Source organism: Mastacembelus armatus, chromosome 9, assembly GCF_900324485.2.
Source record: "Mastacembelus armatus chromosome 9, fMasArm1.2, whole genome shotgun sequence".
Taxonomy (NCBI): Eukaryota; Metazoa; Chordata; class Actinopteri; order Synbranchiformes; family Mastacembelidae; genus Mastacembelus; species Mastacembelus armatus.
Window position 1 is genome coordinate 24,937,741 of NC_046641.1, and position 71,133 is coordinate 25,008,873.

General features: G+C 43.7%; 5 protein-coding genes across 6 annotated transcripts; 1 reads left to right on the forward strand and 4 right to left on the reverse strand.

Moving 5' to 3' along the window:
* Positions 1-10,859: 10,859 nt before the first annotated feature.
* Positions 10,860-32,051, reverse strand: LOC113138947 (phosphatidylinositol 3-kinase regulatory subunit alpha-like). Of its 2 annotated transcripts, XM_026321840.1 has the most exons (18): positions 31,863-32,051; positions 28,515-28,991; positions 25,330-25,459; positions 23,555-23,647; positions 21,599-21,670; positions 21,076-21,192; positions 20,784-20,982; positions 20,382-20,464; positions 17,474-17,579; positions 16,990-17,088; positions 16,378-16,558; positions 16,171-16,296; positions 15,280-15,422; positions 14,482-14,658; positions 14,306-14,380; positions 13,423-13,593; positions 13,059-13,266; positions 10,860-12,976 (listed from the first exon to the last, which is right to left on the reverse strand). In XM_026321840.1, exons 2-17 carry the CDS (start codon positions 28,704-28,706, stop codon positions 13,077-13,079), a joined length of 2,154 nt encoding a protein of 717 aa, XP_026177625.1. In that variant the 5' UTR covers positions 28,707-28,991; positions 31,863-32,051; the 3' UTR covers positions 10,860-12,976; positions 13,059-13,076. The 2 variants fall into 2 exon arrangements, with proteins under 2 accessions (XP_026177625.1, XP_026177624.1); XM_026321839.1 differs by having other exon boundaries at positions 10,860-13,266.
* A 1,336-nt stretch (positions 32,052-33,387) lies between these two features.
* On the reverse strand, positions 33,388-36,032 carry shld3 (shieldin complex subunit 3). Its single transcript, XM_026321812.1, has 3 exons — positions 35,948-36,032; positions 34,477-35,251; positions 33,388-33,858 (listed from the first exon to the last, which is right to left on the reverse strand). The coding sequence occupies exons 2-3, from the start codon at positions 35,146-35,148 to the stop codon at positions 33,655-33,657; spliced, it is 876 nt and encodes a 291-aa protein (XP_026177597.1). The 5' UTR covers positions 35,149-35,251; positions 35,948-36,032; the 3' UTR covers positions 33,388-33,654.
* A 326-nt stretch (positions 36,033-36,358) lies between these two features.
* Positions 36,359-44,390, reverse strand: LOC113138419 (serine/threonine-protein phosphatase 2A catalytic subunit beta isoform). Its single transcript, XM_026320844.1, has 8 exons — positions 43,971-44,390; positions 41,897-41,935; positions 40,677-40,847; positions 39,594-39,767; positions 39,272-39,361; positions 38,892-39,053; positions 37,382-37,500; positions 36,359-37,071 (listed from the first exon to the last, which is right to left on the reverse strand). The coding sequence occupies exons 1-8, from the start codon at positions 44,070-44,072 to the stop codon at positions 36,999-37,001; spliced, it is 930 nt and encodes a 309-aa protein (XP_026176629.1). The 5' UTR covers positions 44,073-44,390; the 3' UTR covers positions 36,359-36,998.
* A 627-nt stretch (positions 44,391-45,017) lies between these two features.
* Positions 45,018-48,216, forward strand: srp19 (signal recognition particle 19). The gene is made up of 5 exons (XM_026320845.2): positions 45,018-45,208; positions 46,122-46,197; positions 46,515-46,586; positions 46,663-46,771; positions 47,777-48,216. Exons 1-5 carry the CDS (start codon positions 45,171-45,173, stop codon positions 47,905-47,907), a joined length of 426 nt encoding a protein of 141 aa, XP_026176630.1. The 5' UTR covers positions 45,018-45,170; the 3' UTR covers positions 47,908-48,216.
* A 10,260-nt stretch (positions 48,217-58,476) lies between these two features.
* LOC117152689 (circumsporozoite protein-like) lies at positions 58,477-60,486 on the reverse strand. Its single transcript, XM_033325352.1, has 2 exons — positions 60,436-60,486; positions 58,477-59,664 (listed from the first exon to the last, which is right to left on the reverse strand). Exon 2 carries the CDS (start codon positions 59,603-59,605, stop codon positions 58,844-58,846), a length of 762 nt encoding a protein of 253 aa, XP_033181243.1. The 5' UTR covers positions 59,606-59,664; positions 60,436-60,486; the 3' UTR covers positions 58,477-58,843.
* Between the last annotated feature and the right edge of the window lie 10,647 nt (positions 60,487-71,133).

Consider the following 71,133-nt stretch of genomic DNA (forward strand, 5'->3'; position numbering starts at 1 on the left):
ATAAATTTGTCAACAGGGAAATAATATTTCAAAAATACCAGCAGACTTTCTCTTTTTACTGATCCACATCTCAGAGCTGCAAGAATTTACCTCAACAAGTCAGGAGCAAAGGACGAAGAGTTTGTGAGTTTGTGATCCTCACAAAGACGACTGCACAGCTCTGGACGTGATCACAGCAGCAACTGTTTTACCTGATGCTCTCCAGAGACTCAAATCTGATGTCTTTAAAACCTTTGCACAGTAACTCGCAGTAACTCGCAGTAACTCGCAGTAACTCGCAGTAACTCACAGTAATGCACAGTAATGTGCAGTAATGTGCAATAACAGTAACTCACAGTAACTCACAGTAACTCAGTAACAGTAACTCACCTCTGAGTTCTGTGTAGTCCCTGAGTTCTGTGTACGAGCTTCGGCACCTCCGAGTTCTGTGTAGTCTGAGTTTTGTGTATGTGGTTTCTGTTCCTTCGAGTTCTGTGTTCGTGTGTCAGTTTCCGAGCCCTGTGTTCATCTTGTCTGCTTAGTGTTTCTGTTTTCTCAGTTTAAGTTCCCTGTGTTTGTTTCTTTAATAAAATCCTGCCCGCACTGAGTACCAGTCTGTGTGTTTCGTCCTTTAAAAAACTAAGACCTCCAGGTTTTGACAATAACTGACAGTGATGGACAGTAAGTCACAGTAACGCACAGGCAAACCACTAAAAGTAGTAATACTCGTCAAGACAGACTAAGTAGTAACTTCTCCTCCTGTTTCTGTCACTGTGCTGTTCTGCAGGATGATGGCAGGTCACACTCTGAGGCTCCTGATCCTCTGCAGCCTCCTCATCCTCACTGAGCCCTTTGGTAAGAAACACCTGCTGAGGAGCCTCAGAGCTCCGATGCAGGAACCTCAGTGTTTTCCAGCAGCAGCTGCTGTGTCTGTTCGGACAGAGCAGCCTCCTGTTTCAGTGTGAAACGTCTTTTCAATGTTACAGAGGTGAGAGAAGATGAGTGGGAGGAGCTGGGCCCTGACATCGCTGCACTGCACCGCCTCACAGGACTGTCTCAGCACATGTCTCACCGAAGTCTCCAAGGGCCGACAGAGCAGAGGTATTCTGGGAAAACTGCTGTTTACATGTATTACAGTAAAAATGCTCATTGTCAGTAACAACACTGGTTTTATCCACATTAGCTTCCACCTGAAAAGGATGAATTATTATCACCCTCATTCTGTCCGTACTGACAACTGGATCTTCCTCTTAATTCTGAGCTCCTGTGACAGACAGGTCCAGTGTTTGGTTGTTGTACTTCATAAAGCTCTGAGTATTATTGTAGTATAATTCTGTAGTAATACTACAGTCCTTCATTATTTGCAGTAGTCTCCATAATTAGTTGTATTGCTATTGTGTAACTGTGACTCTCACCTCTCACACTGAGAACTGAGACTTCAAACTGGGAACATCAGCCAACATCCAAACCAAAATACTAAATACTCAGCTGAGTATTTACTGGCCTGGTTGATTTATTGGTTGGACTCTGGTGTTGGTAACCGAGACCTGGTCTTGGCTGTACAGGTGGTTCTTTTATTGTGTGTAGAACAAAGAGCAAAGTGCACTGAGAAGATAATGATGTGTTTCATCGTAGGGACACATCCACACATGGGGTCAGAGTTCAGAGGTCGTCCAGCAGGTAAGGAGGAATATTCATCTTTGGTTTACACCTAAAATACGTCTGCTGACAGTTACTTTGGTTCAAGAAGCTGCTGGGGATCAGATCAAAGCAGTGAACCCCTGAAAAAGATGGGAGACCACAACAACTGTGACTGATCCACTCGATCCAGAAAACTCCCCCTCCTGTGGAAGTTTTTTGGTTTTTCATTCATTGTTTTTGCTTCATTCAATTTGAAATGAACTTGTCAAGTTAATATGCAAAGTGACAAATCAATACTCAGTTAACTTTGGTCTTTTTGTTCAATCTGCCCTGTGAGACTGAAATGCTCCACAAAAGACCGTCTGACCGTCTCATGAGAACTTTCCACAGAAGAGCAAAATATTTTTTGTTATTTATCTCTGGTTTTCTCTCAGAGAAGCTGATTTGAAACTGACGGCACATAAACGTTTCCCTCTGTGATGTAAACATGTTCATCCTCCTTCAGGGTGGACGTTGACCAAAACCCAATGAGTCTGCAGGATGAGCTTCAGGACTGTGAGAACGTCACAGCTTGTGTTATTCGGACGGAACAGGTGGGTGGATTTTTAAACTGGGGACCAGTGCTCAGCTTAGAAGGAACTGGAATCTGAACCAGCCTCAGATTGATCAATAAAAACTGCTTCCAACAAGAAACTGAAGAAATCAGATTAATAAGACACCAGAAATATAAGTTGAAGAACTAAAGCTCAACAGCATTTTCTCATAATTGTAAATGTTAAGAATTAACTAAGAATAATAATAATTAGAAAATCCACATCCACATCATCTCACCTGCGTATAACAAGAATTTCTATCATCATTATGTGTAGTTTAGTCTGAAGCTGCTGACCTGCTGTCTTCCACGTGCTGTTCCTGCAGGATTTGGACAAGTTCCTGGCAGCTATTGATGAACAGAAGACTGACGACTGGCTGCTCAGCGCTGCAGAGATCTCTCACAGCTACAGTCAAAAACTTCTGGTCATCACGGACAGAGAAAAGTCAACAAGTGACCGAGTCCAACAGGAATACAGCTTGGACCCTCATTACTCAGTCATAGTGAGCAAAGAATGCCTGTACAATGAGTCCTGTGTACCAGAAACAGACCACTACACTGTAGTGAAAATATTCGGGACTGTTTCAGACGACGGACAAACTGTGTCTGGCCTCTCTGGACCAGCACTTGCAGAGCTCATGCTGAATTCAGCACTGGAAGTACCACCAGTGTTTTCCCTTGATGGAAGAACAACCACAGACTTCCAGCATAACTTCATTCAGGCTCTTATAGACCGTGGCTCCAAAGCAGTCTTAGAAACACTCCAGGAGAATCACCTGATTTATCAGGTCATGGATCAACCTGATGCTGTTTCCAGCTACAGAATTCCACAAAGACCAGTTGATCACACCACACAGTACGACCACCAGCACATCCTCATTATGGAGAATGACCCTGTGGTCAGAAAAGCTGCTGCTTCTCTTTATGAAAAGCACCGGTCCACTAGTGCCGTCTATATTCTTGATGAGAACCACAGTCCAAAACTGATCCACGGGGACTCAGTCCCTCTGTCAGAGGACAGCAGACTGGTGCTGGTAGGTCATGGTGCCAGAGACAGCTCAGGAGAGATGAGACTGTCAGGATACAGAGCTGAAGACGTGGCCACGATCATTCAACAAACCTCCAGGTACGACAATAAAATCAAAACAACAAGTGTTGTGGCCTGTGTGGTCGGATCAGACGACGTGTTCGTCAAAACTCTGACAAGAAAGCTCCATGACAGCGCCCACATCGAGACCGAGCTGCACCTGAGGGACACTTTGGTTCAGGTCACACACTCAGGACAGAAAATCACCCAGGAAATCTCCCCAGACGGTCTGCAATGGAGACACAAAGATGACAGCAAGAAAGTGGTGGCGACCGTTGATAGGAACGGAGATGTGATTATCAGGAAGGAGCAGGGCAGTAAAGGAGAGGCGGTATTTACCAATGAAAGAAATTTTCTAATGGGATATAGTGGTAAAAAGAAACATGGTAAAGACAAACATGTTAAGAGCAACACATACGGTTGGCCAGATGAGCCAAGGAGATTTGTTAACCCAGATATTTTTAAGGAAATTGATCAAAAGAACATAGAGGCAGTAGAACATGCTTATAATGAACTCGAGGCGCTGACTTGGGGAATCTTTCAGCCAGACCGACCAGCGCCTGAAAAAATCCAACTTGACCCAAATCGAATAAAAGAAGAACACTATGTGATAGAAAAAAATCCTGAATTGAGTTGGATACCTGATAAAACCATAAAGGACATTCTTCCCAAGTGTTATGAGATTAAGTCAGGAGAAGACATCACAAATGTTATTCGTCACTACGCAAAGACTGGAGAACAGAATCCCACATACCTGATGGTCAATGACTGGATTTATGCTGTTAATCCTGATAATCTGTATGTGTATTTAGTAGGAAAAAGGCTGGACAACAATGAAAGAGAAAATCCAGCTAAACAAGATGAAGTTAAAAAGGCCATTAAAGACCAGTTTGGCAAGGAAAAATACCCAGACATGCGAGAACACATACCATCTAATGAGCGAGAAAACTACGTTAAATATGTTAGAGATATTTTTCATGAAGAGCACACACAAATTCCCAACAGTTCCCCATCCAAAGAGGCCTGGTTCACCACATATCTCACTGCATCAGTTATATCTGAATCTGCCAGAAACTTCAGGACACTCCCCCTGATTCTTATGGGCCTGGATATGGTCAAAAGTAAAGACAAGAATATCAGAGAGAAAGGACTGAAATTCTTTTTTGAAGAGCATCCAATGGCCAGAGGAGGCAGTTGGACTGACACAAGCCGTCGTGGATTCACTGGCTCAGCAACACATGAAGGTTCAAGCAAATTGCGAAACAAAAATCCTGAATATAGAAGGACTCCTGAAGAATTAATGAGTGCCCTTAGCACTGTTGGAAAATGGGAATATGACATGTTCAAAAAGTGGAAGCAAAGTTTTACCAATAATGTGCCAGATCAGATGGCTGAGATGGCACAACGATACAAGATATTTGGAGGCAACACAAAAGAAAATAAATTCTTAAACAGTTACAGCACTTTTAAAAAAAAAACTGAACAACTTCCTTTAACAACATCTGAAGGCAAAGAAATCCCTTCAACCTCAGGGACATTAGGAGGCTTTGATGATGGCCATGTAACAATGAAGGACTTGACTTCAGCCTCAGCGTGGGAGAGAACTTTCAAACTTGAATCTTATTTCTCCAGGACGTCGGCATCGTTTGCAGAACAGATCCATGGTCAGCTGAAAGAAAAGTACGGTGTCAATCTGCACCTGAAGGAGGGAAGTGCCAGGATAGAAAACGGACAGTTCATCTATCATCTTGTTTCTGATGCTGCTGATTCTAAAGCTGTTGAAGCAAGAGTTGATTTATCTCCAGAGAGTCAACGCTACAACCAAAAGATGCTGCAGAACATTGAGACAGCAGTTCACGACATGGAGCATCACAGTCCAGTCTCCTCCCATCCACATAATAAATACTTAGAGCACACTGGGACTGCAGTGGGGGCCGTAGGCCTCATGCTGGGACTGAAAGGAATTGTTCATGCCTTTGAACAGGGGGACATCGAACATGGTGTGATGGGGACTTTGCAAACAGCTCATGGAGTGACAGCTATGACAACAGCTGCTGTTGCAAAACAAGCCCTGTCCTCAGAGACGAGACTCGCCAGAGCTGCAGCTTCAGTCATGAGAAGCCCTGCAATGAAGAGGACTATGGTGGTTATACCAATAGTCGGGATTGGATTTGGGATATACAATATTATAGATGATTTGAAAAGACATGACACACTGGGATACATCGATGCTTCCTTAGATGGTCTCATGCTTGTTTTGGATGTTATTGAAATTGTTCAGCCTGAACTAGCACCATTTATAGCACCTGTAAACCTGGCTCTGTCAGTAGTCCGTCTGCTCATTGATGATGTTTATATGGGTATCCAAGAAGAACTAAACAGGCTCCCAAAGGACGCTGGAGTTCTGGATAAACTGGCAGCTGGTTTTGTTGGCCTTGATAAGGGGCTTTTGCATTTTGAAATTAATGTTCTAAGTTTTTTTTATTACTACCCTTATGAGGAAATTGAGCAGGGCCGCAAACTTATTGAACAGATATCTGATTATCACAAATATTACAAAGTCACAAAGCAGCAGGATGGAACAAGTGTCATTGATTTCACTAGCGGTTCCTCTTCCTGGAATGGAGGAGACATTGATTTCTGTCTCGCTGACGAGGGTCCGTCTTGGTTCTGCATGGAGAATTTTGTATCTGCTGATGGAAGTTCTGGGAGGAAGTGTTGGCACATTGACACACAGGGAAGCAATGATATAATTCTGGGCCTGGGAGAGTCCCATCAGTTAGAATATACAACCAGAAAAATAACAACAGTTTTTTACATACCAGTTGGGTCTGTGCAGGTGGTTTCAGGGTATAAAGCTGACTCCAATTCAAGATACGGGTCTTACAGGGGCAACAGAAACTCTAATCGTTTCATTGCAGTTCAGAAAGCAGAGGAAAAACACATGATGGAATTCATGTTAAGTTACTATTACAGGCTTTATGGTGAACCCGGTAATGACATGTTCTTCCTCGGTCCACAGAGAAGTTATGTTGAAGGCTCTGGTGGACAAGACTCATACTTCATCCCTGAAAATGGAGGGAAAACAGTCATCAACAATTACGATCCTTCCAAAGCACAGGACACGCTTCATTTCAGTGTCGACTACAGTCACATTTCTGTGTCTAAATCTGGGGACGATGTTGTGTTAATGTATGGAGACACTCATACTGTGACCATATGGAACTGGTTTCTGAGTGAAGTGTATCGTCATATGAACATGGTGTCAGGAGACGGAGTCTTCTTTGAGATTTCCTCCACTGTGGTTTCTTCAGTTCAGCTGGTGGCCAGAGGAGTTAACAAGAATTTTATGAAACAGGGTCAAAATGTGGACACATCTGAGCCACTTTTACACACAGTTACAACCATCTTTGGCTCTGAGTATGATGATGTGCTCATTGGGAATAAAGAGAACAATCTGATAGACGGAGCAGGAGGTCAGGATCGTTTGACTGGGGGTGAAGGAGAAGACATGTACATGGTAAAAGACAGACGTGATTCTGTGGTGATGATTGACAATTATTCCACAGACAATCTGACAGATCTGGCCATAATAGAAGCAAATCTTCACAGTTTTCAAGTTGACTTAGTAGATGAAGATGTTATTCTGTACATTTTCCATAACCATAGAAGGTTCATGGTGATTTTAGTGAACTGGTTCAGATCCCCAGCAGACAGACACCTGTTTATTGTCACGAAGGATCTGATCACTTTCACTGTCTCAGACAACAAGGCCGACTGCCGGCACAGAGAAAGCCTGTTCACCAAGTGCATTAGAAGTCAAAGCATTGACTACAGCAAGTCTACGTCTGCTCTGGTGGTGGACCTTCAGGAGGACCAGGCTTTAGAGAGTCTGACGGAGGTCAGAGGGTCAAACTTCAGTGATGTCATCAGAGGAAACAAAGGACACAATGTTTTTATCCCAGGAGGAGGAGATGATTTCATCCAGGGTAGAGGAGGAGAGGACTGGTACGTTATCACACCAGGCCAAGGAGTAAAAACCATCAACAATCAATCACCAGATCAGGTCGTGGACCTCCTCTTCCTGAGAGGACCATATCAGCAAATAACATCGACGTGCGAACGACAGAACATCATCATTTTTGTAAATGGCAGAAGAAATATTATTTTAGAGAACTGGTTTGTTTCAAAGAATTATCAGCACCTACAGATCAAGACCAGTGATGGAATAACAGCTGGACTGATGTCCAGCCCCAACAGCTGTACTGAGCATTTAATATTCCCAATAACTGTGGATTATAGGAACCAGGAACCAGAACCACTTTCTCAACCATCAATTAATAATGGACTGTTCAGGTGCTACGTGTACAGGAACAAGAATTCAGACGAAAGACGTTTGTGTGGCCTCCGAGGCAAAGTGATGGAGATGAGTGAAGCTGACACGGTGAAAGAAATGTATGGCTCCTCTGGTTTTGACATCATGGTTGGTAACAGCAAGGACAATTTGCTTGATCCGTACACTGAGGGCGCCCTGATGTTTGGAGGTGAAGGGAAAGACACCTACATAATCAAACCTGGATATGGGAACAACACAATAATCGACAACTTTGCAGAAGATCTGAACACTGACACACTGTTGGTTGACATGGATTTCATCGATGGAGGCAAAGTCACACTGGACTCACCGTCAACAGCAGATGTAGAAGTGACCATCACGTCAAAAGGGGAACAATTCAAGCTCAGTCTGCTAAACTACAAGAGAAGTTACCAACATCAGCACCTGGAATTCCAGAGCTCTGACGGAGTCCTGTTCAAACTGAACTCACTAAACTCCACTGGAAATGCTCCTTTCTTTCAGATCGAAGCTTTTAAAGTGATTCTGAAACAACCACAGGTTGACTGCCGTATGGACCTCAGCTCTCAGAGAAATCTGTCAAAGGTCCACACAGTCCAAGGCTGTCAGTCCCAGTCCAACAATATACTAGGAAATGATCAAGATAACGCTCTAATTGGTGGGGAGAAGGATGACGCCTTGGAAGGAGGCGAAGGAGCCGATACACTGATTGGAGGAAGTGGAGCGGACATCCTGATTGGTGGCATTGGAGACGACACCCTTTATGGCGAGGATGGAAATGACACGATGATGGGAAACTCTGGCAGTGACGTCTTCATTCCTGGACCAGGGGCAGATCTAGTGGATGGAGGCCCTGGCAGGGACACCGTTCTGTACCGGGGTGATCATGACAAGGGTAAAGGGGTTTACGTGAACCTGCTGACGGGACAAGGCCGTTATGCTGATGCTGAGGGGGACGTGTTGAAGGATGTGGAGACCGTTATTGGCACCATCTACTCTGATATCCTGGTGTCTGGGTATGAAAGTTCTCTCCTGCAAGGCTCAGACGGCAACGACGTGTTGGTGTCCACTGGGGGGGATTATCTGGTTGGGGGTGATGGACATGACATTTACATGTTGGCTTTCCACAACAACTCAGTGACCATTGATAACTGTGCCAAGGACAACGCCACAGATGTTTTGTACTTCAGTTCACAGGCAGCGCCGATATTTGACTGCCACCATAGACCTGATGCAGTTTTGCTGACATTCTTTGGACTCAGACAAAGTACTGTAAACATTGTACTGAGAGGCTGGACTGGTGACGCACATGAGTGTGGACATTTAAAGGTGGTTTTTAGAGGGAAACAGGTGTCAGTGGACGGGCTGCTGCAAATGTGTGAGCTAAGATGGGAGGAAGGGTTCTGGTCCTCTGTCATAAGTTGGGTTACCTGCATCAGTCTTGTCCTTTTCCACTTTGTTGTCATATCACAACCAGGTAGAAAATCACATAGACGGACACCACAACAAAAGGACAAAGATTTTACTGCAGAGGTCGACCTGACAGTAGTTGGTGCTGATGTCGGCAGTAAAATTAGTCCTTGTCTAAGTAATCAGGCTATAGACTTATCTATGTCCAGCTAGAGGAGGGAAAGTGGCTTCATGTATTACTGCATCAATCACTTCATTTATTACAAGCTGATAAACTTCTATATGTTTTCCTTTAAAATGTATCTGATATTTCCATCGTACTCATTTAACTCATTTAAGGCTGTTGTGATCAAATGTTTTCATCATTTCAACGTCTGAATCATCTGAATCATTAATCAATAACCAATAATCAATTCTTGCTAATAAAATGCTTCCATTTATTTGTGTGTTTATTTTAAAGAACAGTTTTCTCTGGCTGGGAAAAATAACAGTCACAGTCACAGGAAGAGGAAAACGACAAAGCTTTGATCTAAAAGCTGTGCAGTTTGAGCTTCAGGGAGACTTTTACTCAGACACCAATGATCCGACAGCGTGATCAGCATCTCGCCTGAGATCAATATTCATCAATAAACATTTATTGATTCATCTCTTCTTGCTATTAGACACACAAAGAACATACAGACCTGATCTTTCTCAAACGTACTTATGTTTAAACCACAGGACAAGAATTCTACTGTGAATCCAACAACAGCGACCCTTGGTCCCCCTGTGGGTCTTTGTAAGGCGGCAGGAATCAAACCAGCAGCACATTAGACACCTCCAATAATAAACAGGGAAAATAAATATGGCTTCCAACAAAACTGACATGGAAACATAAACCACCAAACATTATTTTCACTTGCCAGAGATGCAACATCAGGACAGGCTCGGATGTTTTCAGGTGGAACGTCGCTGACCTGACCCCCTTTCTCTGAGTTAGGAAGAGAACATGGAGCCACAGAACGCTGTCAGTAAATAATGTCTAATAATAATGTTTAATAATAATCTACATAGTGTTAAACCCATGGTCTCATCTCACACATATTAAAGACTGAAGGACTGAGTTTAATGATGCTCATGATCCATCACTACTTCTTGGCCTCCACATTCACATACATGAAGAGTTCAGAACATCACAGGTCAGGGTGTTGGTCCACCCACCAGACCCACCAGACCCACAAGCTTTTCTGTTTCTACCAACCTGTAAGAAATACAGTGAGCAAAATGATCAGCAGGTGTGGGATGAAATATTCTACACTGAGCCTTGTCCTTAAATCCATTACTGGTCCTTTGTGGTTCCCTTAAGGTTGGAAGGAAGCCTGGATGTTTGGGGTCCCTGCTAAATGTGAAACAAGAAACGACTCAACTGTCCATAAGACTTTTCACACAACCCACTAAAACACCACTAACTTCTAGTCAATGCACACAACCCAAAAATAATCACTTTCTTATTTGTCTCTATGCAGATCCTAGTTTTCATTTACTGTGACGAGATAAACCATTAACTCCCAAAGGGAAAGTCGGGTATTTACTTATGCACTTACAAAATACAGAGAAACTGTTTCTGACATTGGCTTTGGAAAGATCACAGGCTCAGTCCATGAGGGACGTCCCAGGATGGACCTTAGGGGGACTCCCATCATCTGACAGCAGCGACATCGGCTCCTGAGGGCGACGATGGTCTTAAAACTCCAGGGCACTTCCAGCCAAAATGAGAGGACACTGCTTGGAAGGAAATATTTATGGACCACAGACGCTGCATCGTTAAAACTTTATTGATCAAACCTAAATGCTGCTGAAACTAATCAAACATTTCAGAAAGAACACAGTGACCACCACGCTGCGTCTTCAGACTTAAAAAATCTCTTTTGTTTTCAGCCTGTAAGGACGAGATCTCTGAACATCCTGAAGACCAAAGAACATCTTGGCTTGTGATGTGACAAACTGAGGCTGTAATATGTCACATCGCTGTGACTCTAAGCTTTAATAAGAAATGAACGAACAGTGGGAAGAACTGAAGGAAAGTCTGGAGGGACATTCATCTGATTCTGAGGATGATTAAACAAGAGGAGAAAAGATGTTTGATGATTTCAGGAGAAAGGCCGTCGGTTCTATTCAACAGTCTTTTAAACAATGAGCCTTGGCTGACTTCTTGTTTCTGTGTGTTCAGCAGTTTGCTTCAAATTAAAAGTGTTTCTGCATCACAGAATCTACCAGCTGCTACAGACAATACTCAAAAAGGAAAAAACATAAACCTGAAAATCAGGACTTTTCCAAACTGTCTAGAACCTGCTCTCATTCCCAAACGGACTGAAACATGAAGAAACTTCAGAGCTGAGGACGTTCTCAGGTGAGTGACACTTTCAGCTCCTGTACCTGGTTTCTCAGGAAGATTAAAGATCAAATCAGCAGGAGTCAGTTTCATCATGTTCCATCAGTGAAGCTCAGTGTGTGTCCATAAAACTGAGCTCAGGTTCTCAGGCCTCCTGATGTTCTTTAGATCTCTGGTCTGTTCTGAAAGAGAAGAATCGTCCACACTACAAAAACCCAAAGCACTCTGAGGCGAGCTGAGAAACAGCAGCCTGACCCTGACATGAAACGCAGCTTGTTTGATTCACTGCCATTTAAACAGTCACAGTGTTTCCAAGGAAGTCTCTCTGTGGACTGTCCTCCATTTTGTATCCGACATCATCATCATCATTATCAGTCCAGAGCTGTAGTTCCAGAGTCCGGTCCAGTGTGTCCGGATTAAAGGAAGAGTCCGTCCTTTTAAAGCAGACCAGCTCTGACAGTTCAGTCGTTTCTCCACAGACAAACTGGGGAATCACACAGGAACATGCTGGACAGAGGTCGTGATCACATGGGACACGTTCCTGAACAAACCTAAACCGTCTCCCGTCTTTTGAACCACAACAGCAACTAAACCCAGCTGGTACCAAATGAAACCATCCCGTTCCAGCTCCAGCACTGGACCCTGACACTGCTCCACAGACAGACTTCTGCACTTTCTTCAGAAGATGAAAATAACCATCACGAGGCACCAGGACAGACTCTGGCCATCTTTGTAAAGTGAGGACTGAGAAGCTGTCAGGACTGGTCAGCATCTAGTCATCAAAGCTTCAGAGAAAGGAAGAAGGTGGAGACGCAGCAGGAACAGATCTGTTAAAGCCTGCATGATGAAGAAGAAGATCTGCACATCAAACCTCAAATGTGAACCGAGAACCTCATCAGACAAAGCTCCAGAGGAAACGGGATTAAAAATCAGACTGAAAGCAGCACAGCAGTTCTGGTCTCTGACTCTGGGTCTGAACACTGATCATTTGTTTCAGTGCAGAGATCAGATGTTGGTATCTGCAGCTCATCTTCAGATCTACATGAACATGTATGTTAGTGATAAACTCATCATGTTACTTTAAATGAGAAGAAATTCAGGAAATCCTCAGAAAGTCTTTGGGAGTTTCTGCTGTAGTGACTCTCAAATCTGTCAGAAAAAACAAACAGGAACAAGTTCCCATGTGATCACGACCTGAAGCGTTTCTCTGTCCGAGAACAGGAGATGGTGTTGATGTTCGGCACCAAATGATGGTTGGAGTCAGATTTGAGTCGACTCACTGCACTAGTTTTTTTTTTTTTTTTTTTTTTTTAAGCTGCGTCATCGTAAACAAACAAATCTGGTCTCAAAACGATGGAACCACAAAACCAACTGCTGGAGCAGAGAAGGAAAAGGAAAAGGAGAAAGTTCGCTGCACGTAGTGTCACGGAGGTGACGCCTCTGAATGTCGGAGTCGCCGTATTGGAGACATGAGTGTTTCTATAAAGGTTAGAGAAGGTGCAGATGGGTCAGGGACACTGTTCATTCGGGGACTGATGCTCCCTGTGGAGAAAGACAGGACGTGGTGACTTTTTTCCCTGGAGTTTGGCGAAACATTTTGGACTGACTGGCTCGGTTCTGCTACCGTGAGGGAGCGGGCAGGTCACCGCCTCTGCTGGCTGTAGACGGGGAAGGCCAGCGTGACGTTGAGCGAGTCGTTGTGTTGGACCAGCGAGGTGTGCTGGTAGTGCAGAACCAGCTCCTTCAGAGAGCCATACAGGTTGTAGGGCTCCGCAAAACCGTAACCGGTGCTCGTCTTGTTGATGACACAGTGCTTCACCTCTCCGTCCACCCTGAGAGAAACACAGAGCACAGGATCATGAAGAACAAGTGAATGTACAAGCAGCAGCAAACAGACATTTTCATCGGCTCCTGAATTCAGTCAAACTGGACAAAACATGAAAACAGAGACAGGTGAGCAGGGAAACAGGTAAAGCGGTGAGACGTACACCACGGAGCAGGCGTAGCAGCCGGGTTTGCTGCTGTCCCGGACCAGGAAGGTCCCATCTCTCTTCCCACGGAGCAGAGACTCGGCCTGACTGCGGTTGATGTTTCCTAGACGCCACAGACGCTCGTCGTGGTGAGGAAGGTCCTCCTCATCCTCCACCATGCTGTACTCACTGAGGGAGGACACAGAGACCACATGTTGAACAGAGTCACAGCAGCTGTCAAACAGAAACACTAAAGGCAAAAAAAACAAACAAACAAAAAAAAAAAAAAACATAGTGCATCCACATCCCAGCTGATCCTCCTCAGACCTGATGTTCCAAACAGACCAAACCAGCTGGTCTCAGATCAGATCTGGTCCACCTGCATATGTGGTCCTAGATCTGATTCCTGTCCGATGTGTGAGTGTGCGAGCTCCGTCAGGACGGTCAGACCAGAATCCATGTGGTCGTTTTAACGTCTCCCTCCTCTGCACATGTCGCCTGTCGTCATCGTTCAGTGTGGGAAACATCAACATGGAGGAGGGGGGGCAGTGGAGAGACCAGGACGCTTCACATTGGTTGGACATTTATGGAGAAGCTTCTGATGGAGGCAAACTGGAAGGAACATATGGCAACCCAGCAGCTTTGGAGGAAACTGGGCACAAATGATGTTGTTGTTCTTCACATGTCAGTTCAGTCTGTGCATGGGGGCAGTTTAGGAGCTCAGGGGGTTCACACCTGGTCCATGTCCCTGACAGACATGGATCAAACAGCAGGTCTGATGGGAACAGCAGGACGGTAAATTCTGGGATGTGGACGCAGCCTCTGTAGTCACAGTGTGTTTCCTGTGTGTCAACAGAGAGAAGAGTTTTCTAACTTTAAGTAAAGTTTTATTCAGACTCACTCCTCTGTGGTCTCGTTCTTCAGACCGAGCCACTCGTTCAGTTTCCTCTGACGGACCCCCTTCTGGGTCAGCCACCTGAGAAACACACACAGACAGACAGACACGCACAAGTTGTTATAAGAAGCTGGTGAACGATCAGATTGAATCTGGCCTGTGTGTGTCTGGGTGTGACGTACATGAGGTACTGGTCCCTGGTCTTGCGGAGCTGGATCAGGTCTGGTTTGATGCTGTTCATCTTCTTGTCGATCTCTCTGTAGTCGGCGGCCTGTTTCTTCAGATCCACCTCCAGGTGACGCTTGCTGTCCACGATCTCACTGATCCGAGACTTCAGCTTGTCGTAGTTCTCCATGATCCTTCAACAAGGAGAAAACCAAAGGATTTTCATTTACCAGCGTTTTGGACTTTAAAACAGTAAAAACGGTTCTGCACATGTGTGTTCTGGTCACTGTGAACAGGAAAGATTAATCACATGACCGGATGTTTAGGTGCTTCTCTTGCTTTAAAGTCTGTCACTAACACCAGACCCAGATCATCCATGAGTCTGGTCTGCTCTGGAGTCAGTTTTGTTCGCTCTGATTCTGTTTGGCCTCTGCTGCAGAGGAAGTGCTTTAATTTAATGATGAATTTCATGAAGTTTTCTGTTGATGGTATTTTTAAAAACATATTTGCCACATTCATTGCTGCTGTTACTGTCTGGATGTGATTTGGTCTCATTAACGCACAGATTCTGACAGGTCCAGGTCCAAGAGCTGAAACTTTCCACTGTAAACAGGAAGGAGCAACAGCCTTTTAACCCCCACTGAAATGAATGACATCAGGTTTTTGCTGCACCCTGTAACGTAGTTGTTCCTTTCCAACTACATTTAGCAGCAGGTGGTTTCATCCTGCAGGCTCTGGTGCCATGGCAACCAGGCCTCCTCTGTTTAATATATGTGCTGTGTGTAGAAGTGCCCGTAGCCATGGTAACAGCCTACCTCTGGATCTCCTTGTCATTGCCCTCTCGGCGAAACTTCTCGATGTACTCTTTACTGAAGCGCTCCTGGGTCTGACACTGCTCCTCGAAGATCTTTATGGTCTCGTTGAACGCCTCGATGGCCGTTCGCTTCATCTGGATCTCCTGCAGGGATGAAGAGGAGGAGGAGAAAGAGCAGGTGATGACAGAGGACGATGAAGAAAGATGGAGAAGAGGAAACAAACGGGATGAGTTGAGGGATGAGGAGAGAAAGTGAAAACAGACGTCAGGATATACAATTGGTTAAAATGTATTAGCTGGTCTCTTGATAACTGATGCTAAAAGACACCTCTCCACTGTCGCCAGGTGCTGCTCATAAGGGATTTGTTGGGTTTTTTGTTTTGTAAAGTGCCTTGAGATGATTTGTATTGTGATTTGGCGCTATACAAATAAACTGAATTGAATATGATAAATAATCAGCACACAGACGGTATCACAAGCTGTGACAGCAACGACTTGGAAAATGTATCTTTGATCACAATTTGATCCGCCAATAAAGAGTCATTAAAGTAAAAGTCTTTGTTACAACTGCCTCCTGCCTCTGTGATACATTTCCCAGCATGCTGCTGTGATCGGTGGAGAGATGGAGGCGCCACCTTGTGGCCTGAAAATCCTCAGAGCTCACGGCTGCTTTAGGCCTGTTAACGCTGCAGAGCAGCCTCAGTCGATTTCCAGATGCTGTTTTTTCAGACTCAAAGTGATTTTGACATGATTTTATTATACAATAATTCATATAATATTTATTTACTTCAGGTAAATGTCCCCTCAGTTTTATGTGAGGAAATATGAAGTGAAATGACCCAGAGAACACACAGTCCCATGCTGTGTCTGACTCCAGTGCACCGTGGCGTACCTGTGAGGTTCTGGTGTGCTCTTCGTACAGTCTGTCGTACTCTCGGTTCTTCTCCTGGTACTGCAGGTGATACTCGTGCAGCTTCTTCCCCACAGCTTCGATACTGTCCTCCTTCACCACCTGGTCCTGGACAACAATATAACAGTTGTGCGGTCAGACAAAGCGGCATTCTGGGAGCCAGAAGCAGCAGGTAGCAGCGTAACAGACCTGTTGGTGTTTGGAGACCGGGTAGAGCAGCTTGACGTCCAGTTTGGGGTTGTACTGGGCCAGAGACTCATGGCGATAGTGGTTGATCAGCTCCACCACCGAGCTGAAGGTCAAAGGGTCGGAGAAGCCGTACTTCCCTTCCCGATGGAAGATCTTGATCAGTTTGTTGTTGCCTCCTTTCCTGCAGGTGGTCATAGAAAACACAGCCTTTAAACCACAGCCTGGACAAAACATTGAACCTGTTGCTGAACAACAGGAAAGTTTTCCTTTGCGATGAAAAGTATATTTCTGCTCTCAAAGATCTCAAACAGAACTCAGACTAAAATGTTTAATAACCAAATCAAAGCTCCCTGGCTGGTCTTAAGTTCAGCTCAACCACTGGTTTAGAGACCCTGAAAACACGTGCAGCAGAAATGATGTTACCGTCACTAAATGAATAGATTTGCTATATGTATGCTTGTTTTCAGCCCTTCCCCTGAACAGCTTGTGGACAGCAGTGGAGCTTGACGGATCAGAGGAGGAAGACGCATCGGACTGCTGTAACTCAGTTTGTGTTCAGACCTGAAACCACGGTGAGAACATGTAGGTGAGGATCTGACACGAGCGGTTTACCTCAGAGTCAGGGTGTAATCTCCGTGCATCTTAGTGGAGGCGTCTCGGACCAGGAAAGTACCATCAGCTGTGTCTCTCAGCTTTTCGTTCACCTCCTCTCTACACACACACACACACACACACACACACACACACACACACACGCATAAAGACACACACACACTGTAAAATCATCAGTTCTTCACCCACGCTACCTAAACTGGACTGTGACTGTAGTACACCAGCCTTTGTAAACTGGGTTTTGTTTGTGTCTTGTACTGTTTAGTGTGTATTCCATGGCCCACCTGTTGACGGGCAGTGCTATAAACAGGCTCATGCACTGTACAATATATAAAATAAACCAATATGCTGCAGCGAGTCTTCAACAGCAGAAGACACAAAGGTTCCATCTGTTTAAACTGTATACACGTATAGACTATAGCAGTTATACTCTATGTTTAAACAAATACATGAAGCACGACCAGACGTGGTCTGTGTGTGTCACCTGGAAATGTCTCCCCAGTACCACTCGGCGTCCTGCAGAGCCATGCTGTTGTTGAAGCTGCTGGAAGCTGCTGGAGCCGACGACTTGACCGGTTTAGGAGGCAAAGCTGAAACAGACAGTGAAAGTTATTTCTCCACACCATCTCTCTGGAGGTTTGCCTGGTTTACCTATTAACCAGGTAAAAAAAAAAAAAAAAAAAAAAGCTGTTCTCAGCTCTGTCATGCTCAGCCATACCCTGTGCAAATCACAGTTCAGGATGTAAGAGGAACTGACAAAAATGTAGTGATGCTAAAACACAGTTTAGAATAAGAAAAAAAAATTGAAAATACTGTGTGCACCACTGTCAGGTCTTGTTAGGTAGGGGTACATCAAATTGACTTATGGAACCAGTTCCTGACGTAAGCTGGGGTGTGACTGTATGTGAATACCCTCACCGTGACGAAGGCTCACTGTGAACTGTCCTTACTGGAAGTTGTGTTTCTAACCGTGACCTTGTTAAAACCGATTCCAAAACACACCAATACGGACAATAGAGTTTCCTCATTCGTCACTGCAGCAAACCGCCTCACGTGTGGTCTCAATAAAATAGAGTTGTTGAAGGTGACATGGGTGTTAGAGCTGAGGACACCACGTTCATTGGTGTTAGTCTCAGACATGTTGCTGTGTGTCTGTTTTACAGGAACCAGTTTCACCTCAGTGACTGTGTAAACAAACTAATTCCGATTTGTCAACATCCCAGGAGAGCAGACTTTAAGGCCACAAAGAGGAATCTGGTCCCCTCTGTTGTAAAATCAGTCGTGGGAATGCGATGCTGAAATGAAAGAAAATATCTCCCTGGTAGGAGCTGAATGAACAGAGCAGCATAACGTGTTGCTCAGATTTGGGAGGAATGAGCATCGGCTCCTCTGGGACTGACTGACCCATAACACCCTGCTCTGCAAACATTTACCTTCATCTTCAGCTTAACACACCAAGATCTCAACGTGAGTTTAAGGTTTAAAACCACGACGGAGTGAAGAAAAATCTAATAAGAGCACCATGTTACACAACGGCTCAGGGAAAATTAGCAGCCGGCCATGTTATCAGTGCCAGGTGTCGGTCCGCTCTACCAGCTCCAGGTCTGGCCTCCTACCTGGACTCTGCATATTAATGTAGCAGAGGATCTTCTCCCGTCCTCTCCCTGGCTCAGCTTCGGCCCGCCCTCCCTCCTCTCGCTCCATGCCAGCCTCTAAACGGTCATCCACCTCCACGACGCTTCAGAGGTGAAACCAAACACGATGCTTCTTTTCTGGAGCTCATCAGCTCCTGCCCACAGCCGAGCGCTGCCATCCTGCCTCGAAAAAACTGACGTCATTGCAAAAGGAAACTGCACAGGTTATAGTTTCCTCCTTACTGAGCTCTATTTTCTGCCTCTGCCTGTTCCTCTAGTTTCCAAGATCAACTCCAATGCACCGATGACTGATTTTATATCTCTCCTCCTGCACCTGCAGACTGAGCTTTTCACATTCCCACCTCTGCTCACACTCGTCTACAGAGAATCCAACAACCTGAAAATCGCATTGATCCAGTTTCTGCAGTCGTCTCCAGTTCCTACAGATTTCAAACGACGCAACTTTCTCTGCGCCTGCCTCCCTCTCCCTCGCTCAGCCTCAGTTCAAAGCTCAGGAGAGCAGCTTGGAGATGTGTGACATCACCGATGCCCCCAGCCAATCCTGCGATGGCAGTGATATCACCGAGGCAACGCCCCCCTCCCCTCCCTTCTCTCCTCTGCTGCATCTTCCACTCTGGGCCTGGATGATGTCATCGCTCAGCTGCCGATCCGGCTGAGCAATTATCAATAAACCAGCTGATCAATACAGCAACTGACTGACTGATCAACTAACTGATCAGTACATCAGCTGATCAATACAGCAACTGACAGACTGATCAACTAACTGATCAGTACATCAGCTGATCAATACAGCAACTGACTGACTGATCAACTAACTGATCAGTACATCAGCTGATCAATACAGCAACTGACTGACTGATCAACTAACTGATCAGTACATCAGCTGATCAATACAGCAACTGACTGACTGATCAACTAACTGATCAGTACATCAGCTGATCAATACAGCAACTGACAGACTGATCAATAAACCAGCTGATCAATACAGCAGCAGACTGACTGATCAACTAACTGATCAGTACATCAGCTGATCAATACAGCAACTGACAGACTGATCAATAAACCAGCTGATCAATACAGCAGCAGACTGACTGATCAACTAACTGATCAGTACATCAGCTGATCAATACAGCAACTGAGTGACTGACACAGCCACTGATTAATCAATAAACCAATCAGTAGTTAATATTTGCAGGTATTGATCTGAGGAGCAACAGCTGAAACTGAAAGACTCAAATAGAAGCTCGACCTGTTTTTACACTTTACACTTAGAACCACAGAAGCAGCAGGAGAATAATTAAACTCAAAGTCCAGATTAAATTAGTGACCAAAATAACATGGTTTTGAAAAGTCAGACAGGAAGCTATGGATCAATAACATCAGGAAATCCCTGTTATCACATGATGATTCTTCATCTCACAGTTCGGTGCTGCCCTCGTCTTCAGGAAAGACGTGACCAACGTCACATTGGACGTCGTGGACTGAGCAACATCTGTGACTCGTGACCGTGACCCGGTGTGACGCTGCTGTTAGAGGAAGTGAAAACCATGAGCGAGGAGTTTGGACCCACAGTGACTGAGGCAGAGTTAAGACAGACAACAGGTCTCAGGTACTTGTCGATCCGAGTCCATGTCGTTGGTACCGTGTCGTGACTCCTCTCGGCAGTGACAGACCAAACAGGAAAACCTGTCTGCTCCAGCAACACTTACACACAGTCAGGTGGGTCAGGTGTGTTACCTGGTGCAGCCTGGTTCATGTTGAGCTCACTGGTTATCAGAACGTCCAGGACCTGAACCAGAGGATCCTGACTGGACTCACAGCTGGAGAGAAAGACAACATTACAGACCGATTAAAGGGCGCTGACACCAGAATAAAACGTTTCTATGACTCAGGAGGTTAAAGGTTCATGTCGAGGAGTTTTGTCCTGAGCTTCTCAGAAAAAGTCATGAGGAGCAAAAATAGTCGGAGCAGAAAAAAAAAAAAAAAAAAGCTTTTACACAACTCAGTTTTTTTTTCAATAAACTCCCAGTTCCTGCGCCATGACTCACACCATCAGCATCGACATGTGACTGAAGATGTAACAAGAATCTCTATCTAGCGTATCCTGTCACATAATAAATTCTCTGGTTTCTAACTGACCCTGCAGTCTGTCTGAACAGCAGTGGACTGAAGATCTCGGACAGGTTTCGGGGGGTCAGCTGGTTTCTGGAGCCGTGCAGACACAGCCGGGCCAGGTGTCGGACCACACTGAGCAGGGTCAGGCCGTACTGGGCTGGGCAGGCCGGCGAGCTCGCCACTTCCCGCAGCACCTGGGCACAGTCCTCCAGGTCTCGGACCTCTGCGGACAAGGAGACAGAACCGTGAGCACAAAACCACCAAAGGCAAAAGTCACGTAAGACCCAATCAGGTCCAGACGAGCAAGGGTACTGACCTTGCACTGCATGGATCATGTCCCCCATCAGCAAGGAGGGGAGGACAGGGCCCGGGAGATCCTGCAGGAACCGGACCACCCCGTCACACAGGGAGGATAGATCCAGCTGCTCCAGGTCTGAAACAAAGACACCTCAGTCCAGGACACAGGTCTCTGCACGGTTCTTCCTCTTGTTCCTGTCCAACACTCAAACCAGCTGTTTACTGTGTACAAATACTCCATTAAAATCCTACTTAAGTAGAAGTACCTGATAGGTAAATGTACTCAAAGTAAAAGTATTTGTACTGATTGATGAATGTGTATAATATATAATTCTGCTGAGGGCTCATTTCAATCACAGCTGCTTTTCAGGGCGTAAGATTTTTAACACATACAGTTTGTCCTGTGGATTGTTTTATTGTCCGCACAAGCTCCAACGAAATAACGAGACAAATAAAGACAGAGGCTCATGCGAGGAAGAGATCCTGCTGTAGTTTAACTTGTGTGTGCAAAATCATGTCTGACAGGAGCACACAGTCCTCACCGGTGTCAGCCAGCTGCCGGGGGTCCAGACCTCCTCCGCTCACACTGCGATACACACTGGGACAGTCCAGACCTGCAGCAACACCACACAAAGCTATAACAGCAGTTTACAAAGAGAGCTCTGAGGTCTAGGCCTGGTCCTGGGACCTCTCTCTACAGGGTATTTAGTCACAGAGGCTACGTTCTCACATGACTTGCCTTGGTGCATTTTGATTCGCTGAGGTTTTTAGCTTACAGATGGGTTGGTGATTTGGTCTGGACCTGGTCCTGGGACCTGTATGCTGTACAGATAAATTCCCTTAAGGCAAATTTATAATATTGGACTACACAGGTACAACTTCATTGGGCTACTCAGCCATATTGTGGTGAGGGCATCAGGTGTTTGAGATGCTTTAACCCTGGATAAGAACATCTGACCCCAGCAGGTATTAGCCCTCTGGGGTCTGAGGGGGTTTTTGGGGCCTGGACAAATTCTGACATGTCCTGACATTTGTGCTTTTTTCAGTGTTTTTTAAACATATTAATGTCTAAAGTCTGATAACACTGTAATCAGCACAAAATTGACTACAATAATATGTGAGCTTCAAGTTTATACATTATTGTGTTTTTGAGAAAAAAGTGTTTATGCATGGCTAGTGAAAAACTACAATTTTTTACTCACTGAAATAAGACCATAAAACACAAACAGAACATTGGTTCATAAGACCTTGGAGACCAGCATGTTGTAGGCTAAAGTGTTTACTTCAGAGTGCTGTGAATGTCATCTTGTTCACACATTCACAGAAAACAATACACTGATTTAAATTTTCTAAGACACTTTTTGTCCAGAAAGGCCATATGCAAGAGGGTGTGTCTGAGGATGAATAGTCATGTGATTTACCTGAGAACACAAAAGACGCACTGAACGTCCAGACAAAGGCATAATGAGCCTTTCAGTCAATGTAGATGGGACGGATTAGTGCAGCACAATACAACACAATGAGGAGCAAACGATCCTCATTTGAGTTAAAATCAGTGTTTTTACTCTGAGGACAAGCTAAACTATTTGTCTCTGTGAGGAATGTAAGGAGCGCCGCTTCACGTGCGTAACGCGCCATCATCCAAACGGGCCGAAAAAGTGAGTAAATTCTATGATAAAGTTTGATATTTTGTGTCATTTCTCGGGGGCGTGCACATATTTACCTGGTTCACCTGAGATTATTTACATGTGAACAGTGAACAGTGTACAAGGCGGGACCGCATTACCTGTAATGAGGTGAGACGGGAAAAAACGTACTTCTCCTTACGTTCATACGGATTAAATAAAAAGTGATGATTTGTTTTTGACTTGAATTGTTTCACTCAAAAGAAAACATTTAAAGCTTTCTAGCCATATAATTCTTATTTTTATGAGCCAAGTATTCGCTGAGATTCTGGTTGTTTTATTTACGCGTCTGTGAAGAGAAATGGCAGAGACAGACAAGTCCGAGAGCTCACCCTGTCGGCTTTCTTTATTTAAAAAAAGCACAAAGTTTTGTTGTTATTATGATGGTATACCACTAAAACTAGACCCTTTACAGATTTGAATGATATACTTCTTTTATCTGTACGATCAGAAGTGACGGAGCAATTTAAGTTTGTTTCGGCCTTATCAGGAAATGATGCGTCAAAACGCGCCGGCGCGTGCGTCGACCCCAGAGGGTTAAGGTGTGGTTACCTCCACTCTGCCACCACTGTGGCTGCATGTGGAAATGAAAATTAGACAGGCAGCTCTGTGGCCTCTGCTAATTAGTCCTTTGTCTGCAGCTGTGTGAAGGGCAGCTTCAGATATGAGGAGCAGACAGGGTTCTGTCCAACCTGCACAGGTGTACACCAGAAGACAGGATCTGACTCTCATTCTGAGGTTGGTGTTTGTCAGGAAACATGTTCCTCTTACATGTTTGGGTCAAACTCACAGCTGCTATGTCTGTATTTGTACCTTTGGTCTCTATGGCCTCCATCAGTCTGCTGAGGAGGGGAGGGGCCGTGTCCGGGGGTCCGAACTGGTCTGGGAGGTCTGGCAACATGAAGCCTGAAGAATAAAACAAGAAATGAATGAAAGTGTCCTGGTTCAGTCATCAGAACAAAAGATGAACTGTGTTAAAAAAATATCTGCTGCCTCTATAAAAAGGCCAAAAGCACAAGACCACCAATGGAAAGAAATTAACTACAACTCCCAAGATGCATTTCAATCAACATATAAACACAGAGATTCTGTATGTGTTTACACTTTGTAGAAACCTAAAAAAAACACTGACCAGCTTAGAGGATAACTGAACCCTACATTGTTTTCCACTGTGCACATCATCCAGACTCTTTCCTTAACAGGCCACATGACATTTATTAGTCCCAGAGTGTGGAACCTCCAGGATACTGAAAAAATAACTGATATTTATAAAAGGTACAAAACAATAACATTAAAAAAAAATACATATATATATATATATATATATATATATATATATATATATAATAAAAACTACATGATCCTGCACTAATTCCTCAGAGTTCTGCACCTGGGTTTTTCTCAGGTAACAGGCTCAGAGTGAATTCTGCAGTAATGCTTCATGTGAGGAGTTTAGCTGGGTGTTATTTACAGATTATCACTGTGAGTGTGACGTCGGTTTTCACTTCTGTTTTCACCTTTAATCGGACACGAGTCAGTTACTCAGACATGACACTGACATCAGATTAATGGCTGCATTTACAGAAAACGTGTCCAGAGAGCAACAGCTTCACGGCCCCGTACACGAGAAGCTCAAACTGCTGAAAGGACTTTTAGTTTAAAAGGCTGTGAGCAGCAGGAAGCAGGGAGGCACCGCTGCTCGGTGAAACAGAAACGTAACAGTAATAACCAGGGCGCTGCTGCCTACCAGCCCCCCCAACACACACACACAGCTGATAACATCAACACACACCACACAGTAAATCACATACACACATCCTGTGTCGGTGGCAGCAGAATAGAGATGAGATCTGTTCAGTCAGCAGCCACAGCCCTGACCAAACACCAGCTGTGTGTGTGTGTGTGTGTGTGTGTGTGTGTGAAGCGTTTCTATAACGTGTTGTTCTCCTCATGGTTTGAGTGCAGACTGCCCATTCAGGGCCTGAGTGTGTGTTATTGTACATAAAGCTCCTGCTGAGGAAACTGACGTGTGTGAGTCATTTCAGACTGAAAGTGTTAAAGTTGTTTCTAAATCACATGAACCGGACGACTAAAACACAATATTTTAGAACAATAACCAGAAATGTGCGCAGCTGTGCCGGCAGCTCTGACAGGCTGGTGCTAATGCTATCATGCTGTCATGCTATCGGCTCATAATGACAATGCTGATGTGGCCTAAGGATATTTCAGGCTTCTGGCCCAACAGCAGCTGATGACGGGTCCAAACACCCTCATGGACAGAACACACTGCTAATGAGACTGAAATTAAAACGAGAATTTGGCCTATTTTTTGACTTTTTCTTTGCTAGTTCAGGTGCTCCTGGTTCAGTAACAAAGTCCTCTACGGGTAACGTTAGGGACTCGGAGTTGGATCGACAACAATCATCTTACAAAATACCTGAGGAGTTGCAGGTACAGAAACACATTTAAATACAATCCCCAGGAGCATTTTAAAGAAAGAAAAGATTTTTCAGCAACAGAGCTGACGTAATCTGTACCATAGTTTGGTGCAAACCATAATCCAGATGTGTGAATGCGGTCTCACTCACCCTCGGACTCGGAGTCTGCCCTCGCTGACACTGCAGACGGTGGCCTGGGTGGGCGGGGCTTCGGCGTGGGCGGGGAAATCCTTTTTCTGCCGACAAACTCCACGTAGGTCCCCGGGAAGTCGCCTTTCTCCTGTGGCCGGTGAAGAGTTACAGCTCGGTCACACCACATTTGTCTGAACAGCAGCCAGTTTCAAACTTACAACCAGCAACAAGGAGCGAACCAATCAGGACTGTTCTGATTCTTACAGGTGAGACGTCATGTTCGAAAGCTATTTACCTGCGTGGGAAAACTGGACTCCAGATCTGGTTTACATACACAGGACATACATGTTCTAAAGGTTCTAAAATCATTTTAAAACTATACAAGAGTGAGATTTTAAGATGAGATTGGGGAAACTAAACAGCAGTGCAGATCAGCCCACTGAGTGTGGACCGAGTCTGGATGGAACAGCAGCCCTCCAGCTGTGTAGGGAAGGACAGTCTCTAATTAACCTGCTGGAGGTTAATTAGAGAAAAGGTTTGTCAAGCCATCAATAGAAGAAAGGTCAGCAGGACGGCCCAGACTAACAGACCTCTCAGACATTTGCACAGGACAAGCACCTTCAGTAAGTGCTGGAAAGGGAGGCTTGAGTGAGTCCCTCAGATAAAGTGATGAGAGAGTTCATCTGTTAGAGGGATGATACAGGAACAGATCAAGATTCATGCTGTTTCACCATTTGTTTTATAAACCCCCCATCTGTCTTCCTATGTGGACCCAGTCTGGCCCAGTGAATGAGGTTAATGGTCCATGGTCCCTGATTAATAAACGAATGGAAATTCACAGGTCAGAGTTCAGCTTTGTTCAGCTCACACATGATTATTTTAGCACATCTCACCCTCTGCCACCTTCTCACACTGCACACAACAGTGAGTTTCTACCTCCGTGAAGTTGGCCCCCCACCCAACGCAATTGATTTCGCAAAAATAGTCTCAATCGTTTGTGCTGGTTTGTGCTGGTTTGTGCTGGGAGATGTATGATGACCTGAGAAGTGGAGTGACAGGAGTGTCAGAAAAAAACAAAATCTGCCCACATGCAGTGTTATACACAAAGGATTGATTGCACTGTTTAAATTTAATCTCAAGTATTTTGTTGTATGTCACACACCCTTGTTTTCCTACTCCTGTTTGGAGAAGCTGTGTCTGCTCTTCTGGAAGTCAGGCTCAATGGAGTGTATTACTCTGTGTGGCAGTTTTGGTTTGAAGACAGACATGGCCTGTCAGTGTTTTTAAGTGTTTAAGTTTTTAAAGGTCCATTATTTGTGTTAATGGATGTTCGATAGTTCACTTTAATTCAGTTTCACAAGTAAAATAATTTTGGCTTAATTCATTGAGTCATGAGGTGCATGTCTACATACATGCATATAATACACATACAAAGCTTATGTATGTATAAGCACAGAGATACAGCAGACATTGTATGACATGCTATTGTTATTAACATAATGATATACAGTAGCAAGTAAAAACATTTACCTTGGAGTTGGTGTTACAGTTCACACTTCTTGTGAGCCGCTGTGTCTGGTATAAGTTGGAAACACACAGTCGATCGGTAACTTAACTAAATTTGGATCCGTTTGGATCTTACCTTGTTACTTCAACTGTACTAAGAAAAACGTCATCGCCAAAAATGTAATGTCTAATATTTTAAAAACCGAAGCAGCACAAACGAAAATTTTTACAGCACAAACCGGCACAAACGAAGCACAAACGATTGAGACTAGTTGTGGTAAATTTGCAGCACGTGGGGGGGCTGAGTGACCGGAGAATGACCTTTAAATAAATCTTTTATATCTAAAAAACCAAAACAGCACAAACGAAAATTTTTACAGCACAAACCAGCACAAATGGAGCACAAACGATTGAGACTATTTTTGCGAAATTTTGCGTTGGGTGGGGGGCCAACTTCACGGAGGTTGAGTTTCTCCTATGGGGGATTAACACAGTGTCTATGTAACAAACCGGACCATGTGACTATTTTCTGGTTCCTTCTGTGCTTCCTGACAGGAAACTCAGTATCAGTTGACGTGACTTTGGCCTTTGGGAAACTAGAGACATTTTTTACTACGTTCTGACTAAACAACAAACCAACTGCTTGTTGACAAATGAATTCATAACAACATAATCATTATTTGCAGCCACAGACCTCGACTCTACAATCGAACATCTGGACTCTCAGCTCTAAATCTTCCAGAAATGTAATGTCAGACATGTACAGACATGTAATGTCTCAACCAGCACTGAAGCATCTGCTCATCCACTAGTTAACGACAGAGCAGCAGAAAATGCAATTATCAAATTTAGCAATATTTCCTTAAGAAACGTATCCAGTCAACATCAAACATTCACTGACCGCAGTCTCACAAACTCTCCGTATGAGACGAAAGCTGCTTTTTACAGCCACAACACTGATCACTGGGGGCCAGTAATCAGTTTGGCTGCAATAAGAATGTGAGGATGAGTCCCAGGCCGTGTCCTTTCTGCAGCAGCTCGTGTGGAACAGAACTGAGCAGCTCAGTCACTGATCGATGCAGCTGCAGACTCACACACTGGATGATGATCAGTGACCAGTGGCTGAATGACTGTTTCTTTGGCAAGAGCAAAACTCCTTAAACGTGACACAGCTACATTTTTTAGGGCCATGTTGACAGTCTAGTAAAGTCTAGCACTTTCTTCTAACTAACTGAGTCCCATATAATCACACATGGACTGCCCAGTCCTGACATCATGGTACTGAACAGTCTGGGCACAGGCAGGACAGAACCTGCTCCATCTGCACCAGATAGCTAGCTACAGTTAGCTCGCTCACAGGTGAGTCTGCAGATCTAAGTGAGACCATCCTGAACCACAGTCCCCTGAACTGTAGCTCTTCCACAGACTGTGATGACTCAAGATGGTTCACACAGCAGCTAACATCTAATGTTGTTGTGGATGTTGTAATAACTTGTTCTCTCACATCATGCAGCCTGAACCCAGCAGCTTTGGAGGCAACTGTGCACAAACGATGTTGTTCTTCTTCACATGTCAGTTCAGCCTGTGCATGGGGGCAGTTTAGGAGCTCAGGGGGTTCACACCTGGTCCATGTCCCTGACTGACATGGATCAAACAGCAGGTCCGATGGAAACCCTCAGTTCTGAGATTTGTCCTACCTGTGTGGTCTCGTTGAAGCCCGGCAGCCAGCCGATCTCTGACGGACGCTCTTCGGCTCCGTTGCTGCAGCCCAGAGCCAGCAGCGCCCCTTTACTGACCAGCAGCATGTCTCCCACATGCAGGTCAATGTCCTCCTCCCTCTCCTTCTTGTAGTCGTACAGTGCTCGGTACTGAAAACCCTCTGAGCTCATCGTGGCGTCTGCTGCTGACAGCTGACTATGGCTTCACAAAAACTAACAAAACAGCTCAGACTAAAAATATAAAAATAAGGTTCCTCTTAACCTGAGGGTATCTAATGTGGAGACTCAGCACTAAGTAAATATGGCGATTCCATCTGCCGGCGTGTCCCCTGTCTCCATGTCTGCTACTGTCCTGTCATCCCTCCAGGCCGAGCCACAGCCGCTCAGTCAAAGCATCCTCGCCGTTCATGAACAGGAGTCTGAGCAGAGGCCACATCTGGGGATCGACGGATCAACCTAAGGGACGAGACAGGTCAAAGTTGAAATTCTGAAACAGCTAAATGCATTTTGACTTTCGTATCGCAGCAAAATGAAATGCTGCTGGTTCAGACAAAACTAGACCTCAACAGACGTCCCCCTGTGCTGTGTCGATAAAATCTGTTACGAATCAGGACAATTGAAAATATATGAAAGACACTCAAAGATGAAGCCTCTTTAGAACTACTGGATGGACTGTCATGGGACTGGCTGCAGATATTACCCCTGAGGGTAAATAACCCAATCAGCTCCTTTTAGCACCGTCAGCAGTGTGAAATGGGGAAAAATATCAGCCAGAGTTTCCTAAAACTTAAAGTGAAGCTTTCAAATCCAAAGATACTCAATTTATTATCATATTGCAAATCACCTCAAAAATGAGCAGAAGATTTTTCACTGGGAAAATCAACAGTGATTAGCTGATTATCAAAACAGCTGCTGATTCATTTTGTGTCAACTCTTCAGTGGATGCATTAAACATTTCCTGTTTACTTTACACCAGAAAAGACAAAAACATGAATGAAGTGCCACAGTTTAGCCTTCACCTACAACAACCAGGAGGGTCTGACTCTTGATTCACTTCGTCAGTACCTTCCTCTGAAAATAAGGCACCAATTAAAAGAGCCAAAGTTTTTAAACACCAATTAACACAAGCAGCTGCACATGGGAACTATCAGAGCAGATAACAAAGCGACGGGACTGTGAGTGTGACCAGGCGTTTGGTGTTTTCAGCACGTTGGTCTGTTCAGCACTGAGCCTTCGATAAAGCTTGAAAACAGACAATAAAGAGAGTTAGCAGCAGCCCGATATGATCACAGAGACATTGATTTCCTGTCTCCTTATGTGTTTGCTCTCAGAAACAATGTTCCACGCAGGGTTTCCCCCAGGAAGTTATTCAGAGAGGTGGCAAACCAGATCCTCATGCATCGTATGTTGTGATGAAATTCATTTGAAAATAAAAACCTCTTTGCTACGTTGATGTTTCCTTTTCACTTCTTCGGATTTTAGCAGTCGGTGCTTTGCATTTCAGCTGCAGTGTCCAAACCCTGTTCTCAAAGCAACACGGAAACTGAGCTCGATTTACTATAAACCACGTCAGTGTGCAGTAAACTCCTACACCTAGGTCTGCAACTACAGATTATTTTCACTGAACTAGTATTTTGTTTGTTGTATTGAGGCTAGAAGTAATGATCATTTTCTGAACCAGTGTGTGAAACAGAAAAACAGACAAAAATGTTCCTAGAGTCCATGATACCTCATAAATTACTGGATTTTGGTCAACCTAAAGTCCTGAAGAACCAAGAACCCGAAACCAAACGTTTGTCACGTTTTTCTTGATAAATGACAGATTAACCAATTATTTCAATATTTACTGACTAACCCTTTGACAAGTGAGCAATCCTTAGACCCCTAAACAATCTGAAATGCTTTGGCACTTGTGTTTGCATTCACTTGTGGTCAATTGTTTTGAGTCTCTTTGTAGCAGCCTTACATTACTTTGGGGTTGTTTCAAGACACTTTGCAGCCATTTTGAGTCTCGAGTCTCTCTGTGGTTGTCCCGAGTCTCCCTGTGACCTCTCTGTGGTTGTCTCGAGTCTCTGTGGTTGTTCCGAGTCTCCCTGTGACCTCTCTGTAGTTGTCTCGAGTCTCTGTGGTTGTCCCGAGTCTCCCTGTGACCTCTCTGTGGTTGTCTCGAGTCTCTGTGGTTGTCCCGAGTCTCTGTGGTTGTCCCGAGTCTCCCCGTCTTAGTCTCTTACACTACTCACAAAAAGTTAGGGATATTTGACTTTTTCAGAATGCACCTAAAATGCACTATAACCTTTACAGCTGAACTTAATTTGACCTTCTCTGAACATTTGAATGCACATGTCCAACTGTTCAATGTTTCAGTACTTATTGCATAACATGCTGTTCTCTAACAAGATGATTCACCAAAAAAATCAGAACAAGTGTCTGATCCATGACCATCGACCAGTAAATGTTCTGGTTCAATGACGGTTCAGATTTAAACAGTCCTCTTCATCATGCTGTTCACATTTTGACATCATGAGACCAAGACGACACCTGACAATTGACAAGTTATTGAGACATTGAAATGTTTTGTTGTGTTACTACCCACCACTGTTGTTAGCTTTTGTTTCAATAAATTGTTTGAGATGAAGAACTTACCATTGCATACTTCTACTTAAATGCCCTACTTTCATGATATAATATCACCGTAGTATGAACTTTTTACATTTTCCATAAATTTCACCTGACAGTCGAATATCCCTAACTTTTTGTGAGTAGTGTATTTTGCTTCTCACTGAGTCTCTGTGAAGGTTTTGGGTCCTAATGTCTTCATTTTGGGTCTCCTTGCAGTGATTTTGCTTCAGTCTGTGAGGTGTGATACCGGTCTAGAACAGTTTGGTCTTTGTATGGTGCAGTAATCAGCACAATAAACATATTCCTATGAATTATTGTTAAACACAGATGAACCCAGTAAATGGTTTCCGTCCTTCCAGTACTACCATTACTGTGAAAATGTATTTATCATTCTAATTAGTTAATGCGCCATTTCTTTGTTGTCTTTAATGTAGTTTGTAAACACTGGAGACATCCCGGTTTACGTTTACCGAAAATAGGAAACAAACAAAACCAAATCAGAATAAAAACAAAGATATTCGTGTTTCGCAGCTTCTAATGAACCAAAAACCTTCACACTCATGTCATTAATCTTTCAGCCTAAAACCCAGAAACGCTTTGAAACGCTGCTAAAACGCAGAGACAGTAAAACCATCCAGGAAACGTCCAACGACAAAGCATGTCAGTGTTAGCTTAGCCCGCTAGCTTCCCTCTTTCCACCGCTCTCACCTTCGTTTTTCACCGATAAAAGCCTCCAGCTGTGGAAACAGCAGGCGCCATCAGGGAGCAGAGAACAGACACGGTGTCCAGATGTTGTCCCAAACTGGTGTTTTCCGCTAATTTATCGATTATTTCCAAGATGAGGACACTCGTGATCCGCCGTCTCAACTAGACAACCGTTAAGCTAGCAGTGACTCCACCCACTTCCGGTACGGACTGTCAAACTAAAACAGGATTTGGGGTATTTAAACGATAAACATTCGCAATGAAGGACGTATTTTAAATGAAATTCGCGGTCTGTTAGGGAAAATATACCTTTAATATTCACTATGTGATCTAAAGTAAACTTTAACGACACACTTTCATATATAAAATGCGTAAAATAGCGTTAAAACGCACATTGTGCAGGTCTCGGATTGATTTCAAAATAAAACATCTCTGGCGAACATGCGCTTCAGACTGTTTGCGCATTATTCGGTGAAGGAGACAATTAATGGCATTTGGGGCGTTTTTCTTAAAAAAGATGAACACATTTTTGGATGTTTTGTTTATGTTACGTGTCCGTAGCGTTAAAACACGAATTTTAAACAGACTTCAAGCGATTACAGCCGAGTGAGGAGGCACAGCACTGACGTCACATCCGGTAACCTAGATTCTAAGGCAGGGAGCCGCGCTGTCAAAACATGGGACCCTAGCAACAAAAGAGTGGGTGGATGTGCTGGGCTGTACTGTATTCATTCATTCGGCTCTTATAAGAGCATCAGGGTTTGAAAATGCTTGTGTGTGTGTGATGTTTGTTTTTTTTTTTCAGACCACTACATCATGTGACTGCAGCTTTTCCAGAAGATACTGCTCATCACATGCCCCACCGTACATCCACCCACCAGCAGACACTTCCTTAAAACTATGAAAGCTTTATTTAAAGCAGAGTCATAAGAAAGTGAATGTAAAACACAAACATCTGTTCTAAATTCATAAACACACAATACAGACAAGAATCTCTCAGGGCTCAGTTCATTTCACTACATAGTCAAATTTTACAAAAATATTAATGAAGCTCTGCATTTACAATGTTAAATCACTGACTGACTGTGTGAACATACACACCAATACCCTGGTTATGAACAGGTTTTCACAGGAACCTGGGGAGGTTGCAAAAAGGTGGCTCAGTCCAAAACACAAAAAGGGTCTACATACCCAAATACATCAGACATTTCTTTTGACTTTATTTAAATTAAGTAAGAGCACTGAAATATCAGGTAGTCCAGTTGTAGGCACGTTGGGGATGTGGTTAGCAAAGTTGTTCTACATTATAAAGGTTCTGTCTGAAAACAGAGGTGGGCCCGGGGCCTTTCTGTGTGGAGTCTGCATGTTGTCCCTGTGTCTGTGTGGGTTTTCTCCTCCCACAGTCCAAAGACATGCAGGTCAGGATTAGGGTCTGAACCCAGGTGGACCCGGGGCCTTTCTGTGTGGAGTCTGCATGTTGTCCCTGTGTCTGTGTGGGTTTTCTCCTCCCACAGTCCAAACACATGCAGGTCAGGATTAGGGTCTGAACCCAGGTGGACCAGGGGCCTTTCTGTGTGGAGTCTGCATGTGGTCCCTGTGTCTGTGTGGGTTTTCTCCTCCCACAGTCCAAACATATGCAGGTCAGGATTAGCAGGTTACATTAAAAAGTCAGAGGAAGACTGGCAGCTGTTACCGCCCCCTTGAGGTTCCAGTGTTTACTACAGGCAAAATATAAAAATAATATCATCCAAAACTGTACATCTGTAGGTGTGAGTGACTTTGGACGGATGGTCCTCTACATGCTGAAGATGTTTCCCAGCCTGCGAACCGACAGGCTGATCCTCCCCGACAGCCGCAGCTCGTCCTTCAGGAAACGCCCTACCTGCTCAGAGTGGATGATGTCACAGAACACCCAGATCTCTGACCGCTCCCTCTGAATGTTAGCGTTGCACGTTGGCAGCCTGGAGCTCCGGACGGACCGGCTCAGAGCGTGCCACACCTGGAGGGAGGACAGAGGGAGGAGGAGGGTAAGGTGAGGAAGACAATGAAGCAGAAGAAAATTCCTTATTTTATGCAACAGTTGAAAACCTAAAGCTTTTCAGTTTGTAATCATTTATGACAAATCAGAACAAACTGTCACAATTAAAAAGTGGGGCCAGAGAAATTTTGGCATCATTGACAATTGTCTTGTTATGTTAATGAATCAATCGCTGCAGCTCTAGAAACTAAAACTCATGAAACCTGAGGCTGAGATGCCATTTTTCCTGATGGAGTCTGAAATATGAAGTTTCTGAGATTCAGGGGAAAAACAAACACTGGGACATCAAACGGAAACAGAAACACACACTGATGTGTTTATCAGGTACAGCTTTCTCGATAAAACCTGCTGAGTGAGACAATTTTTCCCAAATCCTTCCAGGATCCAGCAAATGTTCCTGCCACTGTTTTTCTGTGTCAATTATTAGCTGTAAACAAAAATCAGATTCCCATCAGCCTCCGATGTTTTGTTTTGGATTCACTGATCAGTTATTTGGTCTGGAAAACATAAACTGCTAACAGAGCTCCCTGCTAGCACAGCTGCTGCCTCTCAGTCCTGCTCTATGAACAATGCACTGACCTGTTCGATGTCCGTGAACGCACCACAGTTGTGCTCACAGATCACCCACTTGGCCCTCTGGCGGAGGTGGAGCCTGTGGATGGACACCAGGTGACGAAACTGCTTGGACAGGGACTGGGAGCTCTGCATCAAAACTCCTCCGTGTGTAAAGACACTCCAGGACCGTTTGATTGGACAGTCTGTGACAGTGAAGCCATCTTTGTCTTTCTGGAGCTGCTTCTCAGAAGGCAGTCCGCTGATGTCTCGCTCCAGTTTGTTACAGGGGGATGCTGGGAGGAGGTGGTTTGAAGCCCGAGGGATGTATTCTTTGCTTTTTAGTGCTTTTTCAAGTGGTGTTCTAGTTGACCCTGTATGTGGTATGTCATGGGGCGTCTCAGAGACAAGCCTGCCATTGTTGGGTTTCTGTAGTTCACTTTCTGAAATGAGTTTAGTCACTGTGGCTTCTGTCTCTGTGTGTGACCTGCTGTCAGAGATGACAACAGAAGTGATGACAGGAGCAGGTTTTGCGGGTCTGATGGGCAACCTTAGGTCTGCGGTCGAGGTGGGGAACCAGGGAGTGAACACTGGAGGAGTCCGACAGCGGAAAGGCTCCAGAAGCTTCTCTGTCCTCTCTACCAGAGAGAGGAGCCCAGCAGCTGATCCAGGCTGATAGTGCAGAACCACATCCTCCATACAGATGGACAGAGATTAGAGGACCGACTGCATCACCATCCTCTTCATCTTCATCTTCATGACATCAGTTTTGACATGCAAGCATTTTCAGTCCAGCTGAAATCTAAGTGGAACAGACACACTTTACAGTTAAAACTACTCAGTCTCATCCTGAGCTACACATCTGGAACCACCTGGACTATTGTTTGCAGGTTTAAGTCCAGTCTACTTATAACATAAGCTGTTACTCACTGCTGATGGACATTATTTATGACACCACAGCTGCCACTGTTAATGAGAAAGTGATATAACATGTCACCTATGTATAGTGACTTATTTAAATAACGAATTCAATAAAAACAAGAAAACATGTGTTTGGACCAAATTACACTGAGACTAATCTGAGCGTTTTACTGTCGCGATGAAGATTAAACTGCACATGTATGATATAAAATGAGACAAAAACGAAACGATGGATTTATTTTCTTTCAGCGGTTAAATAAACTGATCGACTTAAGAAAATCATTAGTTTGGATCAGTCACCAACACGTGAGAGAAACATACAGGGATAAAACCTTTCGCCAAATAGCCTGAACAAAAGTTTAACTTGTTCTATGATATTAAAAGTTTATTTTAGGAGCCGGTTTCTGTTGCTAATGTTTTTAGCTTAATATGCTAGTTAGCTAGCTGACAGCGGCTAGCTATTATTAGCTAAATACAGCTAACTAACAATCAACAAAACAAACGCTAGTGTTTTCTGCCAGCAGTTAGTCAGGGAACCTCCCGACAAATACAAAAACAGGCAGTTTAACACACTTACGGAGCTTTTAGTCAGATTATTGTGGCCCTTTTCAAAACGAGTTGGGTCGCTAAGACGCGAACATGGAGACACGCATGCGCTTCTCGGGAAACTCTCGCGATAGCTCCAGGATTACTCAGGCAAGCTTTATTTTCGTTTCCGGGTATTTATGTCTTAATTTAAGAGGTTAAACAGTATTTGTAAAATAATTTCTGACATTTAGTGACAGACTATTTTCTGCCAGCATGAAAAGTCTGAAGTCCAAGTAAGCTATAGATTTGTTTCCACATGGTACAACATACAATCTGGTATTTAGTCAGGGACCAGTGCAAAGTAATGTACTATATATTTAAAAAAATACTTAGTGCAACTAATTTTTAATCACAGCCGCCGAAGAGTCCAAACTGAAGAAATGACACAGACGCAGCTCAGTAGTTTGTCAATACGACATTTTATTTCATACGTCTGTTGTCTTTATTCAAATTACAGTAATATACTTGCTGAGATGACCACCGGCTGCAGCTAAAACTGACAGCTGTACTACTTGAAGCAAACGTTTTTCCTTAATTTTTCTCAGTTTTTAAAATGATCTTGCAACAGAAAAAGCACATACTGTATGCCATGAGATGTGTGGTGACGTCAGGTAGGTAGGGTTTTAGTGCTGGTCTAAAAAACAAAAACAGAACAAAACAGAACGAAAAATTCTTGCACGTTGTACTTGTTGTAAAAGGATCAGAATATGGCACATTTGGTCCACGTTGGTAGTTTTATTATCTCGATTTCATACATGTAATAAACAAAAAAAAAAGAAAAACAGGTCATCATAATTGTACGTTTTTCCCCAGGAGCACAGCATCAATGACAGCATATTGAGAACACGACTGTAGAGGGGGCCGCTCTTTAAGTTTCTCTCTTTTTGTAAAAATCTTGATTCATCAGCCAATCATTTGTTTCTATTCTCCCTGGTACAGTATCACCATTATTATTATCATGAATATCTTCATTCCATCCAAAATGAGAGGGTGAGGGAGGGTGCAGGGTGTGGAGCTTCGTGGATGATGGCTTTGGACATTCACAGGAAGTAGTCAGGAGTGCGTCTGGTCACATGGGGCTCGCCACGGCGGGGGGCGGGGTCAAACTGAAGGCTGAGGGAACAGAAAAGGGTTGTCACTTCATCATCAGCTTGTGGGACGTGACTGTGCTGCTGCTAAAGTGCAGCAGGATTAAACAGCAGAAAAACATCTGGATTCTGATCTGACTGTTCTGACAGCGCTCGGATAATGACCCAGATGTGATCTAAGACATCTGGTTCTGTTTGTTTACATTGAGAGAACATCAGGTCTGAGGAACATCAGCTGTGATGTGGACAAAGCCATGAGAGGTGCTTACATTTTACATGTCATGGAACAACCAGACCTTTAAAGGAACACGTTCACATGATGTCTTTACACTTACAAAGAGTATTTCAGAGTGTCGTCCAGTTCCATGATGGCTGCCTGGTTTCCACAGCGGTAGCAGTAGTTTGGAGCACTAAAGATGGTCACCACATTCTTGTCATGGCCCCAGTTGTAACCCTGAAGACAAGAACATGTCGAGTTAAGATTCCTGTTCAGACTGAGGAGACGTTCTCAAGAGAAAAAGCCACATTCACAAAAACATTTCTGACTAGAAAACCATGTGACCACCTGTCACTGGTCAAACAAGCTGCTCTTTACATACTGACAAAAGCTTCATTTGCTGGTTGGAGCCTTGTATTTTAAATATTCTTAGAACATTTAAGAAATATGACCAAAACAATTCTGCCATTTTTTGGCCTAATCATAAAGGGAAATAACAAAACCTATAAAGTCTCCAGGTCTCCCTAACTTGACTGAACCCAGGGGGTTTTGACCTGAGTTGGAGGTTTAGAAGAGCTGTAGTCCATTTTCACAACTTATTTATTGGCTGACAAGATGACCACGCAGGAAAATCACAAAATCATATAGTGTTTGTTCTTGAATCACCTCAGGTCTCTAAGGAACCACAGAGCTATAGAAACAGCCTGGCTGAATGTGACAAAGCACAAACTAACAAATCAAAGAAACCTAATTAAAACCTGAGAAACTGTGCTCAGACAAGTGCTCACGTCAGGTGGAAAGCCTCTCAAACTGATACGGAAACAAGGATGGAGAATCGCTGCATTCTTCAACTTCATCTTATGTTGCCATGGCAACACCAGGCCTTTTTTAGGATCCTTAAGTCCACTTGTCTCAGAGCCAACTGGACTGAAATATACTGAAAACAAGCTTCAAATGTTAGTGTGTGTTGGCTTGTTGGTTTTTATTTACTCAAAAGATTTTACAGGAAATCCAAAACCAGGAGCTGGTGCTGACGTGAACACTACAACATGAACTATAAGGCTAAGGGACTAGAAATGGCTCACACTTGTTCGTACAGTAAAATAAAGGATGACAGTGTGGGAGCCATTATCAGTTTGTGTTTCTCTCTGTACTCACCTTTGAAAGTACTCCACAGTGAAGTACTTCAGGAGGTCAGTGTAATCAGAAGTGGTATTTGACTGTTCATGCCTCATGTCTATTTATGAGCGTAACTGTGGGTTTTGTTCAGAAAATACCGATGGGCTGAGCTTCTTTTAGTAAATCTAAGCAGTTTACCAAAAGACTGTTTGGGGGAAAAAGAAAAAACAAAGTTCATTGCGTACCTCTCTGCTTAAAAACATTTCAGGACCAGTCGGTTCTGAGGACACAGTGGGTTCTGGTAAACAGGACAGCTTTAACTTTGATTTCAAGGGTTATTCAGTTTGGGACTGAACCCTAGAGAACCCACAGGGTTTGTTATGCTTCTAAACATTTATTATTCAATGTTTTCCCTATGAATGTACCAGGTCGGTCCTCGGTTTGATAGATCTATATGCCACTGCAGTTCAGCTTATTTAACATGTGGCGAGTGTGTGTGTCTGTCTCACCTCCATGACCAGCTGATGGGCGCGGGACACCAGGGTGAGGCCGTTGGCGTGGTTGAAGGTTTCAGAGATGTCCTGTCCAAAGGTGTAGCCAGCACCTCGAGGAGAGATCCCCCACCCACCACGATCATCAGGGTCCGACCACAGCAGGTCACACATTGGGCCCTGAAACAGTGAAGGACATTGACCTTTTACCCTCCAGTGTGTTAAACCAGGTCTGTTTTCACCGTCTGAGCTCCTGAGTCTCACTGATATCACAGGCTTGATCAGAGTTTAACCACAAAGTGGCTGCAGCACAGACAACCAGAAGTTTCCAAAACCTGTGATTCACTGACATTGTTCAAAGAGGACAAAATAGTATGTGCGTGTGTGTGTGTGTGTACCTCGTGTGGGACTTCTTGCAGGCGGTCCAGAGCTCGTATGTGATCCAGAGTGTCTATGGAGGGAGACAAACCTCCGTGAAGACAGAAGATCTGGAACCAAAGCAAGAAATAAAAGTTAATTTTATCATGCACATGGATTTAAAACAGTGGTTCTCAAACCAGGGGGGAACACAGACGTCCACAATTCACCCACAGAACAATATCTAGGTGTCTAGATCCAGGTTGCAAAGATTCATTCAGACACCAAAACACCAAGAGAAGACGAAGACAGATGTCAGAGTAGGTTCTTCACAGAAGAAGAACAGAGCTTCCTGGGTCCTACCTGCCCGTCGACCAGCGCGGTAAGCGGCAGGTAGTCGAACAGGTCTGTGAAGTACTTCCAGACGTTTGCGTTGCCGTACTTCCTTAGGCACTCGTCATAGAAGCCGTAGACCTGCGTGATCTGCCGTGACTCGTGGTTCCCTCGCAGGATGGTGATTCTCTCCTGGAAACGAACCTGAAGGACAAAGAATAACAAAAACAAATAAGGACAAGATTTGGCTGAAAAATTATTTAATGATCCAACAGGTGCCAGTTCATCTCGTGTCCAGTGACGATCTGCTTCTCCCTCTCCTCCTGTCCTCTCCCAAACACTGGAACATTCCACTGTCAGCCAGCAGCAGGTCACCAACTCCATAGAAACTCATTCAGAGGATAATTTAGGAGAAGTCTTTCATTTCCAGTGTTACTCTCTGTAACACAGTGCACAGACCAGTAACCTCCCAGTCAATGATGTGATCATCCAACCAGACTGAAAGCAGAGGCCACAGACCACAAGCACTGAAGTGAAGACTGCAGCATTCAACCAAAACATCAGCACAAACAGTCGGTCACAGCTGAGTAAGGATGTGTTCAGGCTGATCCAACAGCTCACAGCTGCTTGTTCTGACAGCCAGTCCCATTTCTCAGGTGGTTCTGACAAGTCATGTCTCTGTTGACAGTGACAACAAAGTTCTCCATCTTTCTACAAACACCTCACAGGTCCTTGGACAGAGGAACAGATCAACATCTGGGAGACGACAGGAGGACGGGTACTGAGCCAGGTTTAGGGTACAGCTTCCTGACCCTAATAAGAAATGCTGGTGGTGTCAGTAATCCAATAATATGATGTGGACACAGATTAGCATCAGAAGTTAATGTTATTACCTTGTGTTCATATAAATCCATGACTTAAGTGTTTCTCACACTGACAGCACTCCTACTTTTAGTTTAGATGTGTTTATGACTAAACTTACTGTCAGGAAAGATTCACAGCCTTTAAAAGTGAGTGTGTTGACATGCAAACGGTGCAGCAGCAGCAGCCGATAGCTGGAAAGTGTTTCCTGTCAGCTGCTGGAACAAACGTCAGGTGACGTGGTGTGTTTACCTTTAACGTGACGAGCAGCGTGACCGTCTCCACGGAGTAGTAGCCTCTGTCAACATAGTCTCCCATGAACAGGTAGTTGGTGTCGGGAGACTTGCCTCCGATCTTAAACAGCTCCATCAGGTCGTGGAACTGACCGTGGACGTCGCCGCACACTGTCACCGGGCATCGCACCTGCATGGACAGGTAACAGTGTCACAGGGTCATACCATTTAAACTTCACGTCAACTTACTGATAATAAACAGAAGCTGAAGCAGCTCAGGAAACAACCACTATTTCTGGCTGAGAACATCCCAGACACGTTCATGTTTTATTTGCTGTATCTCATGCAGGTCACATTTTTACTTTGACCTAAAAACTAGAAGTCAAGGTACCATGACTCAACCTCTAGATATACAAGAGGAACGTGTGTGTGTGTGTGTGTGTGTTCCTGCAGCTCAGCAGACGCAGTGTAAACAAGCTGAGTGGAGGTTTAGTCAGAATCTGCTCTGACGACACTGAAAACCAACATCCACAGTCACTTCACTAAAACACAAACATCCTGCAGCAACAGAAGATCTTTGGACTGTTCACTGCTGAACTGTACAGGCAGTTTCACCTTCACCTGTGTGCTTCACATGTAACACATTAACTCGTCTTCCTACACGAAAACATTTTAGTTCCCGTTCTGATGCGGTCTGGAAGCCGCCCAGCTGAAGATTTCACTACGTGAGGCTCAACAGCCTGTTCTGTCCTGTCTCTGCTTGTTTCAGACTAACAAAATGAAATTCCTGTTCATCTCAGCTGAGGAAATCCCAACAGCTATTTTTCTTTGCATCTTCTGGAGTTTTTTGTCTGTGGTTGATCATTTCAGACAGTGTTTTAAACTGGAGCCGACATTTTCACTATTATTCAACTGAGTCGTCATTAATCTGTTGTAAAAATGTCCAAAAAAAAACAACTTATGAAATGGACAAACAGGTTGAATCTGCTGCAGTTTCTGTTGTATTCAGAGTTCACACATGAAATAACACTTCACTGATGACCTGGATTATTGTTCTAAACAGACTGCTTGAGGAAAAGCACCAAATTTGATGGTATTTTGGTCCATGTTTTCCTCATCCAATTCCTCTCACAGCAGCTGACCTGACAGCTGCATCATACTAGAACCATCGGCCAGTCGGGGCTCGATTTTTCTAAGGCGATGACAAGAACAGACTCGGGCACGGTGGGGAAATCTCACCTCCTGAACGTTGGACTCCTTGGTCAGAATCTCCTTGGCCTGGAGAGGAAACAAAGACAGATCATTCATTAATGAAATCTTCATTTTTGAAACAACTGTGAACAGAGCAAAGATTAAATAAGGCCTTTAAAACACACCTGAACAATAACTCATGTCTGACACAGCCCCCCTGCTAGACTGACGAGTTATTTTGAGATCTGGAGCTGCGTGACCTCACAGGACACCGTAGTTTAGCTGGACTTTAAAACTCACTTTACTCTGTGGTTGCTGAAAAGATCTTCAATAAACAGGGATGTTCATCTGTGACTATCATGAGTTCCGATTTGATTTTTTTTTTTTAAACAATGACTTCTCAACATTAAGCCTATTAAAGCTTATCACAAACCAACATCCTGTTACAAGATAAAGCAAATACACTAGAAAAATTCAGTAACATAACATGAAAAGGTCCATCCTGCATCAGCAGCAGAAACTTCTCTTCAGCCAATTATTATAAGTGTTGGCTCTAATGTGTATGTTAAAAAACACATTTTCAAGTCCACCCCAAGAGAACCTGCACTTTGGACTTGAGGACTGACATAAACAGGCAAAAGTTCTAGTAAAAGTGAAAAATCTGAATGTCTCCATTTAAAAAGAAGCCATGCCTAAATGACTGTTGCTGAAAATAGAGAAACAGTCCATGACCATATTTGAGGAGACTGACTCATTTTGACTAACAAAACTAAATTCAGAAACAGCACTCAGTGGTGTCTCTGTTACTACTGCATTAGTATTCCCCAGCACAGCTGTCACAGCTGATCACAGCTGCAGATGTTCAGTACTAATAAAATGATCGGTTTGTATTTAATAGAAAAGGAGGTGATCAATGCAAAACAACACAGAAGTAAACACGTCATTAGCAAAAGGCGGTCCAAACACCGTGCTGCCTCTGGGACAGGCGTTGATCATTATTGGAGCCATTTCATTATGTGCTGACACAATTAGTCGATTAATTGGTTTACAGAAAATCAATCTGCAGCCTTTTAAAATAATGGCTCCATCTTCTTTATGACATTAAATGTTCTAACTTTGCTGCCCCAGCTTCAGACGTGTTAATATTGACCGTTTTTACCTTCTGTTATACTGAATTTCACTGTAATGTGGAGCAACCAAACCATGTCTATATGCAAAAACATCAGTCGTACAGAGAAATACTCTGCATATGTTTCGATCATTTCATCTCATCTTTAGCTGCAAACCTAGTTACACTCAGTGAACTATGAAAACAATGGTTAGTTCTGTTTCTGTTGATAAATGTGAAGGGACTGGTACATCCCTATGAAGAACATCCTGCTGACTGTCAGTAAAAATAATGTCAGCTGAGATTTGTCACGTTTGACTGAACAAACTGGGTTTTAAAGATCCTCTTTCATTCATTCAGTCCACAGAGGAACCACCAATCTTGTTCCCACAGAACAAACAGCGTCCGGCCCTTTACAACAGTATGACTGAGCCCTGATGTGCAGGGATTTGTTGTGAAAGCATTAAAGGTCGATGATGCAGAGTTAAATGGTGCAACACACCTGAAGTGACGTGTGACGCTCACAGGTTCATGCCATAAAGAGGCTGATCGATAAAAGCAGGGCGCGGTGCAAACACAGCACGCACGCTAACTAACAGATGATTGTTTAGACACAAACCCAACATGTAAAACTACAGGATTTAACCTCTGAGTCCTGGTATGTGCGTAACCGCAGCCCAGCTATTAAACCTGCAGTGAAGCAGGCTCCGTCTATTTGCTGAATTAGATGTAAAAGATGGGAAATCTGGGCCTGCCCGTCCTGAGAACCACTACCCGATCACATCGGTGCAGTTTAAAGAACAGGACTGGGCATTACGTGAAAGTGTCACGCTAGAATGATTATTTAGCTACAACAAACCTGAGATATATTGACAACCTCGGGGTGACTGGTCGAAAATAGCAGCCTTATCGTTACTCTACCCCAGAAATTAGTCGGAGCCGCCTTCGTAATCTAGGCCACACTGAACGCGAGGCCGAGTCAGAATAAAAGGCCGGTTCTGGTAACCCACTTACCTTCTCGCAGAGTGTCCTGACTTGGTTTTCCGAGAGCTGCTTACACTCGTTTAGCTGTTCGATCCACTGGTCTAATTCTTTAGTGAAAGATTTGTCTTCCATAGCCGCGGCAGCCTGCTAAGCTAAGTTAGCTACCTGAAGAAACAAACGGGCCTGAGTGTCGCCGCTAGCTGGGTTAGCCTTTAGCTCGTCGTCGTATTGTTAACCCGATCTAGTCCCGCCAAACCGGTTCAAAAATCAGTGATAAGACCTAAAATTAAAGAGCGTTCAGTCAACATCTATCATGATAAATCACCAATGTTCAGTTACAAACGTTAAAAAGTCGCGTATATTGGCCGAGGGAGTCAAAAGGGTCGAAAGTCCCCGATGCGGCAGAAGACGGCGGCGTCGCAGCGGCTAGCCGATTAGCTAAAAGAGCTTGCTACAATAACATCCGGGAATTTTAGCAGTGCGCAGACTCGGTGAGCGAGCGACACCGTGTGGACACCGAGTGAACTGCAACGCGAAAGCGGGTGGTGACATGGGGGCATGAAATAATAGACAACAAAAACAATAACAATAACAATAAAAACAATCAAATATAGATGATGAACAATAAGAAGTTCATTGTGTGTAAGAAGTGTTACTTTTTTCAGATGAACGCTTTGTGCTTCGCTCAGTAAAGGATCTGGATAAAACCTGCATCACCTTTCATCCCTGCAGCTTCTTTACTCCAGCAGAGATGATCACGTCAGGACGGTGAACGAGAAATGCCTGATTGACACGTTTAAATTAGCATTTTCCTTAAACAACCACAACAAACACTGGATCCACCACCACCTTGAGATGACTGTAAAGTGATTTCCTCAGCTACTGTTTTCTATGTTATCATAGCTGAAATACAGATGTTATCTATTTCTACACCTTTAATCTACATGTGTGTTCTATTAAAATGAGCTAAGAGTTGTTAGCTGGTGTTAGCTCCCGCTCTAGTTAAATATTATCGGCTTTAATTCGGATTATTGGCACTAGTTTTGTTCTCTCCGGCTGGGCGGTGCTCCGCCTTCTTCCCTGCTGACCGGTGTACTCGGGGGTGGTAATGAAGCGCTCCTGTTAGCCATATGGCTGCGCGTTGAGCACAGAGACTGAAACGTTTTATAAAGACCCACAAATCAAACGCTGCCGTGAGTCGCTGTGTTCGGTTCTGATTCGACGGCACCAATGGCTCATCTGACCCAAAACCCCGCTGATAAAGAGAGGTGAGTCTGTACAAGCTAGCCTGTTAGCCCGGCTAGGCTAAAGCTAACGGTGCTTAGCGCACTCATTGTAAAATGCTCATGTAAAAACTGTGAATTTAAGGACAAGTTGGGCAGCTGCCAGTGTGTCCTGCTTACCGGTTCTTAATGTAGTCAGTTTGTCTTTAGAAAGGACCAGTCTTCAATTCGGCACGCGTTTCTTTTTGGTTTTAGCTTTTAATTCCACGAAAAAACCTACTTTTTGTTTACATGGTTCATGTCAGGGGAATCGGGGGATCGTGGGGTTAGCTAACTCTCTGCTAAACCGACTTACAACTGTTCACCTTAATACAACGTTTTTCACGTGGTTCTACCGTTTAATTCTCGTTTCTGAAAAATCTTTGAGGAAGAAATGAAATCTGTGACAGAAACTACCAAACGTTAAAAAGGCTTCGTTGTGCATGAAGTCTGGCCTGCAAGGAGCCTCTTAGCATGACGTGTAAAAGCCTGGCACGTAGGATTTACCCAGAAACTAACAGAGCTTCACAAAGCAACTGAATCAAAGGTCACTGGGCTGTAACATTTCCTCAAGTGAAGCCTGTTGACCAGCCCTCAGGAAAACTGACCTCTTTAAAGCAGTTGGTTGGTTAGAGCTTTTGTTAGACTCAGACTCATTTCAGGGCTTTTTGCAGACGCTAAAAGGTAAAACTATCCCAACTTACTTTTTTTTTCCATTAACATATCCCATGATGCATCTCCTGAACCCCCTGGGTTTATCATCTGACCCATAGGAGGGGTCTCGACCCCCAGGTTGGGAATCCCTCTTACAGTAATACAGCTGGAACCTTTCACTGATGTCAGACAGTTTCTAGACAACATAGATAAGAACATGTTCAATCTTGAGAATGACAGTATTTGACATTATAACGTGTTTCAGGTTCATCTGTGTCTACCCGGTCTACATCAACAGTAAGAAGACTCTGGCTGAAGGACGGAGGATCCCCTCAGAGAAGGTGATGCTTCGTCATCATCCGACTGTTACGATGTGAATAAGTTTGATAGTCGCTGGACAAAGTTCAGTTTAACGTGTGTGAAAATGGAAACTGAACCTTCATGTGATCCAAAGCTGATTGGACGCAGCTCAGGCTGGTGTCAGTAGTTGTGCAGGTATTTGATCCCAAACCAAAGTCCTGCATAAATGAAATGAGACCTGACAAAAGTCAGAGGGTTAGAGCTGTTGCTGGACCAAACGTGGGTAAAACTGGAGTTCTCTTTACACATTGATGTAATCAAGAGACGGCAGTACCAAGGAGCTGTTGTGTGTCCGCAGGCTGTGGAGAATCCGTCCTGCGCCGAGATCAGAGACGTCCTGACGGCTGCAGGGATGAACGTCTACGTGGAGGTAAGGCTGAAAAAAAGATGACAGCAAACATCACACACATCTCATGGGGTTTAAACACGTCAGTTGTACCTTCCAGAACAAAATGCACCCCCGGGAGTGGAACAGGGACGTCCAGTTCAGAGGTCGTGTCCGAGTTCAGCTGAAGCAGGACGACGGCAGCTTCTGCCAGGACAAATTCTCCTCCCGTAAGTCCTACACTCTGTAGCAGAACACAGTTGTCCTACTGTACTTTAACGCCTCAGAAGAGGCTGAAGCCAGAAGACGGTTGTCGTCCACCATCACAGCAGCTGTGGAGTCAGGACCCTGTTTGTTTCCTCTGACACTGTGGACGCTTATGTTCCCTGTGACAACATTAACAGTAAGGTTAAAGAGATGGAGCAGAGGAAAAGTACTAATACACACAGTACTTACTCTCTGTGCTACTGGTACAGGGACAAAGGTTTACTCTGCCTCTGATTGGCTGGTTCCTGTTGCCTTTGTTGGTTTGGTGGGTTAGAATCAGCCAATCAGAGGCAGAGTGTGGGCGGGTTATACCAGACACAGGTGGAGCTCACCTTGATGAGCGGAACATCAGACTGTACTTCTGGAAGGACTCTAGGTGCTGTGGACTGGGACTGTTCTACTGGCACATTTCAAGAAAGAGACCAGAAAACATGGAGACATGTAGAGACTTGAAACTTTATTAAAAATGCAAATCACTTTGATAAATGAAGGCAGGGTGACGTCTACACATGGTGCTACACAAAGCTGTTCAGAGTGCTTTACAGAACACAAAGGAACATAACTGCAAAATGCAAAGTGGAAGAAACTCAAAGGGAACAACATCCAAAACAAATGACTCACAAACATGATGAAGCTGTATTTATATTTGCTGTTACTTCATTTAGGACAAGTCATCATGTTTGCCACAGTTTTTGAAGCTTAATAATGGATTTGATTAAATAAATAAATATGTTCATAAATTAATATTAATATAATAAATTCATATTATTAATTAGGTTCTACTAGAATAAAGGCACCAGGTCACATCGTACCATTGGTCAGACAAAGTGCACAATGTAACGTCATAAGTGCAAAAAGGAAATGAGGTTTTGTTTTGGTAACATGAGGTCGTATCATCCACCCAGACCCCGACCAGACTTTGGACTTTAACTGAAACAAAATCTTCTTGTTTCTTTGTGCTGCCTCAGGTAAGGACGTGATGTTTTACGTGGCGGAGATGATCCCTAAACTAAAGACTCGCACCCAGAAGAGTGGAGGAGGAGACAGCAGCTCTCAGCAGGGAGAGGGTGGGAAGAAGAGCAAGAAGAAGAAGAAATAGATGAAGATGTTTGTTCTTTCTATAAAATTCTCTGGCTTGGTTTTTTTTTTTTTTTTTTAAAAAGCTGACCTTCTGATGGGCTCACTGAGATTTAACCTGAGCCCTTCAGCTTCCACAATGAAAACTCCTCTGTGACCTAAGAAACTGTTTGCAGCTCATCTTGTTGCTGTCACCAGAGAAATGGGCCCTATCAGAGGAAGCTGTGTCTGTGTTCACCCGTTTCTTCCCATTGTTAACAACTGCATCTCAAAACAAGATGAATAACTAGTGCACCTGCAGAAATAAATGCTTTCTGTTGGAAACTCTTCATTCATTCAAGAAACCGTTCATTTAGAGTCATTTGCAGATTTAACCTTGGTTTGAAGAAAGTAAGACACGTTATGTCCCTGTGGGTTTGGACCTTCATTTTGTTTTTCAGGCTTCTTTAACATCTGAGGTCACTGTGTTATTCAGCTAACCAAAAATGCCCCTGACGCCTCTTCTGATGTCCTTAACGCCCACAGCGGCACCCCAGGCGCCCGAAATGATGACTATGATGACTGTAGCAATAGTAGTACGGCCTTTACGAGTGCGATTGATGCCTGTAATGACGCCTACTATGCCTCGAGCGATGGTCAGAACATTGCCAACCATGCTGGTCCCAGTAAGATGAAAAGATGAATACTGAGATCACCGACAGCATCGTGGGGATTCCTGAGAACGTCACAGGTGTCCGTGTCCATGGCGATGTCACTGGGACCAGCGTCCTGGGCCTCCCCGAGAACGTCACAGGTGTCCATGGCGATGTCACTGGGACCAGCGTCCTGGGCCTCCCCGAGAACGTCACAGGTGTCCATGGCGATGTCACTGGGACCAGCGTCCTGGGCCTCCCCGAGAACGTCACAGGTGTCCATGGCGATGTCACTGGGACCAGCGTCCTGGGCCTCCCCGAGAACGTCACAGGTGTCCATGGCGATGTCACTGGGACCAGCGTCCTGGGCCTCCCCGAGAACGTCACAAGTGTCCATGGCGATGCACCTGATGAGATAGATGAGATAACGGGGGCTTTCCGGTTACAGAGGAAGACAAATTACTGTGGAGGCAGGAGATGTGAAACAAAACACAGTCAGTTGTCCTGAATTAGGAACAACCAGGTTTACAACCAGATTTTATTTGACATGGTTTTTCACTGCAGCCCTCATGGACTTGGCCCCAGGGTCGCTGTTTATGGTGAAAATAGTCATTTTCACTTCTTATTTTTAATACTCACACAAATAAAAACACGGAGCTGTGATTTGTTACGCTTGTTTTTTTAATTTAAATCAGCTTCCAAAAGATAAAACAATCTTTTTGTTATGTTTTAGTATGAAATTCAGAAGTGGGAGCAAAACAGTAAAGTCTGTTAACTGGGGACACCAGCTGTTGGTGGGCGTGGCTTATCGTCGACAAACCAGGAAATAAACACTTATTCTGATGTAAAGTTGAAGTGAGAACTTCGCATGTGCTGTGTCAAAGCGTGACCAGATGAACTTTAGTACACTTTTCATATCAAAGTTAGAGAAACACAATATTTGTGTGTCTGTGCATCTACGTATTGTGTATATTCACCACAGCTGTATTTTACATCACTGAGCAAACCCACGTGCTTCAAATGAGACATCTGCTGTGTTCGGCGAGCGTGGAGACAACTGAGGTTGTTTTGGCTGTGAAACCGTCTGTGAGGCCGGTAAGTGTCACCTCTTAAAGGTTTATCTGTCCTTACTGTCCACAGGGAGACTGTCGTCCTTTAGACGACTCATCAACCTTCAGAGAGTGAATCACATCAGCCCAGTGTTTGAGCACAGGGTCAACATGAATCCACCTCTTTGTGGACTAATAAACAATCTGAACTATCACTGTAAGGGTCTAACTGTCACATGGGTTAGTTATCACATGGTTAATAGTGGGACTACAATCCTAGTTTGTGAGGAGAGAACATAGTGTGTTGATATACTTCAGTTAATGTCCTGCATTAATCTAATCTAAGATACAGCTAACTTCAGCAAAGACAGCAGTGTGGGCCACGTTTCCCTGTAATCACACAGACGAGTTGCCAGTTAGTCTGAAATACCAAAGTAGCAGAAAGCAGGTGAGAGAAGAAAGAGAAAATCTGAGGTGGCTCTTCATCAGGTCTGGTTTGTGTGGAGCCATTTGACTCATGAAGAGGGCACCCCTGGCAAAGCAGCTTATATCAGCCAGGACTGTGACTGATGATGAGTCTGACTAGTGAGGTTGGACTTGGTTTGTGTGGTCCCGGATTTATCCAAGTCCACTGATCAATCACCTTTTTCTGTAGCTGAATGTCCTGAATTTGAAGTTGTATTACAAACAGACAATAATACGTTGATTTTTGTTTTATCTGTTGTTAAAATCCAGCATGACATTTTACCCCACATGCTGTGACAACTCACCCCCTGATGGGGCAACGTGTCACATGTTCACTCTAACTATTCTCACTGTTCTTAAACGTCTGTACTGAAACAAGATATGAAGGTGAAATAGAAACTAAATATGAGCCTCAGACTGTTCTTTCTTCTGGTATGTCATTTCTACCAATATGATGGATTACTCCCCTACAGCACTTTGAAAACTCTGGTTCTTATGCTGTGGGTTTTATTTTATTTTGTTTTAGTCCTTTTAATGGCATTTTACCTGGTAAACTGTGTTGTGGGGACGGAGTAGACAAAAAATCTAGTTTCTTTAAATGCAGCACAGTCTGATTTACCCAGAACAAAGTCACAATATAACTTTCCCTCCATGATTAAGTGACAGTTGGAGCTTGTTTTTGCTTTTTGTAATGAACCTCTGTGGACTGTTTTTGGTTATGTCTAAAAATATAAGGAGAAATGAAGCTGATATTGAGACAATGCGATCAGACTGTTTGTTTATTTATTTGTTTGTCGATGATGGGTCCTGAAAAGCCAATGTGTCACCAGTTAACACACCACAAATGAATCCGGAACACCGGACGTCTCTTAGCCCAGTGACAGTCTCCTACAGAGTCATTCACAACCAGCAGAACAAAAAACATGAAACGTCCTCGTCCCTCCCTGGGTGAAAGGCAGGGGTCCACCCTGGACAGGTCCCCAGTCCATCACAGGGCCACATAGAGACAAACAACCTCACACACTCACACTCACTCCTATGGGCAATTTAGAGTCACCAATCAACCTGACATACATGTTTTTGGACTGTACAGATGTGGACATTTATCCATCCATCCATCTTCTTCCATTAATCTGGGGCGGGGTCATGGGGGCAGTAGCCTAAGCAGGGATACCCCCCTGAGCCCCCCTAGGGTGACCGAGCTCCTCATCCTCTCCAAGGGAGCGCCCGGCCACCCTGCCAAGGAAGCTCATTTCAGCCGCTTGTATCTGAGATCGTGTCCTTTCAGAACCCTCAAACTCCCAGGCCTCTGGTAGATGACCTGAGATTGGGGAAGACACACACATAGGGGTGAGAAGGGGAACTTTTATTTAGATACATCAAAATACACAATTTATTAATAAATATATAGATACATATACAGTCAAGCCTGAAATTATTCATACCCCTGGCAAATTCTGACTTTTATCACTATTTGAACAATCAAACGCTTCCTATAATTGCTGACCAGCTGTTTGCATGTCTCCACTGGTATTTGTGCCCATTGATCTTTGGCGATGGGGTCCAGCTCTTTCAGGTTGGAGGGTCTCTTTGCCATCACCCCGATCTTTAGGTCCCTCCACAGATTCTCAGCTGGATTTAAGTCCGGACTCTGGCTGGGCCGCTGCAAAACGTTAATGTTTTTGTCCGCTAACCATTTCTTCACCACGTTTGCTGTGTGTTTTGGGTCGTTGTGCTGAAATGTCCACTGGTGCCCAAGTTTCTCTGCAGACTGCCTGATGTTGATGATGACGTTGATGTATTGCTCCTTTTTCAGGGTGTCGTTTACTGTGATTAGGTTCCCTGGTCCACCGGCTGAAAAACACCCCCAAAACATTAGGTTCCCACCACCATGTTTGACAGGGGGGTCGGTGTTCGTATGAAGGCCACATCACTGTGGCCAAACAGTTCAGTTTTTGTTTCATCTGACCATAAAACAGAAGATCAGACGTCTTCCTCTTTGTCCAGATGAGCGTTTGCAAAGGCCAAGGGCTTTGTGTGCCTTATCTGGAGAAGTGGTGTCCTCCTTGGTCTTCGTCCGTGGAACCCAGCGGTGTGCAGTGTCCGCTGGACTGTCTGCCTGGAGATGTTGCCACCAGCAGAGCCCAGATTCATCAGGATGGCCTTGGTGATGATCCTCGGATTCTTTTGTACCTCTCACTATCCTCCTGGCCAGCACAGGTGTCACTTTTGGCTTCCGGTCACGTCCTCTGAGATTTTCCACAGCGCAGAACGTCTTGTATTTTTTAATAAGACTTTGCACTGTAGCCACTGGATCTTCAGAACATTTAGATATGGTCTTATAGCCCTTTCCAGACTTGTGAGCAGCCGCAGGTCCTCAGTGAGCTCCTTTGTCTTAGCCATGACTGTCCACAAACCAGCAGCAGAGAGCTTCTGTTTTCCACCTGTTGAGCTGATTGACACAGCTGTTCCCAATGAATCCAGGTAACTAGGACGCTGTGGAACAGCTTGGACTATTTGGACTGGTATAGAACTTTGGACAGTTTGCAAAGGGTATGAATAATTTCGGGCTGGACTGTATGAGTCTATATATTTGTAAATAAATTGTGTGTTTTGATTTAACCCCGCCTGTGTGTGAGGTCCTCCTCCTCTTTGCTCTGCTGCTTAAATAAACGACGCGCTCCACACACAGCACCCTGAGCAGCGACGCCCAGACTAAGTGCGTCACTTCCTGCGGCCATCCACCAATGACAGTAAAGGTTGGCCCACGCATGCGCGTGCACATGGGCGGCAAATTGAAAACCCAAATGCAGTCGGACATGAAGCCTAAAATGAATCTTCCAGTCAGCGATGGTGGAAGATCAGCTGAGGACAGACGCTCAGTCCGGAATGTGTGGACACGCTCCTGTCCTGACCTGGCAACCCGCCGTCTTAATGAAAACTAACCCACGAACCGTTTACGCTGGAGTTCAGTCCAATAAAATAACTGATCACACTTGTAGTAATTATTTTAAACTGCGACAGATTCCGACCAAAACGAAAACCTGTTGTTTTCTGATTTATTTCTGAGGGTGACACGGGAGAGGGGTGAAGATCCAGACCCGTGTCACCCTCAGACCCGCATCAGTATCACGTATTTACAGTAAACACAGACTCTGTGGATCGAACTGCGTCAATATCGAGATAAACCAACAATATAACGTCAAACACGGTGACACGGTTCCTGACTATAGACATTAATGTGAACTCACGTACACACCGGGACACACGGGGAGACACTACGACCGCTCTCGATGCAGCAGCAGGAAAGTTCTGGACCCGAACGTGTCTGGACATATAACATACCTGACCCCGCCCACATCTGCCGCTATAAATAAATAAGGGTGAGGAACCAGGGGCCTCAGCACCCAGAGACACAGGAAACATGAGTCACATAAGTTCCTGCTCAGTTAGTCCTCTAAGTTTCTATTGAAGAAAGTGGGGTGGAAAAAAGACTTTCTTCTTCTTCTTTTAAGATAAGATGAGATAAGATAAGATCATTCTTTATTGTCTTTATTGATCCCACAGTGAGGTGCAAAGAATGAAAAATAAAAAGTGTGCAGAGATTAAACATTTTACAAATAAGAACACTGTCCATACTATGTCTAAAATAACCTGCACAAGATCAGCTAACATGAAAAACCTCTACGTGCACAGTTAGACTGACTGGTTGTATAATCTGACAGCGGTGGGAATGAAAGACCTGAGGTACCGCTCCTTCCTACATGGAGGGTCTACCAGTCTTCCACTGAGGGAGCTGCTCAGCTCCTCCACTGTCTGATGCAGTGGATGAGACGTATTGTCCTTGATGGATGTCAGCTTGGCCAACATCCTCCTCTAACCCATCACCTCCAGAGTCCAGTGGACGGCCCAGGACAGAACCGGCCCTCCTGAACAGCTTATTGAGTCTTTTCCTGTCCTGGTCTGTGCTGCCTGCTCCCCAGCAGACCACAGCGTAGTGGGTAGCAGAGGCCACCACAGTCATAAAACAGACACTCTTCTGTCACACATCACACCTGACACTTTCCTCCACCTGTTCCAACCTGCTGGCACACGTCTCTTCACTTCTTGTCCACACTCTCTGGACTGTCGACCCTAGGTCCTTAAAATCCTCCACCTTCTTCACCTCTGCTCCCTGTAACCTCACCGTTCTACTTGAGTCCCTCTCATTTACACACAGGAAAAATTAGTTTCAGTGATTGATTATTGATTATTGATTGTTATTGTTTCTTACTGTGTTCTTGGTTTTTCAGGTTCCACAGGTTTTCATTTACAGGTTGATTCACTAAGGCTCATGTGTTTTTCATCATCATATCTGATGTTTATGTTCTTCCTGACCCAGTACAGTCTGACACTAAGGGGCACAGGGTTCTCAAGGATGTTGGTGAGGAGGATCTGGGAGAAAGGTTCCTTAGGACCCCAGGTGTGAGGAAGGGACCTGTATAACAGAGCAGGCCCAGGATGGAGGGTTAATGGAGGGTCAATGAGAATATAGAGTTTTAGAATACAGCCTTATTAGGGAATCACTTTGTAGAACAACAGGGAAGAACAGACTCAATTATCTGATCATGTCAATGATCATTTGCATTTACTTTGCATGTCTGTATAAGTAGAGGCCTCAGCCTGATAGGAGCTGAGTGACTGGGGAACAACTGGGGAACACCTGAGGAACAACTGGGCAACAACTGGGGAACAACTGGGGAACAACTGGGGAACAGCTGGGGAACAACTGAGGAACAACTGGGGAACAGCTGGGGAACAACTGGGGAACAGCTGGGGAACAACTGAGGAACAACTGGGGAACAGCTGGGGAACAACTGGGGAACAGCTGGGGAACAGCTGGGGAACAGCTGGGCAACAACTGAGGAACAACTGGGGAACAGCTGGGGAACAACTTGGGAACAACTGGGGAACAGCTGGGGAACAACTGGGGAACAGCTGGGGAACAGCTGGGGAACAGCTGGGCTACAACTGGGGAACAACTGGGGAACAACTGGGGAACAGCTGTGGAACAACTGGGGAACAGCTGGGGAACACCTGGGGAACAGCTGGGCAACAACTGGGGAACAACTGGGCAACAGCTGGAGAACAGCTGGGCAACAGCTGGGGAACACCTGGGGAACAACTGGGGAAGACTCTGACTGACTGTTCTATTCTGTTCTGCTCCATTCTTGTAAGAAATATATCCTGAAAAAGACAGTCTGTCTGCTCTCTCTTTATTGATCATCCAACAGGTTTTGCCACGACAAAAGGTCCTTTCTAACCAGCTGTATGATATTGAAACCTGTGATTGTTCAGTCTGTTAGAAACATGTCGGCCTCAGAAATGGCAGATTTAAACAGGGGGGTGAAGGGCAGCTCGTCCATATGGGTAGATGTGGAAGGACCCATGAAAACGATTCATCCACTTATCATCATTGATCATGTTCCATTAGATTGTTTTGTTGATGTGGGCCTATTGTAAAAGGTCTTTATACCCAGTAGCCCCATCTCTCTTGCTGTCACCTGCTGATGGGCTGAGCCCCCTAAAGATGGAGTCCAGAAGTTAAAACCCAGGACAGGGTTAAACTCTTCAGTCATTCAACAAACTGTTCATTGAGAGTCGATTATGGATTTAGTTTAACGTAAAGTAAAACACATCATGTCCCTCTGGGCTTGGACCTTCATTTGTCTCCAATAAATACTGACTGTTATTTCTGTCTGTGTGGGTCTGCTCCAGCTTCTCAGGCTTCTTTAGCCTCCGAGGTTACTGTGTTATTCAGCTAAACAAAGATGCCCCTGAAGACACCCCTGGTGACACCCTGGTGACACCCTGGTGACACCCTGGTAGCTGCTGAGCACTAGTTAATAAAATAGAATTAAAAATGTCATTAACTCTTTAGCATCAGTTTACACTAAGGCCTATTCTGACAATATATAACTGAGCTGATAACACAGAGCATGTTGATGGGATTTTACTATTCAGGCTTTAAAAATCATAAGAACTCTGTGTAGTATGATACAGTTTGACTCATTATACAGTCATATACAACACATTTATGGGATTAAGGTTTCTGATGTAATGTGTGGGCTGTGTTTAGGGCAGGTTGTTGGGGATCAGTAAGAAGGGATGGTAAAGGTCCAGTAATATCCTGAAGGCTTTATATTCAATATATTCAGTTTAGCAGACACAGTCAAAGACTCAGTATTGACGGAACATGATAACGGTGCAACAATTCCCATATAAAACCCAATGAAATATACAACAGCAGTCACCAAAACCCTAAACATGGTCAAGAGAATTTTCTTACTGTGACAGAGTTTTGCAAACACTAAAGTTCTAGGCCCATGGACAATCCTGCTTAACCTTATTCTCCTCAGCAAATTTAGTCTGTTTTTCTAAGCTTATGTTGTTAACCTGTTAAGTGTTACCTTGGTTAGGACAAAGGGGGTACAGATGATGGATGGATGGATGGATGGATGGATGGATGGATGGATGGATGGATGGATGGATGGATGGATGGATGGGTGAGTTCTGTGCATAAACTGCACTGTTGTTTAAAATCGACACTTTCTCTTCAAACAGGTTTGATGTTTTTCCTTTACTTACCATTTGAACAGAAGAATTGTTCAACACATGGAAACTTACAGACTCAGTTATTGATGACAGGCTGTCCTCTGTCTCACTCTCAGTGATGTCTGTCTTTCACGCTTCTTTAACACTTAAAATTACTGTGTTATTCAGCTAAGGAAAGATACTTTCAAAAGCCCTTCGAAAGACCCCAGGGATCCTCCTAATAACACCAGTAATGCCCCCAATGACACCCCCACCAACACTTATGATGCTCCCAACAATACTGCTGATGGCGGCAATGACACCCCCAACAACCCTCCTGATGGTGGCAATGACACCCCCAACAACCTCCCTGATGGTGGCAATGACATCCCCAGCAACCCTCCTAATGACGGCAATGACATCCCTAACAAGCCTCCTGATGCACACAGCAATGCCCACTATAATCCCAATAATGCCCACTATACCCACAGTGACACCAGCAATGATCCCAGTGACATTGCCAGGGATATCGGCCACGTTTCCAGGGACAAATGCCACATTGCCAGGGACACCTGTGACGTTCCCAGGGATGTCTGTGACGTTCCCGGAGATGCCCACAATGCTGTCAATGGTCTCAGTAGTCATCTTTGAGATAACGGAGGCTTTGCAGGAGACCCAGAGCTCAGAGTGAGTGGTTACAGAGGAAGACAACCTTCTGTGGAGGCAGGAGATGTGAAACAAAACACAGTCAGTTGTCCTGATTTAGGAACAACCAGGTTTACAAGCAGATTTTATCTGAACACAAATCAGAAGTGAAAGCAAAGAGATGATGCTTGTCCAGCAAACACATCAGTTAAAAACCAAATCTACAACCAGGTTTTGTGTCCATTCAACAAGAAGTCAGTGTCTTGGTCCAGAGGTGGAGCCTAACAGGGGCACCAGAGCACGGTTCTTAAACCTTAGTCCCAAATGTTTTACTGCTCATCACATGTGATGTTTGATCAGCGTAGGCTACAGGTTCATGTTTGCATTGTCCTTAAAAGTTGAAATCTTTTACACTAAAAACATGAATTACTGAGTTAAATGTTATTAACGTCCAGAAAAACACGTGGCCTCTTGTTTTCACTGACAGCGTTGCTATGGTTACTGCGCATGCCTCTTCACTTGGACCGTACCAAGCCTGAACAGAGAGGGGGGTCCGTGTGGACCGGTTCGTTTTTAACCAGAATATAAACGTACAGAAAAGGATCTTTGGCTTCAAACTGTAAACTCAGACTTTCACAGTCTGAGCCAAATAAACGTTAATAAATCCACTTAGGAATCACAGATACAAAAACACTGGGCTGAGTTTTCTTCGGTAAGAAATGAATCCAGTCAGACTGGACTGTTCTAGTAAGAATAGAAATAAAGACTTTATGTTTCATACAGATAATAACAGCATCCACATTACTGAGTCACGTTAATGTCGCCAAACGACCATAGATAAATAATTATAATAACAACAATAACACACTAAACACCAAAGAAGAAGACGACAGAGTAGGAATTTAAATAGATCATAAATTAATAGATTACCTGAAAGAGCCGACACCTGCACAGGTAGACCTCAGTCAGTGGGAGATTTCTAAAAACCTAACGAAAGTGAAAGTGTTTACCTGTTTATCAACACTCAGGTGGAGGAGGGGGGGGGGGGCATCTTTATGAACAAGACCGTCCAGATGTTTAGTCATGTTGAGGATCATCTCATGAAAACTGTCTTTTAGTAACAGTGACTGAAAGTAAACAGTCAACACTTTTCTCTGAGTTGCAGAGTCATTTCCAAACTATACAGCCACATGTTTCTGTTGGAGGAACAGACTGAAAGACACTGGATATGTTTCAAAGTTTGTACTTTAATGTTTGTACTGGAAGACTTTGACAGCACTGTATCCCACAACAATTAAACATGACACATTTACAGGAAACACAGGAAACACCACCTGGCCACAGTTGTACAGTGCAGATTACAGTATCAGTATTACGTGCACTGCCATGTACATGCTGTCTGTTGGAAACTCTTCATTCGTTCAAGAAATCGTTCATCTAGAGTCAATTACAGATTTAGTTTAACATCAGTTTGAAGAAAAAAAAAATTGATTATGTCCCCCTGAGTTCTGATCTTCATTTGTGTCTCCAATACAGTAAATACAGACCCAATCAATAACAAGCTCTTTTGTTTTTCTCTCTGTGTGGATCTCCTTCAGTGACATTTATTTTTCAAGCAACTGAAGTTACTGTTTATTAAAAAAAAGATTTTAAAACACCAAATGATTGCAGCTTTGCCTCTTGCAGGTCTTCCAGCGATGGCTCCACGGGTGGCTCTAGCAACACCTCCAGCAAAACCTCCAGCAACACCTCCAGCATTGACTCCAGCAACACCTCCAGCAACGCCTCCAGCAGCGCCTCCAGCAACACCTCCAGTAACGCCTCCAGCAACACCTCCAGCAACGCCTCCAGCAGCGCCTCCAGCAACACCTCTAGTAACGACTCCAGCAACACCTCCAGCAACAATGCCCCCAGCAATGACTCCAGCAATGCCTTTAGCAATGCCTCTAGCAACACCTCCAGCAACAATGCCCACAGCATTGAATCCAGCTATGACTCCAGCAACGCCTCCAGCAACAATGCCCCCAGCACTGAATCCAGCAACGCCTCCAGCAACAATATCCCCAGCATTGAATCCAGCAATGACTCCAGCAACGCCTCCAGCAGCGCCTCCAGCAATGCCTCCAACAACAGTGCCCCCAGCACTGAATCCAGCAATGCCTCCAGCAACAGTGCCCCCAGCACTGAATCCAGCAATGGCTCCAGCAATGCCTCCAGCAATGCCTCTAGCAATGCCTCCAACTCTGTCCCCAGTGGACCTCCCAGCGAAGCTCCCAGTGATTTCCGCTCTGTGGCTTTCAGGGTTCTGAAGAACAGTGATGAGCTTTGTGTCCTTAGCATCCATCGTTGGAAACATCAGGGCTTTGCAGGAGGCACAGATGTCGTATATGAGGGGTTAGGTAGGAAGGCAAAATTCTGTGACAAAAGATATGAAACAAACCACATTAAGTTATTTTGCCTTATAAAAATTTAGTAAATTTACAATAAGATTTTTTCGAAGCACAAAATAGATACAGAGGGTGAACCTCATTTCCCAACAAACGTGATGTGTTCTGTTGTCTTACTATTGAAGAGGCATTATCAGTGTACATCAGTCCTATTTACAGTATATAGGTCAGTAGGAGCCTACTGAAGGCAACGAGAGTCAATAGCGATTAGCATTAGCAACTGATATAAAGGTACACTTTTGTTCGTTTTAATGCCTAACCCTAATCGAGATGTTTCAATGTTTAACTATAACCAAGTAGCTGTGCTTAAACTTAAGGACATAACCTACGTAACATTATGTAATGTACGTAATGACAACAATGAAGAAGTGCCAATCAAACAGGAACTCGCACAGACGTGCCTATTTTACAGCCTATTTTTAGATTTACTGTAAACTCAGACTTTCACAGTCTGAGCCAAATAAATGTTAATAAATCCACTTAGGAATCACAGATACAAAAACACTGGGCTGAGTTTTCTTCGGTAAGAAATGAATCCAGTCAGACTGGACTGTTCTAGTAAGAATAGAAATAAAGACTATGTTTCATACAGATAATAACAGCATCCACATTACTGAGTCACGTTAATGTCGCCAAACGACCATAGATAAATAATTATAATAACAACAATAACACACTAAACACCAAAGAAGAAGACGACAGAGTAGGAATTTAAATAGATCATAAATTAATAGATCACCTGAAAGAGCCGACACCTGCACAGGTAGACCTCAGTCAGTGGGAGATTTCTAAAAACCTAACGAAAGTGAAAGTGTTTACCTGTTTATCAACACTCAGGTGGAGGAGGGGGGGGGGGGGGGGGGCATCTTTATGAACAAGACCGTCCAGATGTTTAGTCATGTTGAGGATCATCTCATGAAAACTGTCTTTTAGTAACAGTGACTGAAAGTAAACAGTCAACACTTTTCTCTGAGTTGCAGAGTCATTTCCAAACTATACAGCCACATGTTTCTGTTGGAGGAACAGACTGAAAGACACTGGATATGTTTCAAAGTTTGTACTTTAATGTTTGTACTGGAAGACTTTGACAGCACTGTATCCCACAACAATTAAACATGACACATTTACAGGAAACACAGGAAACACCACCTGGCCACAGTTGTACAGTGCAGATTACAGCACCTGTTGCCTTTGTTGGTTTGGTGGGTTAGAATCAGCCAATCAGAGGCAGAGTGTGGGCGGGTTATACCAGACACAGGTGGAGCTCACCTTGATGAGCGGAACATCAGACTGTACTTCTGGAAGGACTCTAGGTGCTGTGGACTGGGACTGTTCTACTGGCACATTTCAAGAAAGAGACCAGAAAACATGGAGACGCGTAGAAACTTGAAACTTTATTAAAAATGCAAATCACTTTGATAAATGAAGGCAGGGTGACGTCTACACATGGTGCTACACAAAGCTGTTCAGAGTGCTTTACAGAACACAAAGGAACATAACAGAACATATGAATCTTCTTGTTTCTTTGTGCTGCCTCAGGTAAGGACGTGATGTTTTACGTGGCGGAGATGATCCCTAAACTAAAGACTCGCACCCAGAAGAGTGGAGGAGGAGACAGCAGCTCTCAGCAGGGAGAAGAAATAGAAATCCCAATAATCACAATAAATACAGACCCAATCAATGATGACACTCTTTCCTCTTTTTCTCCCTGTGTGGATCTCCTTCAGTGACATTTGTTTTTCAAGCAACAGAAGTTACTGTGTTAAACTTCTTCTTAAAACCTGAATGACAGTCCCAATGGGTCTGGCAATGTTTACGGTAATGCTTCTTTGAGTGGTGGCTCCAGCGATGGCTCCAGCGATGGCTCCAATGGTGGCTCCAATGGTGGCTCCAGCAATGGCCCCAGCGATGGCTCCAGCAATGGCTCCAATGGTGGCTCCAGTGATGGCTCTAGCAATGGCTCCAGTGATGGCTCCAGCAGTGGCTCCAATGGTGGATCCAATGGTGGCTCCAGCGATGGCTCCAGCGATGGCTACAGCAAGGGCTCCAAAGGTAGTTCCAGTAGTGGCTCCAGCGATGGCTCCAAAGGTGGCTCCAAAGATGGCTCCAACAGTGGCTCCAACCGTGGCTCCAGCAGTGGCTCCAGCGATGGCTCCAGCGATGACTCCAGTGGTGACTCCAGCAGTGACTCCAGCAATGACGCCTCCAGCTATGGCTCCATAGTTGTCCCCTGTGATGCCCCCAACGATGCCGCCAATGATTCCCCCAATGAAAATGCAGATGTCCCTAGTGTTGCACCCAGCATTGACCTTTGTGTAGCGTTCAGGAAACGTGAGGTACTTTGTGTCCTTAGCATCCATCATTGGAAACAGGAGGCCCAGATGTCGTATATGAGCGGCTTGGTAGAAAGACAAAGTTCTGTGAGAGATGTGAAACAAACCACATTAAGGTATTTTGCATTACAAAAAATAGCTTTACAACAAACAACATTTTATCTAAGCACAAAATAGATAATTAGAGTAAATCGTATTTCCTTTATTTATTTAGGTCCCTGGTTGGATTCATTTATTATATTTCACTCATTACGTATACATGTTTTTCTAGGTGGTTCTCAAAGCATGAAGTAAGGTACAGCTGAAAATGTGGAGCTCATTTATTCACAAATTTTATTTTGAAAACGTGTGCTCCAAGGTGCTGGAGAACTTGAACTGCGATATTAACTTTAATTCTGAATATTCACAATATTTTAACAAGATGAAGTAGCTTCCTCTAATATGCATGTAGGCAAAATGCCCAATTTTGGTTTATTTGCTTTTATTTTGAAAGAATGTAATAAAAAGTGATGTTATGAAAGAGCAGCATGCTGCAGCAAACTCATATGACCTTGAATGAAATGTATGAATATTCATTATACTTGAGAAAGGCTTCTTCACTTCCTCTAACTATCTCAAGATTTTTATTGTGAAAGTCTTGGCATGTACTGCTTGCAGAAGACAACATGGCTGACACTGAAAATGGTCCCCATAGCGCTGCCCCAATTCAAGGGCTGCATAACTTTTTTTAAAACAAGCTTTATTAAATTTAGCGAGAAGCAAAATGAGATTAACCACAAAATATACATCACTGTCTTCCTTCTTAAAACCAAACTATCCTAGAATCACATTTTTATATTTCAGTAAGATTTGTAGAGATACAGGATTTGATGTCCATGTTGTCCTTCCATAAAGTCTTTGTATAGTCACACAGCTTGACAATCACAGAAGGAGCAGTTTGTGTTAATGTCCTGTTTAAACTTTATGTAGTTCTTAGTGGGGTAAAATCTATGATGAAGCTTATATGTTACTTCTCTAATCTTAGCGGTGACAAAAAATCTTTGTGCTAAAGACCATACTTTGTTCCAGTCAATCCTATCTGCATATTTGTTCTAATAAGCTCTGGCACTTGGAGAAGATGTAACTTCACTGAGAAAAAGTGAGTAAATTCTTTTGTTTTTTGTCAGAGGTAGAAAGCAAATCTTGGCAGCAGATTTGTCCACTAATGTGGCAAAGACTTTTTCTATTTCACTATGGTTTCAATCAATCACTTTGCAATCCGAGGTCCAACGAAAACCTTAAAGTGGCAGGAATCAGACTGAATCCAAGTTAGGATGGTTGTGGAATCCATCCACATCACCACTCTGGGTAACAGTTGGGTGAGCTCCTTGGTTAGCAGGCTGGCGAGCTGAGCTCCGGTTAAGGCCGCACAGTTCCAGACGTGGCATGAAACGCTGATGTTTGGGAGCCACACTGGAGCATGTGGTCCACATGTCCAGCAGTATCTTTTTTCTTTAATTATATATAGAATTTTTTGGGCAGTGGAGAGACAGGAAATTAGGAGAGAGAACGATGGAAGACATGCAGGTCACATGACAGCCAGCTCAGGAGTCGAACTGGCATTCCCTGCGTATATGGACGGGCGCACTACCACTGCACCACCAGCGGCCCCTATCCAGCAGTACCTTATGTACATAAGTATCCTACACTGCCATATGCATGTTGAGATGCATCGCAAAAGATGTGCAACTCTCGTTTGCTATCACGACTGATGTTGTCGAGGGGTTGCAGGTCACTTTCCCATTTACACCATGCAGAAAGCAGGTTACTAGATAACAGAGAATCATCCCACTCACGTTTTTTGTCCCATAGTTGCTGGACTAGCACTTTAGCCCTAGTATTGAAAGGGATGAGGAAAGCTAGTGGGTCGTATTGACTAGCCAGGACTCTGTAAATGTTCCTCATAGTAAGAGGGCTACTCTCCAATTGCCTGGATTTCTAGTGCAGAGTATCAAAGTGGCACGACCAGCGCAGGCCTAAAACAGGTTTTTGAGGATTCAGTTTAGCTCAGCCACAGATCGATGCTCTCTAACCTCCACGCCTTTGGCAGATGACTAATGAGATCTGGGGTGCTGCTGGCCCACTGTCTGAGTGTGAATCCGCCCTCTCCCAATAGTATCCTTAGTCTGTCCAGAACATCTTTAGCATCTGGAGAAGAGCCAATTGTCAACATAAAAGTGCTTCTTAATGGAGTTGCGTTCATTGTCTCCCTGGTGACTGTGATCATGCACCTCTCTCGATTGCACAGATCGCACAGCAAGGAGAACATGTCGTCCCAAATGGGATAACTTGCCACTCATACACCTTGGGATGGGTGTCCCTTTGCAGATCACGCCAGAAGAAAAGTAATAGTGGCCAGTCTTCAGGCAGCAGTTTCACCTGGTGGAATATCCCCTTGATGTCACTGCTGACGGCAATGGAGCATTCTATGAACCACAGTAGGACACCAAGGAGAGAGACCCCCAGGTTTGGGCCTGACAGTAGCCTTGTTAAGGTTCTGAGCTCTGTAGGTGAATGAGCAATTAAACACAATACAGTTCTTTCTGTTGTGTGTCACCATTTGGCCCTCATCTGCTCTACACTTACTTCTATGGCATAGCCTGCTGCCACTAATCTCGTGATTTATGCTTGTTAGGCCTTAGCTTTCTCTGGGTCTCAGCTGAGGCGCATTTCAGTAGCACAGAGACTGGAAACTGATGCACTAGGTACACCCGATATGGCCTTGGGTGGCCCAAAGCCAAAAGGACGGCCTTCTGCTGATAAGCGTGGAACTAAAAGGAAAATACATAGTTATAAACCTAGAAACCTTAGCACATGGAACATCAGGACAATGACTGTTGGGAAGCTGGAAATTGTGAAAAATGAAATGGAACGAAGGCGACTATCGATATTGGGTATCAATTCAGCTGCGGTGGACGGGTGAAGGACATATAATTTCTGGCAATTACGATGTATTCTACTCACAAAAGGTCACAAAGTTTGAAAAACAATGGCACCTGCATCACTAAGTCAGCGAGGACTGTAGCAAAGGAAATTGTGTCAGCAGCAAAGAGGTATATCCCATTGAAGAAGAGCCGTAAGACGTGCAAATGGCTGTCGAGAACTGCAGTAAAGCTAGCAGAAGAATGAAGAATGGACTAAACTGCTGGAGACGAGAAGAAGTATAATAGGCTGAACGTGGATTTCCAAAAAGTTGCAAGAAAAGACAAAGAAGAATACTGGGAAGAGAAATGCAAGCAAATCGAAGTTGCAAACAAGACAGAAATCTTCAAGATGCTTCAACAGGTACAAGGAACACAGACATCCATCCATCATCCATCCATCCATTTTCCGTACCCGCTTTTTCCTGAAAGCCAGGGTCCCGGGGATCTGCTGGAGCCTATCCCAGCTCTCTCTCGGGTGAAAGGCAGGGGTACACCCTGGACAGGTAACCAGTCCATCACAGGGGAACACAGACAGCTGCCATGAATGTTATTCAGGATGAAAATGGAACGGATCCCATCGAAGCGGGTGACATCAGGAGGAGATGGAAGGACTACACAGAAGACTTGTACAGAAGACAACAGAACTATACTATCCAGTCTCAGGAACCATCACCTGAAATAGAACTGGACATCCTCATAAGTGAGGTGAAGTCAGCCTTGTGCAGCATAGCGGGCAGCAAAGTGTTTGGGAATCGACAGAATCCCAATCGAACTTCTCAAGTGTCTTGGTTAGATTAGATTATCTTAAATAAACATTATTGATCCACAAGGAAAATCCCTTTGTCACAGTAGCTCAGTTACACACTTGGTGACTGTGCCATAGAGGTATTGGACACAATTTGCAGTCAGATCTGGAGTTCACAACAATGGCCCAAGGAATGGAAGAGGTCCATGTTTATTCCAATCCCAAAGAAAGGCAACAGCAAGAATTGGAGAGTATCAAAAAGATCTTTACTTGTGTTTTATTGATTATCAACAAGTGTTTGTCTGTGTTGTTAGGAAACAAGCCCTTAACTACTTCAGCCACGTGATGAGGAACACAGGCAGCACAGAGAAAGACTTGATGCTTGGATATGTCTCCGACAGTTGAAGGCAAGGCAGGAAAAGGATGAGGTGGATAGACGGAATCATGGAAATAATGTTGATGCAGCTGGACAAACTCAAAAGAGGCAGTCAGGAATAGAGAAGCTCGTTGTTATGTTGTGACAGAAAGTCGGACACGATTCAACGAATAAACGTAGGATGCACCATGTAATGTCCTCAGTCCTTGTTTCACAGTACGTAGAGTGAGACTCTCTGGGGTCCCTAGTAACTGCAGTGTTTGAGTGGCTTCTTGAAGAAGGATTGTCCTCTCAGATCCATCATCTAATATAGCAAACTTCTTCAGTGTGTTCATCTAAGTGCGTTCACCATTCCACAGCAGCACTTTACTAATTTGTGACACAGATGGCTGTGTGAGCTGTGGGTTGGGGGTTGTGCACTGTAGCAAACTGCAGACAGCTTCCTTTGCAAAACAGAAACATTTTGACTTATTTCATGGCTATGTATGAGCCAGACTTTATGAACCTTATCTTTGTGTTTTAATTAAAGCCTTTGCTGCACTTTATTCTTTTGCTATGAGAGACAACATAACTAGCAACTGTTTGCTAACTGTGTACTGTTATTATTAATTATCTTACTGCAGTTGGAAACTAATAAACCGATTGATCAGTAACTATAGCTAATGTTAAAACTAAATGATGATGGTGATTGCTGTGTTCTAAACCGATGAAGTAGCATCTCTGGCTGTGACCAGAGTTGCAGCATAGTGGTGTGCTGAGTGGAAATATTCAGGGCCTGTGTGGAGAGACTTTCAGTTTTAAAACTGATTTTTTTGTATTGATGAATTGCTGTTACATATTTTTGAAATTTCAAACTAACATTTCTGCCTTTTTGTAGTTAAGTTTTCAATTGTGCTTTTTTCTTATTCATTCATTCATTCATTCATTCATTCATTCAGTCATCATCTGCTGGAGCCTATCCCAGCTCTCTTGATGTTTTACTGTTCATCACATGTGATGTTTGATCAGCGTAGGCTACAGGTTCATGTTTGCATTGTCCTTAAAGTTGAAATCTTTCACACTCATTTGTATGAAGCACAGATTAAACATACAGATTACAGGATGGACCTGGATACATCCTATATGTGTAGTGTCTGTGGAGCAGCTATACAGCAGCATTATGGGTAATGTTCTTCCACATCATTACTTTGAGGAGATCAAACCCAGATGTCTGACTTCGCACATTAACACCAGCTCAAAAAACATGAATTACTGAGTTAAATGTTATTAACGTCCAGAAAAACAGGTGGCCTCCTGTTGCTATGGTTACTGCGCATACTTCTTTACTTGGACCGTACCAAGCCTGAACAGAGAGGGGGGTCCGTGTGGACTGGACCGATTTTAACCAGAATATAAACGTAGAGAAAAGGATCTTTGGCTTTAACCTACAACTCAGACTTTCATTGTCTGAGCCAAATAAACGTTAATAAATCCACTTAGGAATCACAGATACAAAAACACTGGGCTGAGTTTCTTCGGAATGAAATGAATCCAGTCAGACTGGACTGTAGCTGCTGTTAAACGTTAATTAAGTGTAGACACATACCACCGTCCCACCGCTCCCTGAGTCACGTTACTGTCACCAAACAGCCATAGTAAAGTGTTTATTTGTTTGTTTATTAAATATATATTTACAGTTGTTGGATAAATGTGAAGGCAAATAAAAGACTGAAGAGTCAGAGAATTTGACAAGCAGGCTATAAAACATAAACTAATGGGTTACCTATAGGCTATAAAACATAAACTAATAGGTTACCTATGGGCTATAAAACATAAACTAATGGGTTACCTATGGGCTATAAAACATAAACTAATAGGTTACCTATGGGCTATAAAACATAAACTAATAGGTTACCTATGGGCTATAAAACATAAACTAATAGGTTACCTATGGGCTATAAAACATAAACTAATAGGTTACCTATAACCAGGCTATAAAACATAAACTAATAGGTTACCTATGGGCTATAAAACATAAACTAATGGGTTACCTATGGGCTATAAAACATAAACTAATAGGTTACCTATAACCAGGCTATAAAACATAAACTAATAGGTTACCTATGGGCTATAAAACATAAACTAATAGGTTACCTATGGGCTATAAAACATAAACTAATAGGTTACCTATGGGCTATAAAACATAAACTAATGGGTTACCTATGGGCTATAAAACATAAACTAATAGGTTACCTATGGGCTATAAAACATAAACTAATAGGTTACCTATAGGCTATAAAACATAAACTAATGGGTTAAACTGGTACTAATGTGCTGGATGGTTGATAATCCTTAAAATATTATTCACAGGACGAAAGAAATGTAAAATAAATAACATAAATAAATGAGAGGGGAATGAATGAATGAGTTTAGTTTTAAAACCAGTATAGAAAAACAACTAATGGAGTAAAGAGGGTTTTATTTAAGTGTCTCGACAGAACAAGGTTAACGGAGAGGATTTAATTTCTGATCCATTCTCCGAAGCAGAGGGTGGCGATGACTGCTGGATCTGTTAAAACACAAGAAGAAGAAGAAGATGATGATGATGATGATGATGATGAAGAACCACAGTCCGAACCTCTGCTTCTCCACCTTCGGCACACACGTTGGTTTGGTGTCAGATAAAGCTGCCATGAAAACACAGAAGAAGAAGAAACGCGTGAACAGGTGAGGAGGCAGACACCTGCAGACAAACCGACATTGTTCACCTGAAGGAAAATGGACCTGCGGGGTCGCAAAGGAACGTAAATGTGTAAAAACCAAATAGAAATGGTGGTCTGTAGTGGGACAGTGCAGCAGTGGGTCAGTGATGGGTTTTTGGACAATGGTGGAGCTCTGAGCTGCAGAGCAGGCTGTATGTGCTGCTCTTTGTTGACCAGCAGGTGGCAGACTTAGTCCAGCTTATGTTTTATATGGCTGACTGCAGCAGCAATACTCCTGCCAAGACTCAGAACAGTCTGGACCACAGAGCAGAGCATCTTAAAAGCTGGTAAATATGGTTGATTATGTTTATGACCCGTGAGCTAGTGGACACAGACATACATGGATCTTTATAATGTCCCTGTCATTTAGGAGCTCGGGGTGTCAGTGACACAACAGCCCTGCCAACAGGTCCCAAACATCACATAGACACAGAGTCGGATGATGTGAGCACAAACAGCAGCCTCTCTGATGAAGATGACGTCTTTGGATCCATGGGGTCAGGAAAACCAGAACTACCTTTCATGTCTGAACAGCAGCAGCTTGGCAGCCTGTACGGTAGAAGAGTAAGAATAATGCACAGACCCAGATTCATCTGAAAATAATTTTTTATTTTGTTTTTTCATTTATTTTATTGTTAAATGACAGAATTTATACATTATTTTGTCTTGAGGAGTCTTTTTACCAAATACTTTTTTACTCTTACTTGAGTAATATTTTGGATGACTACTTTTTACTTCTACTTGAGTAATATTATTTTGAAGTACAGCTACTTTGGTTGGATGTTTACAATGCACATCATCCTGATGATGCATTTGCAGCTTTTGAAAAATTATTTTACCCTTTAGTGGACAAACATGCACCTATGAGGAAATATACAGTGAAGAATGTCAGGGCACCGTTTGACAGTGAGCTTAAAAGTATTATGGTTGAGAGAGATGTGGCAAGGGGTACTGCAGACAGGACTGGGAACAAGGTGGACTGGGAAATCTACTGTAAATTGAGAAATCAAGTAACAAAAATTAACAGGAAAAAGAAAAAAACGTTTTATAAAGTTAAAATAAATGAGTGTAAATACGATGGTAAAAAATTGTGGAGTATCCTCAATGAAATAATGGGCAGGAAATCAAGTCAAATTCCATCTTTTATTGATTCAGGTGATTCATTTCTAATTAAACCATATGAAATTGCAAATTATTTTAATGATTTTTTCATAAATAAAGTTGAGAAATGTTTTCTGTTGATAACGTCATATCCAATGAAAGTTTAATTGAAAAAATGATGAGTGAGAAGCCAGCTCTGTGTTTTGAATTGATCAGGACAAATGTAAAACAAGTGGAACAAATGTTATCAACTATAAACGTCGATAAACCAGTGGGGGTGGATCACATAGATGGAAAGCTTTTGAAATTATCAGCCAGCTGTTTGGCGGGACCAGTTTGCCACATCTTTAACACCAGTATTGAAACAGGGGTTTTTCCTTTAGCATGGAAAGAAGCAAAGGTTATTCCTCTACAGAAAAATGCTGCTCTGGGTTTCAGTGGTGCTAACAGTCGACCAATAAGTTCGTTACCAATTCTTAGTAAAGTATTAGAAAAGATAGTTAGCAAGCAAATACTAGCCTTTTTTAAAGAGCATAATTTATTTTCTGATTTTCAGCATGCATATCGTGAGGGACATTCAACAGGAACAGCTTTAACACAGATGACAGATGACTCCTTAAAACTAATTGATGATAACAATTTAGTAGGTGCAGTAATGTTAGATTTTAGCGCCACCTTTGATGTATTTGATCATAAATTATTGCTGGATAAATTTAAATGTTACAAATTTACTCCTCACACTGTACATTGGTTTAACAGTTATCTGTCTAATAGGAGACAATGTCTATTTTATAATGGAAGTTATTCAAATGTGAATGAGTTACAGTGTGGTGTGCCTCAAGGAAGTTGCTTAGGACCATTATTATTTTCTATTTTCACCAGTGACCTACCTTTTGCATTAAAACATGTTAAAATAGTCATGTATGCAGATGATACAACATTATATTTACCAGCAATGTCAATTGAGGAACTGTCTACTTCCTTGGATGAGGAATTACAACTGGTTGTAAAATGGGCATGGAACAATAAGTTAGTTCTAAATTTGACAAAAACTAAAAGTGTTGTATTTGGATCAAATTCTAAACTCAAATTCAAACCACAGTTAAGTTGTAGTTGTAGTTGTTCAAGCAATGGGTCTTACTCATTTAGATTGCTGTCCAGTTGTATGGTCAAGTGCA

Bases quoted from the DNA above. Each gene is read 5' to 3' on its own strand.
- LOC113138947 (XM_026321840.1), bottom strand. From the start codon at position 28,706: ATGAGCTCAGAGGGTTTTCAGTACCGAGCACTGTACGACTACAAGAAG. The intron at 25,460-28,514 runs GTAGGACAAATC...CACCGGCCACAG, and splicing joins GCTTCAACGAGACCACACAG to GAGAAAGGCGACTTCCCGGG. The intron at 20,983-21,075 runs GTCAGTACCCTT...CCTTGTCCGCAG, and splicing joins CATGATCCATGCAGTGCAAG to AGGTCCGAGACCTGGAGGAC.
- shld3 (XM_026321812.1), bottom strand. From the start codon at position 35,148: ATGGAGGATGTGGTTCTGCACTATCAGCCTGGATCAGCTGCTGGGCTC. The intron at 33,859-34,476 runs GTCAGTGCATTG...TCCTCCCTCCAG, and splicing joins CGTTCACGGACATCGAACAG to GTGTGGCACGCTCTGAGCCG.
- LOC113138419 (XM_026320844.1), bottom strand. From the start codon at position 44,072: ATGGAAGACAAATCTTTCACTAAAGAATTAGACCAGTGGATCGAACAG. The intron at 39,768-40,676 runs GTAAACACACCA...TTTGTCCTTCAG, and splicing joins CGCTGCTCGTCACGTTAAAG to GTTCGTTTCCAGGAGAGAAT. The intron at 39,362-39,593 runs GTAGGACCCAGG...CTTTGGTTCCAG, and splicing joins CCGCGCTGGTCGACGGGCAG to ATCTTCTGTCTTCACGGAGG.
- srp19 (XM_026320845.2), top strand. From the start codon at position 45,171: ATGGCTCATCTGACCCAAAACCCCGCTGATAAAGAGAG. The intron at 45,209-46,121 runs GTGAGTCTGTAC...AACGTGTTTCAG, and splicing joins AACCCCGCTGATAAAGAGAG to GTTCATCTGTGTCTACCCGG. The intron at 46,772-47,776 runs GTAAGTCCTACA...GTGCTGCCTCAG, and splicing joins CCAGGACAAATTCTCCTCCC to GTAAGGACGTGATGTTTTAC.
- LOC117152689 (XM_033325352.1), bottom strand. From the start codon at position 59,605: ATGTTTCCAACGATGGATGCTAAGGACACAAAGCTCATCACTGTTCTT.